This window comes from Hypanus sabinus, chromosome 7, assembly GCF_030144855.1.
Source record: "Hypanus sabinus isolate sHypSab1 chromosome 7, sHypSab1.hap1, whole genome shotgun sequence".
NCBI lineage: Eukaryota > Metazoa > Chordata > Chondrichthyes > Myliobatiformes > Dasyatidae > Hypanus > Hypanus sabinus.
Window position 1 is genome coordinate 98,739,083 of NC_082712.1, and position 72,089 is coordinate 98,811,171.

At 44.4% G+C, this 72,089-nt stretch overlaps 2 protein-coding genes across 2 annotated transcripts; one reads left to right on the forward strand and one right to left on the reverse strand.

Annotated features, from left to right (window-relative positions):
• Nucleotides 1–25,272: 25,272 nt before the first annotated feature.
• LOC132397513 (homeotic protein distal-less-like) lies at nt 25,273–28,824 on the forward strand. The gene is made up of 5 exons (XM_059976343.1): nt 25,273–25,290; nt 26,246–26,378; nt 26,630–26,829; nt 27,407–27,514; nt 28,222–28,824. Exons 1-5 carry the CDS (start codon nt 25,273–25,275, stop codon nt 28,822–28,824), a joined length of 1,062 nt encoding a protein of 353 aa, XP_059832326.1.
• Nucleotides 28,825–67,962: 39,138 nt separating this feature from the next.
• LOC132397514 (homeobox protein vent1-like) lies at nt 67,963–70,397 on the reverse strand. The gene is made up of 4 exons (XM_059976345.1): nt 69,990–70,397; nt 69,581–69,780; nt 68,893–69,000; nt 67,963–68,562 (listed from the first exon to the last, which is right to left on the reverse strand). The coding sequence occupies exons 1-4, from the start codon at nt 70,045–70,047 to the stop codon at nt 67,963–67,965; spliced, it is 966 nt and encodes a 321-aa protein (XP_059832328.1). The 5' UTR covers nt 70,048–70,397.
• Nucleotides 70,398–72,089: the final 1,692 nt, after the last annotated feature.

Genomic DNA, 72,089 nt, shown 5'->3' on the forward strand with positions numbered 1-72,089 from the left:
GTGGGTTGGAAGTGTTGGATGTATTGATTAGGTTTGCTATGTGGGAGGGAAGGGTTGGATGTTTTGATTAGGGTAGGTATGTGGGAGGGATGCTTGAATTGATATTGATTAGGGTAGGTATGTTGGAGGGAACGTTGGATATATTGATTAGGGTAGATTTGCAAGAGAGAGGGTTTAATATATATATTATGGTAGGTATGTGGTAGTGCGAGTTGGATTGATATTGATTAGAGTCTGTATATGGCGGCTTAGAGTTGGATGTATTGATTAGGGTAGTTATGTTGGAGGGCGGGTTGGATATATTGATTACGGTAGGTATGTGGGGGGAAGAGTGAGATTGATATTGATTAGGGTAGGTATATGGGAGGGAAGGGTTGGATGTAATGATTAGGGTAGGTATTTGGGAGGGAAGGGTTAGATCAGGGGTGAGCAAACTTTTTGACTTGTGGGCCACAAAGGGTTCTAAAATTTGACAGGGGGGCCGGACCAGGAGCAGATGGATGGAGTGTTTTGGTAATACACCTCATAAGAGAAAATAAAATATCGTGGGATATGTAGAAAACATGTGCTTTAATTTCAATTGAAAATGAACAAATGCATTACAACAAAATATCTGTCTTTGAAGTCCCATGGTATTTAGCTATTTATTGAAATGACTTTTAAAACACTGAAAATTAAATGAATAAAATACAGCTTTTTTTAATAGTAACAGTTATTATTTTAAAGCACTGAAAATTCTGTTATCCTTCAAGATATTATCATCATCACTGTCCTCCTGACTGTCTTTATTTCAAAAACGGTAGGAGATGCAGGTCTACTTGTCCTGCTCCTTCTTACTCAATTGTCCCCTGTGCCAAAACTCAACAACGACTTGCACAATGACAGAACAGTGAGAGCGCGCCAGTATGCGGAGCGCGTTATTTGATCTGGAGCACATTTTTTATTTTGAGAACGTACGTGCACCTGCGCACTACTCATGTCCATCACTTAACAGAAATGACTTGTAACATGTAAGGCTTATTGAAAAAAATATTTTCAAATGCATTTTTTACATAACACAACGAAGAAACTTATTTTTAATTTCAGTGGGAACAGTGTTGTTGGTCTCCCTTTTTAGCCAGCGCATCAAAGTCTGGATTTAGTTTTGTTGTGGCGATTCTCAGGATGGATCTGAGGTGTTGGTCAGTTAACTTGGATCTGTGGCTGGCTTTGTTGATGTTCATGACGCTGAATGCCTGTTCACACAAATAGGTCGAGCCGAACAACGCCAGCATCTTCTGTGCCGTCCTCCGGAGGTTTGGAAACACCTCTTTACCAAGTGAAGCATAAAGGTCATTCAGTTTAAGAGAGTTGAACTTCTCTTTTAAGACAGGGTCAGACTGAAGGTCGATCAGTTCCAGCTGTAGCTCCTCTGGTGCTGTTTCAGGATCTTGTGACAGGGGACAGGCCACCAACTGAAGTGACTTGTCAATTTTTTCAAAATCAGAAAAGCGACGGCAGAATTCTCTGTGCAGCGCATCCAGTGACGCGCTGTATTTTTTCACATTTGCGCCGGCCTCTTCCAGCGTGGCTAGTGTGGGAAAATGAGTGAATAACTTATTCAAAATTTGCCTGGAGAAAAAAGCCAGCTTGGATTTAAAAGTTTTCACGTTTGTGTACATGTCATGCACAAACTGATCCTTCCCCTGTAGCTTCACGTTCAGTTCATTCATGTGTGAAAATATATCCACAACAAACGCAAAGTCACAAAGCCAGCTCTTGTTGCTCAGCTCAGGAAATTCGCCGGCCTTCCTCAGTAACTCCAAAAATGCACCGATCTCCTCTTTGAGCTCCCATACTCGTTGAAACACTTTGCCCAAACTTAACCAGCGGACACGGGAGTGATAAAGTAGGTCCTGGTGATCCAGGAACGTGATGAACTGACGGTGCTGAAGTCCCCTTGCACGTATAAAGTTGACAAGTTTTACGACAGGATTCACAACATGTTTCAGTTGTAATACCGATTTACATAGAGATTCCTGGTGGATGATGCAGTGAAGGAAAATAACATCCTTGTCAGGATTTTCATCTTTCACTTTATTCTGTATTCTCCTCAGCAGGCCGACATTTTTCCCCGTCAAATTAGGAGATCCATCTGTGGTGAAGTGGATAAGTTTACTCCAAGGGAGCTTCATATTTTCGATGACAGCAGACACCCGGTCATACAAGTCCTCGCCCCGTGTTTTTCCTTTCAGAGACTCCATTGTCAAAAACTCCTCCGTTATTTCAAAAGTATTGTTAATTCCTCAGATAAAAATGAGGAGCTGAGCGGTGTCTTTTACATCGTTGCTTTCATCCAGTGCTAATGAATATAACGTGAACGACTCTGCCTTTTTATTTAAGTCGCTGGTTATATCTTCATCTATCAGTTCCACACGGCGAGTCACTGTCTGCGTGATAAACTGATTTTTTCAAATTTGTTTTTGCTCTCCGGACACAATACACCTGCTGTCTCCATCATACATTCTTTTAAAAACTCGCCTTCAGACAGAGGCTTGCTGGCCTTTGCTAATTTGAATGACAGCATAAAACTCGCCTTGGTACTTGACTCATGAATGGCAGTTTGACGGTGAAAAACATTTTGTTGAGCCTGTAAATTAGCTGCCAACCTCTGAGCATTAGCTTCCCGTTCTTTCGTTGACTGGATGCTAGCATAGTTGGCATGTTTTGTGGCAAAGTGACGGCTGATATTATATTCTTTAAAAATCGCCACAGTCTCTTGCCATATCAGGCATACAGCAGTTGATCGGTGTACGGTAAAAAGATATTTAGTTGTCCACTCCTTATTAAACATCGAACATTCTCTATCCACTTTTCTTTTCTTAGCTCCACTCATCTTTACAGAAGGGGTGAGAGGTCAAAGAGTAAAGCGCAAATGTGGAGTAATACGCTGCACCTCAACAAAGGTCAATGTGTGTAGAGTGCGTCATCTATTGGGAAAACGCCAGAATTGCGGGGAAAAAACCTTAACAAGGTTTATTAATATAATTTCATCAAGTTCTGCAGGCCAGATTAAAAAGCTTAATGGGCCGCATATGGCCCCCCAGGCCGTCGTTTGCCCATGCCTGGGTTAGATTGATAATGATTAGGGTTGGTATTTCGGGAAGAAGAGTTGTATGTATTGATTAGAGTAGGTAAGTGGGAGGGAAGTGCTGGATGTATTAATTAGGGTAGGTATGTGTGAGGAAAGGGTTGGATGTATTGATTAGGGTAGGTATGTGGGAGGGAGGGTGGAATTGATATTGATTAGGGTAGGTATGTTGGACAGATGATTGGATATATTGATTAGGGTAGGTATGTGAGAGACAGGGTTTGATAAATTGATTATAGTAGGTATGTGGTAGGGAGAGTTGGATTGATATTGATTAAAGTAGGTATATGGGGGCGTAGAGTTGGATGTATTGATTAGGGTAGGTTTGTGGGAGGGAAGGTTAGTTATATTGATTAGGGTGGGTATGTGCAAGGGCTAGTTAGATATATTTAATAGAGTAGATATATGGGAGTGAGTGTTCGATATATTGATTAAGGTAGGTATGTGGGAGGGAGCTTTTCATATATTGATTAGGGTAGGCATGTTGGAGGGGGGGGTTGGATATATTGATTCAGGTAGGTATGTGTGACTGAAGAGTTGGATATACTGATTAGGGTAGGATTACGGGAGGGATGGTTGGATATTTTGATTAGGGTAGGTCTGTTGAAGGGAGGGTTGGATGTATTGATTAGGGTAGGTATGTGGGGGGAGGGTTGGATATATTGATTAGGGTAGGTATGTGGGAGGGAAGAGTTTGATTAATATTGATTAAGGTCGAAATGTGGGAGCGAAGTGTTGGATCTATTGACTAGGGTAGGTATGTGTGAGGGAGGGTTGAATGTATTGATTGTGGTAGGTATGTGGGACGGTAGGTTGGATATAATGCCTAGGGTAGGAATGTGGAAGCGATGGGTTGGATTGATATTGATTAGGGTAGTTTTGTTGGAGAATGGTTTGGATGCATTGATTAGGTTAGATATGTTGGACTGAAGGGTAGGATATATTGTATAGGTTAGGTACGTGGTAGGGAAGGGATGTATATATTGATTAGGGTAGGCATGTAGGAATGAAGTGTTGGATATATTGACTAGAGTAGATATATGGGGGCGTTGAGTTGGATATATTGATAAGGTAGTTATGTGGGAGGGATGTTTTTATATATTGATTAGGGTCGATATGTGGGAGTGAGGGTTGGGTTCATATTGATTAAGGTAGTTTTGTGGGAGGGTGGTTTGGATGCATTAATTAGGTTAGATATGTTGGAGTGAAGGGTTGGATATATTGATTCGGGTAGGTATGTGGGAGGGAAGCTTTGATTGGTATTGATTGGTGTAGGTATGTGTGAGTGATGGGTTGTATATATTGATTAGGGTAGGTATTTGGGATGGAAGGGTTGTATACATTGATTAGGGTATGTATTTGGGAGGGTCGGTTAGATTGATATTGATTAGGGTATGTTTCTTGGAGGGGAGGTTTGGATATAATGACTAGGATAGGTATGTGGTAGTGATGGGTTGGATTGATAATGATTAGGGTAGGTATGTGGGAAGGAGGGTTCAATGTATTGATTACGGTGGGTATGTTGTAGGGAGGGTTGGTAATATTGATTAAGGTAGGTTTGTGGGAGAGAACTGTTGGTTATATTGATTAGGGTAGGTATTTGGGAGGGTCTTTTGGATTGATATTCATTAGGGTACGTGTGTTGGAGGGGAGGGTTGGATTTATTGACTAGGGTAGGTATGTGGTAGAGATGGGTTGGATTGATATTGATTAAGTTAGTTATGTGGGAGGGAGGGTTGGATATATTGATTAGGGTAGGTTAGTGGTAGGGAAGGTTGGATGGATATTGAATAGAGTAAGTATATGGGGGCGGAGAACATTATATTGATTAGGGTAGGTATGTGGGAGGGTCGATTGGATTGACATTGATTAGGGTATATTCGTTGGAGGGATGGGTTGGATATATTGATTAGGGAATGTATTTGGGAGGGTCGGTTGGATTGATATTGATTAGGGTATTTTTGTTGGAGGGGAGGTTTGGATATGACTAGGGTAGGTATCTGTTTGCAATGGTTTGGATTGATATTGATTAGGGTAGGTATGAGGGAGGGAGGGTTCTATGAATTGATTTGTGTAGGTATGTGGGAGCGAGGGATGGATATATTGATTAGGGTAGGTATGTGGGAGGGTCGATTGGATTGATATTGATTTGGGTACATTCATGGAGGGGTGTGTTGGATATATTGACTAGGATAGGTGAGTTTTAGCGATGGGTTAGATTGATATTGATTAGGGTAGGTATGTTGGGGGGAGGGTTCTATGTATTGATTAGGGTAGGTATGTGGGAGAACGGCTTGAAATATTGATTAGGGTCGATATGTGTGAGTGAGGGTTTTACTGATTTTGATTAGGGGAGGTATGTGGGTGGCAGGGTTGGATATATTGAATAGGTTTGGGAGGTGGGAGAGAGGGTTTGTTATATTGATTATGGTAGGTATGTGGTAGGGAGGGTAGAATGGATATTGATTAGAGAAGGTATAAGGGGGCAGATAGCTGGTTATATTGATTAGGGTAGGTATGTGGTAGGGTCGATTGGATTGACATTCATTAGGGTACATTCGTTGGAGGGGTGGGTGGGATATATTGACTAGGGTAGGTATGTGGTAGCGATGGGTTTGATTGATATTGATTACGGTAGGTATGAGGGAGGGAGGGTTCTATGAATTGATTTGGGTAGGTATGTGGGAGCGAGAGTTGGATATATTGATTAGTGTAGGCATGAGGGAGGGAAGTGATGGATCTATTGATTAGGGTAGGTATTTGGGAGGGTCGATTGGATTGATATTCATTAGGGAACGTTTGTTGGAGGGATGGGGTGGATATATTGATTAGGGTATGTATTTGTGAGGGTCGATTGGATTGATATTCATTAGGGTACATTTGTTGGAGGGGAGGGTTGGATATATTGACTAGGGTAGGTATGTGGTAGAGGTGGGTTGGATTGATATTGTTTAGGGTAGTTATGTGGGAGGGAGGGTTGGATATATTGATTGGGTTCGATATGTGGTTGTTACGTTTGGATATATTGATTAGGGTAGGTACATGTGAGGGAAGGATTGGTTATATTGATTAGGGTATGTATTTGGGAGGGTCGATTGGATTGATATTCATTAGGATACGTTGTTGGGGGGAGGGTTGGATATATTGACTAGGGTAGGTATGTGGTAGAGATGGGTTGGATATATTGATTAGTGTAGGTAAATGGTAGGGAAGGGTTGTATATATTGATTAGGGTAGGTATGTAGGAGTGAAGTGTTGGATATATTGATTAGAGTAGGTATGCGGGAGGGAGGGTTGGATATATTGATTAGGGTTGGTATGTGGTAGGGAGAGATGGATTGACATTGATTAGGGTATGTTTGTTGGAGGGGATGGTTGGATATATTGACTAGGATAGGTGTGCTTTAGCGATGGGTTGGATTGATATTGATTAGGGTAGGTATGTTGGGGGGAGTGTTCTATGTATTGATTAGGGTAGGTATGTGGGAGAAAGGTTTGAAATATTGATTAGGGTCGATATGTGGGAGTAAGGGTTTGACTGATTTTGATTAGGGGTTGTATGTGGGAGGCAGGGTTGGATATATTAAATAGGTTTGGTATGTGGGAGGGAGGGTTTGATATATTGATTATGGTAGGTATATGGTAAGGAGGGTAGAATGGAAATTGATTAGAGTAGGTATAAGGGGGCTGAGAGCTGGTTATATTGATTAGGGTAGGTATCTGGGAGGGTCGTTTGGATTGACATTGATTTGGGTACGTCCGTTGGAGGGGTGGGTTGGATGTATTGATTAGGGTAGGTATGTTGGAGGGATGGTTAAATTGATATTGATTAGGGTAGGTATGTTGGAGGGAAGTTTGAATACATTGATTAGTTTCGGTATTTGGGAGCATGGGTTGGACTGATATTGATTAGGGTACGTTTGTTGGAGGGGAGCGTTGGATATATTAATTAGGGTCCTTATGTGGGAGGGAGGGTTTGATATATTGATTATGGTCGGTATGTGGTAGGGAGGTTTGGATTGAAATTGATTAGTGTTTGTATATGGGGGCAGCGAGCTGGTTATGTTCATTAGGGAAGGTATGTGGGAGGGATGTTTGGATATATTGATTAGGGTCGATATGTGGGAGTGAGGGTGAGTTGATATTGATTAGGGTAGTTTTGTGGGAGGATGGTTTGGATGTATTGATTAGGTTATATATTTGGGAGTGAAGGGTTGGATATATTGAACAGGGTAGTTACGTGGGAGGGAAGGTTAGATTGACATTGATTAGGTTAGGTATATGGGAGGGAAGGGTTGGATATATTGATTAGGGCAGGTATTTGGGAGGGTCGATTGGATTGATATTCATTAGGGTACACTTGTTGCAGGGGAGGATTGGATATATTGACTAGGGTAGGTACGTGGTAGCAATGGGTTGGATTGATATTGATTAGGTTAGGTAGGTGGGAGGGGGGATTGGATATATTGATTAGGGTTGATATGTGGGAGTGAGTGTTGGATACATTGAATAGGGTAGGTACGTGTAAGAGAAGGTTTGTATATATTGTTTATGGTCGGTATGTAGGAGTGAAGTGTTGGATATATTGAATAGAGTAGGTATGCGGGAGGGAGGGTTGGATATATTGATCAGGGTAGTAAAATGGTAGGGAAGGATTGTATGTATTGATTAGGTTAGGTATGTAGGTGGGAGTGTTGGATTGATATTAATTAGGGTAGGTATGTGGGAGAGAAGGTTGGATATATTGATTAGGGTAGGTAAGTGGTAGGGAACGGTTGTATATATTGTTTTGGGTATGTATGTCGGAGTGAAGTGTTGGAAGTATTGATTAGAGTAGGAATGAGGGAGCGAAGGTTTGGATGTATTGGTTAGTGTAATTATGTGGGAGGGATGGTTTGATATATTGATTATGGTAGTTATGAAGTAGGGAGGGTTGGATTGATATTCATTAGAGTAGGTATATGGCGCGGAGAGCTGGATATATTGATTAGGTTAGGTACGTGGTCGCGAAGGGTTGTATAAATTGATTAGGGTAGGCATGTAGGAATGGAGTGTTGAATATATTGATTAGATTAGGTATGTGGGTGGGAGTGTTGGATTGATATTGATTAGGGTACGTATGTGGGTGGAAGGGTTGGATATATTGATTAGGTTAGGTAAGTGGTAGGGAAGGGTCATATATATTGATTAGGGTAGGTATGTAGGAGTGAAGTGTTGGATATATTGATTAGAGTAGGTATGCGGGAGGGTGGGTTGGATATATTGATTAGGGTTGGTATGTGGTAGGGAGAGTTGGATTGACATTGATTAGGGTACGTTTGTTGGAGGGGAGGTTTGGATATATTGACTAGGGTCGGTATGTGGTAGCAATGGGTTGGATTGATATTGATTAGGGTAGGTATGTGGGAGAGAGGTTTTGATATATTGACTATGGTAGGTTTGTGGTAGGGAGGTTTGGATTGATATTGACTAGAGTCGGTATATCGGGGCATAGAGTTGGATATATTGATTAGGGTCGATATGTGGGAGTGAGGGTTGGGTTGATATTGATTAAGGTAGTTTTGTGGGAGGGTGGTTTGGATGTATTGATTAGGTGATATATTTGGGAGTGAAGGGTTGGATATATTGAATAGGGTAGGTATGTTGGAGGTATGGTTAAATTGGTAATGATTAGGGTTGGTATATGGGAGGGAAGGGATATAAATATTGATTATGGTAGGTATTTGGGAGGTAGGTTTGGATATATTGATTAGGGTCGATATGTGGGAGTAAGGGTTGGGTTGATATTGATTAGGGTAGTTTTGTGGGAGGGTGGTTTGGATGTATTGATTAGGTTATATATTTGGGAGTGAAGGGTTGGATATATTGAATAGGGTAGGTATGTGGGAGGGAAGGTTAGATTGGTATTGATTAGGGTTGGTATATGGGAGGGAATGGATGGATATATTGATTAGGGTAGGTATGTGAGAGGGTCGATTAGATTGATATTGATTAGGGTACGTTCATTGGAGTGGATTGGATATATTGATTAGGGTAGGTATGTGGGAGGGTGGTTTGGATGTATTGATTAGGTTATATATTTGGGAGTGAAGGGTTGGTTATATTGATTAGGGTAGGTATGTGGGAGGGAAGGGTTGGTTATATTGATTAGGGTGGGTATTTGGGAGGGTCGATTGGATTGATATTCATTAGGGTACGTTTGTTGGAGGGGTGGGTTGGATTTATTGACTAGGGTAGGTATGTGGTAGAGATCGGTTGGATGGCTATTGGTTAGAGTATGTATATGGGGGTGGAGAGCTGATTATATTGATTAGAGTAGGCATGTGGGAGGGTCGATTGGATTGACATTGTTTAGGGTATGTTCGTTGGAGGGATGGGTTGGATATATTGATTAGGGTATGTATTTGGGAGGGTTGGTTGGATTGATATTGATTAGGGTACGTTGTTGGGGGAGTGGGTTGGATATAATGCCTAGGGTAGGTATGTGGTAGAGATGGGTTGGATTGATATTGATTAGGATAGGTATGTGGGAGTGAGGTTTGGATATATTGATTAGGGTAGTTAAGTGGTAGGGAAGGTTTGTATATATTGTTTACAGTTGGTATGTAGGAGTAAATTGTTGGATATATTGATTAGAGCAGGTACGCAGGTATTAGAGGGTTGGATATATTGATTCGGGTAGGTATGTGGGAGGGAAGCTTTGATTGGTATTGATTGGTGTAGCTATGTGGGAGTGATGGGTTGTATATATTGATTAGGGTATGTATTTGGGAGGGTCGGTTAGATTGATATTGATTAGGGTACGTTCATTGGAGTGGATTGGATATATTGATTAGGGTAGGTATGCGGGAGGGAAGGTTAGATTGGAATTGATTAGGGTTGGTATATGGGAAGGAAGGGATAGATATATTGATTAGGGTAGGTATGTTGGAGGGTGGTTTGGATATATTGATTCGGGTCTATATGTGGGAGTAAGGTTTTGGTTGATATTGATTAAGGTAGTTTTGTGGGAGGGTGGTTTGGATGTATTGATTAGGTGATATATTTGGGAGTGAAGGGTTGGATATATTGAATAGGGTAGGTATGTTGGAGGTAAGGTTAAATTGGTAATGATTAGGGTTGGTATATGGGAGGGAAGGGATATAAATATTGATTATGGTAGGTATTTGGGAGGGAGGTTTGGATATATTGATTATGGTCGATATGAGGGAGTAAGGGTTGGGTTGATATTGATTAGGGTAGTTTTGTGGGAGGGTGGTTTGGATGTATTGATTAGGTTATATATTTGGGAGTGAAGGGTTGGTTATATTGATTAGGGAAGGTATGTGGGAGGGAAGGGTTGGTTATATTGATTAGGGTGGGTATTTGGGAGGGTCGATTGGATTGATATTCATTAGGGTACGTTTGTTGGAGGGGTGGGTTGGATTTATTGACTAGGGTAGGTATGTGGTAGAGATCGGTTGGATGGATATTGAATAGAGTAGGTATATGGGGGCGGAGAGCTGATTATATTGATTAGGGTAGGCATGTGGGAGGGTCGATTGGATTGACATTGATTAGGGTACGTCCGTTGGAGGGATGGGTTGGATATGTTGATTAGGGAATGTATTTGGGAGGGTCGGTTGGATTGATATTGATTAGGGTATTTTTGTTGGAGGGGAGGTTTGGATATGACTAGGGTAGGTATCTGTTTGCAGTGGGCTGGATTGATATTGATTAGGGTAGGTATGTGGGAGGGAGGGTTCTATGAATTGATTTGGGTAGGTATGTGGGAGCGAGGGATGGATATATTGATTAGGGTAGGTATGTGGGAGGGTCGATTGGATTGATATTGATTAGGGTACGTTCATTGGAGGGGTGTGTTGGATATATTGACTAGGATAGGTGTGTTTTAGCGATAGGTTAGATTGATATTGATTAGGGTAGGTATGTTGGCGGGAGGGTTCTATGTATCGATTAGGGTAGGTATGTGGGAGAAAGGTTTGAAATATTGATTAGGGTCGATATGTGGGAGTGAGGGTTTGACTGATTTTGATTAGGGGAGGTATGTGGGTGTCAGGGTTGGAAATATTGAATAGGTTTGGTATGTGGGAGAGAGGGTTTGATATATTGATTATGGTAGGTATGTGGTAGGGAGGGTAGAATGGATATTGATTAGAGTAGGTATAAGGTGGCAGAGAGCTGGTTATATTGATTAGGGTAGGTATGTGGGAGGGTCGATTGGATTGACATTCATTAGGGTGCGTCCGTTGCAGGGGTGGGTGGGATATATTGACTAAGGTAGGTATGTGGTAGCGATGGGTTTGATTGATATTGATTACGGTAGGTATGAGGGAGGGAGGGTTCTATGAATTGATTTGGGTAGGTATGTGGGAGCGAGGGTTGGATATATTGATTAGTGTAGGTATGAGGGAGGGAAGTGATGGATTTATTGATTAGGGTAGGTATTTGGGAGGGAAGGGTCTTTTATATTGATTAGGGTTGCTATTTGGGAGGGTCAATTGGATTGACATTCATCAGGGTACGTTGTTGGGGGGGATGGTTGGATATATTGACTAGGGTAGGTATGTGGGAGGGTGGGTTGGATATATTGATTAGGTTCGGTATGTGGGAGTGAGGTTTGGATATATTGATTAGGGTAGGTATATGTGAGGGAAGGATTGTTTATATTTATTAGGGTATGTATTTGGGAGGGTCGATTGGATTGATATTCATTAGGGTACATTGTTGGGGGGGAGGGTTGGATATATTGACTAGGGTAGGTATGTGGTAGAGATGGATTGGATATATTGATTAGAGTAGGTACTCGGGGGGATGGTTGGATTGATATTGATTAGTGTAGGTATGTGAGAGGGAGGGTTGGATATATTGATTAGTGTAGGTAAATGGTAGGGAAGGGTTGTATATATTGATTAGGGTAGGTATGTAGGAGTGAAGTGTTGAATATATTGATTAGAGTAGGTATGCGGGAGGGAGGGTTGGATATATTGATTAGGATAGGTGTGTTTTAGCGATGGGTTAGATTGATATTGATTAGGGTAGGTATGTTGGGGGGAGGGTTCTATGTATTGATTAGGGTAGGTATGTGGGAGAAAGGTTTGAAGTATTGATTAGGGTCGATATGTGGGAGGGAGGGTTTGACTGATTTTGATTAGGGGAGGTATGTGGGAGGCAGGGTTGGATATATTGAATAGGTTTGGTATGTGGGTTTGATATATTGATTATGGTAGCTATGTGGTAGGGAGGGTAGAATGGAAATTGATTAGAGTAGGTATAAGGGGGCTGAGAGCTGGTTATATTGATTAGGGTAGGTATCTGGGAGGGTCGTTTGGATTGACATTGATTAGGGTACGTTTGTTGGAGGGGTGGGTTGGATGTATTGATTAGGGTAGGTATGTTGGAGGGATGGTTAAATTGATATTGATTAGGGTAGGTATGTTGGAGTGAAGTTTGAATACATTGATTAGTTTCGGTATTTGGGAGCATGGGTTGGACTGATATTGATTAGGGTACGTTTGTTGGAGGGGAGCGTTGGATATATTGATTAGGGTACTTGTGTGGGAGTGAGGGTTTGATATATTGATTATGGTCGGTATGTGGTAGGGAGGTTTGGATTGAAATTGATTAGTGTTTGTATATGGGGGCAGAGAGCTGGTTAAGTTCATTAGGGAAGGTATGTGGGAGGGATGTTTGGATATATTGATTAGGTCGATATGTTGGAGTGAGGGTGGGTTGATATTGATTAGGGTAGTTTTGTGGGAGGGTGGTTTAGATGTATTGATTAGTTTATATATTTGGGAGTGAAGGGTTGGATATATTGAATAGGGTAGGTATCTGGGAGGAAAGAGTTGGATATATTGATTAGGGTAGGTTTGTGAGAGGGTCGATTAGATTGATATTGATTAGGGTACGTTCATTGGAGGGGTCGGTTGGATCTATTGATTAGGGTAGGTATGTAGGAGGGAAGGTTAGATTGGTATTGATTAGGGTACGTTCGTTGGAGGGGTGGGTTGGATATATTGATTAGGGTAGGTATGTGGGAGAGAGGTTTTGATATATTTATTATGGTAGGTATGTTGTCAGGAGGGTTGTATTGATATTGATTACAGTATGTATATGGGGGCTGAGAGCTGGATATATTGATTTGGGTAGTTATGTGGGAGGGAGGTTTGTATATATTGATTAGGGTCGATATGTGGGAGTGAGGGGTGGGTTGATATTGATTAGGGTAGTTTTGTGGGAGGGTGGTTTGGATGTATTGATTAGGTGATATATTTGGGAGTGAAGGGTTGGATATATTGAATAGTGTAGGTAAGTGGGAGTTAAGGTTAGATTGGTATTGATTAGGGTAGGTATTTGGGAGGGTCGATTGAATTGATATTCATTAGGGTTCGTTTGTTGGAGGGGACGCTTGGAGATACTGACTAGGGTTGGTAAGTGGTAGTGATGGGTTGGATTGATATTGATTAAGGTAGGTTTGTGGGAGGGAGGGTTGGATATATTGATTAGGTTAGATATGCGGGAGTGAGGGTTTGATACATTGATTAGAGTAGATTTGTGTGAGGGAGGGTTGAATGCATTGATTAAGGTAGGTATGTGGGACGGTAGGTTGGATTGATATTGTTTAGGGTACGTATGTGGGAGGGAGGGTTGGATATATTGATTAGGGTAGATATGCGGGAGTGAGGGTTTATTGATTAGGGAAGGTATGTGTGAGGGAGGGTTCAATGTATTGATTAAGGTAGGTACGTGGGAGGGAATGTTAGATTGGTATTGATTAGGGTTGGTATCTGGGAGGGAAGTGATAGATATATTGATTAGGTAGGTATTTGGGAGGGTCGGTTGGATTGATATAGATTAGGGTACGTTCGTTGGAGGGTTGGGTTGGATATAGATTAGGGTAGGTAAGTGGGATTGAGGGTTGGGTTGATATTGATTATGGCAGTTTTGTGATATGGTGGATTGGATGTATTGATTAGGTTAGACGGGGGAGTGAAGTGTTGGATATATTGACTAGGGTAGGTACTTGGTAGCGATGGGTTCGATTGACATTAGGTTAGGTATGTGGGAGGGAGGGTTGGATATATTGATTAGGGTCAATATGTGGGAGTGAGGGTTGGATAAATTGATGAGGGTAGCAAAGTGGTAAGGAAGGGTTGTATATATTGATTATGGTAGGTATGTAGGAGTGATGTGTTGGATGTATTGATTAGGTTAGATACGTCGGTGGGAACCTTTGGATATATCGATTAGGGTAGGTATGTGGTAGGGAGGGTTGGATATATTGATTAGGGCAGTTAAGTGGTAGAGAAGGGTTGTATATATTGATTAAAGTTGGTATGTTGGAGTGAAGTGTTGGATATATTGATTAGGGTCGATATGTGGGAGTGAGGGTTTGGTTGATATTGATTAGGGTAGTTTTGTGGGAGGGTGGTTTGGATGTATTGATTAGGTTATATATTTGGGAGTGAAGGGTTGGATATATTGAATAGGGTAGGTATGTGGGAGGGAGGTTTGGATATATTGATTAGGTTCGATATGTGGGAGTGAGGTTTGGATATATTGATTAGCATCGGTAAGTGGTAGGGAAGGTTTGTATATATTGTTTATGGTCGATATGTAGGAGTGATATGTTGGATATATTGATTAGAGCAGGTATGCGGGATGGAGGGTTGGATATATTGATTAGGGTCGATATGTGGGAGTAAGGGATGGGTTGATATTGATTAGGGTAGTTTTTGGGAGGGTGGTTTGGATGTATTGATTAGGTTATATATTTGGGAGTGAAGGGTTGGATATATTGAATAGGGTAGGTATGTGGGAGGGAAGGTTAGATTGGTATTGATTAGGGTTGGTATATGGGAGGGAAGGGATGGATATATTGATTAGGGTAGGTATTTGGGAGGGTCGATTGAATTGATATTCATTAGGGTTCGTTTGTTGTAGGGGACGGTTGGAGATACTGATTAGAGTAGGTAGGTGGTAGTGATGGTTTGGATTGATATTGATTAGAGTAGGTATATGGGGGCTGAGAGCTTGATATATTGCTTAGGGTAGGTATGTGGGAGGGAGGGTTGGATATATTGATTAGGGTAGATATGTAGGAGTGAGGGTTTGATACATTGATTAGGGTAGGTATGTGTGAGGGGGGGGTCGAATGTATTGATTAAGGTTGGTATGTGGGCCGGTAGGTTGGATTGGTATTGTTTAGTATAGGAATGTGGGAGGGAGGGTTGGATATATTGCCTAGTGTAGGTATGTGGAAGCGATGAGTTGGATTGATATTGATTAGGGTAGGTATGTGGGAAGGAGGGTTCGGTGTATTGATTACGGTGGGTATGTTGTAGGGAGGGTTGGTTATATTGATTTGGGTAGGTATTTGGGAGGGTCGATTGGATTGATATTCAAATAGGGTTTGTTTGTTGGAGGGGAGGGTTGGATATATTGTCTAGGGTAGGTATGTGGTAGTGATGGGTTGGTTTGATATTGATTAGGGTAGGTATGTGGGAGGGAGGGTTGGATATATTGATTAGGGTAGATATGCGGAGTGAGGGTTTATTGATTAGGGAAGGTATGTGTGAGGGAGGGTTCAATGTATTGATTAAGGTAGGTACGTGGGAGGGAATGTTAGATTGGTATTGATTAGGGTTGGTATCTGGGAGGGAAGTGATAGATATATTGATTAGGTAGGTATTTGGGAGGGTCGGTTGGATTGATATAGATTAGGGTACGTTCGTTGGAGGGTTGGGTTGGATATAGATTAGGGTAGGTAAGTGGGATTGAGGGTTGGGTTGATATTGATTATGGCAGTTTTGTGATATGGTGGATTGGATGTATTGATTAGGTTAGACGGGGGAGTGGAGTGTTGGATATATTGACTAGGGTAGGTACTTGGTAGCGATGGGTTCGATTGACATTAGGTTAGGTATGTGGGAGGGAGGGTTGGATATATTGATTAGGGTCAATATGTGGGAGTGAGGGTTGGATAAATTGATGAGGGTAGCAAAGTGGTAAGGAAGGGTTGTATATATTGATTATGGTAGGTATGTAGGAGTGATGTGTTGGATGTATTGATTAGGTTAGATACGTCGGTGGGAACCTTTGGATATATCGATTAGGGTAGGTATGTGGTAGGGAGGGTTGGATATATTGATTAGGGCAGTTAAGTGGTAGAGAAGGGTTGTATATATTGATTAAAGTTGGTATGTTGGAGTGAAGTGTTGGATATATTGATTAGGGTCGATATGTGGGAGTGAGGGTTTGGTTGATATTGATTAGGGTAGTTTTGTGGGAGGGTGGTTTGGATGTATTGATTAGGTTATATATTTGGGAGTGAAGGGTTGGATATATTGAATAGGGTAGGTATGTGGGAGGGAGGTTTGGATATATTGATTAGGTTCGATATGTGGGAGTGAGGTTTGGATATATTGATTAGCATCGGTAAGTGGTAGGGAAGGTTTGTATATATTGTTTATGGTCGATATGTAGGAGTGATATGTTGGATATATTGATTAGAGCAGGTATGCGGGATGGAGGGTTGGATATATTGATTAGGGTCGATATGTGGGAGTAAGGGATGGGTTGATATTGATTAGGGTAGTTTTTGGGAGGGTGGTTTGGATGTATTGATTAGGTTATATATTTGGGAGTGAAGGGTTGGATATATTGAATAGGGTAGGTATGTGGGAGGGAAGGTTAGATTGGTATTGATTAGGGTTGGTATATGGGAGGGAAGGGATGGATATATTGATTAGGGTAGGTATTTGGGAGGGTCGATTGAATTGATATTCATTAGGGTTCGTTTGTTGTAGGGGACGGTTGGAGATACTGATTAGAGTAGGTAGGTGGTAGTGATGGTTTGGATTGATATTGATTAGAGTAGGTATATGGGGGCTGAGAGCTTGATATATTGCTTAGGGTAGGTATGTGGGAGGGAGGGTTGGATATATTGATTAGGGTAGATATGTAGGAGTGAGGGTTTGATACATTGATTAGGGTAGGTATGTGTGAGGGGGGGGGTCGAATGTATTGATTAAGGTTGGTATGTGGGCCGGTAGGTTGGATTGGTATTGTTTAGTATAGGAATGTGGGAGGGAGGGTTGGATATATTGCCTAGTGTAGGTATGTGGAAGCGATGAGTTGGATTGATATTGATTAGGGTAGGTATGTGGGAAGGAGGGTTCGGTGTATTGATTACGGTGGGTATGTTGTAGGGAGGGTTGGTTATATTGATTTGGGTAGGTATTTGGGAGGGTCGATTGGATTGATATTCAAATAGGGTTTGTTTGTTGGAGGGGAGGGTTGGATATATTGTCTAGGGTAGGTATGTGGTAGTGATGGGTTGGTTTGATATTGATTAGGGTAGGTATGTGGGAGGGAGGTTTGGATATATTGGTTAGGTTCGATATGTGGGAGTGAGGTTTGGATATATTGATTAGCATCGGTAAGTGGTAGGGAAGGTTTGTATATATTGTTTATGGTCGATATGTAGGAGTGATGTGTTGGATATATTGATTAGAGCAGGTATGCGGGATGAAGGGTTGGATATATTGATTAGTGTAAGTATGTGGGAGGGAAGTTTTGATTGGTATTGATTGGGGTAGGTATGTGGGAGGGATTGTTGGATATATTGATTAGGTTCGATATGTGGGAGTGAGGGTTCGATATATTGATTAGGTTAGGTAAGTGGTAGGGATGGTTGGATGGATATTGATTAGAGTAGGTATATGGGGGCGGAGAGCTGGTTATATTGATTAGGGTAGGCAGGTGGGAGGGTTGATTGGATTGACATTGATTAGGGTACGTTCGTTGGAGGGATGGGTTGGATATATTGATTAGTGTATGTATTTGGTAGCGATGGCTTGGATTTATATTGATTAGGGTAGTTATGTGTCAGAGAAGGGTTGGATATATTGAATATGGTAGCTATGTAGGAATGATGTGTTGGATGTATTGATTAGGTTAGATATGTCGGTGGGAAGGGTTGGATATATTGATTAGGGTAGGTATGTGGGAGGAAAGGGTTGGGTGTATTGATTAAGGTCGGTATATGGGAGGGTAGGGTTGGTTGTATTGACTTGGGTAGGTATGCGTTCGAGATGGGTTGGATTGATATTGATTGGGGTAGGTATGTGGGAAGGTCGATTGGATTGATATTGATTACGGTACATTCGTTAGAGGGGTGGGTTGGATATATTGACTAGGATAGGTGTGTGTTAGCGATGGGTTAGATTGCTATTCATTGTGGTAGGAATGTTGGGGGGAGGGTTCTATGTATTGATTAGGGTAGGTATGTGGGCGAAAGGTTTGAAATATTGATTAGGGTCGATATGTGGGAGTGAGGGTTTGACTGATTTTGATTAGGAGACGTATGAGGCAGGCAGGGTTGGATATATTTATTAGGTTAGGTATGTGGGAGAGAGGGTTTGATAAATTGATTATGGTAGGTATGTGGTAGGGAGGGTTGGATGGTTATTAATTAGAGTAGGTATATGGGGGCGGAGAGGTGGTTATATTGATTAGGATAGGCATGTGGGAGGGTCGATTGGATTGACATTGATTGGGGTACGTTTGTTGCAGGGGTGGGTTGGATATATTGACTAGGGTAGTTATGTGGTAGCGATGGCTTGGATTAATATTGATTAGGGTAGGCATGTGGGAGATAATGGTTGGAAGTATTCATTAGGGTAGGTATGTGGGAGTAAAGTGTTGAATGTATTTATTAGGGTCGGTATGTGGGAGTGATGGTTGAATTGATATTGATTAGGGTAGGTATTTTGGAGGGAATTTTGGATATATTTATTAGGGTAGGTGTGTGGGAGGGTTTGATATATTGATTATGGTAGGTATGTGGTAGGGAGGGTTAGACTGATATTCATTCGAGTAGGTATATGAGGCGGAGAGTTCGATATATTGATTAGGGTCGGTATGTGGGAGTGAGGGTTGGGTTGATATTGATTAGGGTAGTTTTGGGTGAGGTTAGATATGTGAGAGTGAAGGGCTGGATATATTGAATAGGGTAGGTATCTGAGAGGGAAGGGTTGGATATATTGATCAGGGTAGGTATGTGGGAGGGAAGAGTTAGATTGATTTTGATTAGTGTCAGTATGTGGGAGGGAAGTGTTGGATCTATTGATTAGAGTAGTTATGTGGGAGAGACGTGTTGCATGTATTGATTAGGGTAGGCATTTGGGAGAGAATGATTGGAAGTATTCATTAGGGTAGGTATGTGGGAGGAAAGTGTTGAATGTATTTATTAGGGTTGGTACATGGGAGGGATGGTTGAATTGATATTGATTAGGGTAGGTATTTTTGAGGGAAATTTGGATATATTGATTAGGGTAGGTATGTGGGAGGGAGGGTTAGATTGATATTCATTCGAGTAGGTATTTGGGGCGGTGAGCTGGATATATTGATTAAGTTAGGTATGTAGGATGGAGGTTTGGATATATTGATTAGGGTCGATATGTGGGAGAGTGGGTTGGATAAATTGATTATGGTAGGTATGTAGTAGTGAAGTGTTGTATATATTGATTAGAGTCGGTACGTGGGAGGGAGGGTTGGATTGATATTGATTAGGGTAGATATGTGGGAGGGAGAGTTCGATATATTGATTAGGGTAGGTAAGTGGTAGAGAATGGTTGCATATATTGATTAAGGTTGGCATGTAGGCGTGAAGTGTTGGATATATTGATTAGGGTATTATGTGGGTGGGGGGTTTGGATATATTGTTTAGGGTAGGTATGTGAGAGGGAGGGTTGGATATATTAATTAGGGTAGGGAAGTGGTCAGGAAGGGTTGTATATATTGATTAGGATAGGTATGTGGTAGCGATGGGATGGATTGATATTGATTAGGGTAGGTATGTGTGAGAGAGGGTTTGATATATTGACTATGCTAGGTAAGTAGTAGGGAGGTTTGGATTGATATTGATTAGAATAGGTATATGGGGGCATAGTTGGATATATGGATTAGGGTCGGTGTTTGGGAGGGAGCTTTGGATATATTGATTAGGGTCGATACGTGGGAGTGATCGTTGGGTTGATATTGATTAGGGTAGTTTTGTGGGAGTGTAGTTTTGATGCATTTATTAGGTTAAGTATGTGTGAGTGAAGGGTTGGATATATTGAATAGGGTAGGTATCTGGGAGGGAAGTGTTGGATATATTGATTTGTGTAGGTATGTGAGAGGGTCGATTAGATTGATATTGATTAGGGTACGTTTGTTGGAGGGGTGGGTTGGATATATTGATTAGGGTACGTATGTGGAGGGAAGTGATAGATTTATTGATTAGCATGGGTATGTGGGAGAAGGGTTTGATATATTGATTAGGGTCAATATGTGGGAGTGAGGGATGGATTGATTTTGATGAGGGGAAGTATGTGGTAGTGATGGGTCGGATTGATATTGATTAGAGTATGTAAGTGGGAAGGAGGGGAGTATGTATTGATTACGGTAGGTATGTTGGGGGAGATTTAGATATATTGATTAGGGTAGGTATGTGGGAGGGAAGGTTAGATTGGTATTGATTAGGGTTGGTATATGGGAGGGAAGGGATGGATATATTGATTAGGGTAGGTATTTGGGAGGGTCGATTGAATTGATATTCATTAGGGTTCGTTTGTTGGAGGGGACGCTTGGAGATACTGACTAGGGTAGGTATGTGGTAGCGATGGGTTGGATTGATATTGATTAAGGTAGATATGTGGGAGTGAGGGTTTGATACATTGATTAGGGTAGGTATGTGCGAGAGAGTGTTTGATATATTGATTATGGTAGGTATGTGGGTGAGAGGGTTGTATTGACATTGATTAGGGTTAATATGTGGTGTGGGGGGTATTGCTCATCCTCAGCTCTATCGTATTGGTTCCCTCCCCCCACAATATCAGTTTAAACCACTCCCAACAGTTCTCATGAATATTAGCCCCCCCCCCCTTGGATTCAAGTGCAATCCCCTCCTTTTGTACAGGTCACACCTGCCGCAGAGGAGCTCTCAATCGTCCAGAAATCTGAATCCCTGCCCCCTGCTCCAATTCTTCAGCCACGCATTTATCCTCCACCTCATTCTATTTTTATCCTCATTGTTGCATGGCACAGACAACAATCCTGAGATTACTATCCTCAAGGTTCTGCTGCACAACTTCTTTGCCGACTCCCTGTATTCTGTTTTCAAGACCTCCTCCCTTTTCCTGGCTGCTCACTATCCCTTTTCTGGGTATTGTGGACGCGTTCAAAAACATCATGGACCTTGGCACCTTGGAGACAAACTACCATTCGTGTTTCCTTTTGCATTCACAGAATTGACTATCTGTCTTCCAAACTATTGAGTCCCCTATTACTGCTGCCATCCTCTTAATTTCCCTACCCTTCTGACCCACAGGGTCAAACTCAGTGCCAGAGGCACGGCCGCTGTTTCTTCCTCCAGGCAGCCCGCCCCCACCCAACTCAAAATGGAGTAATTGTTGAAGGGGGGCAGCCACAGGGCTGCTCTCCACTATCAGACTTTCTCCCCTCCCTCTCCTGACAGTCACCCATTTATCTGTCTCCTGTAGCCTTGGGGTGAGTACCTCCCTGTAGCTCCTGTCTATTACTGATTCACTTTCCCTAACAAGCTGCAGGTCATCGAGCTGGACTCCAGTACCCCAACACAGTCTCCAAGGAGCTGCATCTCGATGCTCCTGGTGCAGATCTGGTCACTGGGAGGCTGGGAGTCTCCTGGAAATCCCTCATCTACACCTAGAACAGAAAACTGGCTCTGTAGACATACCGACTACTCTCTGTAGGGTTAAATAAGAAAAAAGAAATATGAAATAAGCAATGAACTTACCCACTTACCTTGGCTTTTCACCAAAGCCTTGCTGAGCCAATGTCTTACCTGACTCATACCCTTTTGTACAGGTCACACCTGCCGCAGGGGAGGTCTCAATCGTCCAGAAATCTGAATCCCTGCCCCCTGCTCCAATTCTTCAGCCATGTCCAATCTAGAACCTTTCAAGCTCTGCCTTAAATACACCTAGTGACCTGGCCTCCACAGCTGCCAGTGGTAATAAATTCCACAAATTCAACACCCTCTGGCCAAAGACATTTCTCCACATCTCTGTTTTAAATAGACGCTCCTCTATCCTGAGGCTGTGACCTCCTGTCCTAGACTCCCCCACAGAGTCTGTGGTGAGGAAGGCAAATGTGATGTTAGCATTCATTTCAAGAAGACTAGACTATAAAAGCAAGGATGTAATGCTGAGGATTTATAAAGCACTGCTGAGGCCTCTCGGAGTATTGAGAGCAGTTTTACACCCTTTCTCTAAGAATTGGAGAGGGTTCAAAGGAGGGTCACAAAAATAATTCTGGGATTAAAAGGTTTGTCATATGCAAAACATCTGTTGGCTCTGATCCTGTACTCATTGGAATTCAGGAGAATGAGGGGACGATCTAATTGAAATACTGTTTACTGACGCCTTGAATCCAGTCACTTCGGGCAGATAGAGCTTGTCAGCCGTGATTGGCAGCTTATTTGGAGAAGGAAAACTGATCTCAACCCTCCACTGCCTTGTGGCTATAGCCACCCATGAGGAAGTGCTTGGGAGTAAACCTTGAGGGTAAAGTCTGGAGTTGAAGTCCCTCAGGCAGTTCAATAGTGACTGGCAACTCCTGCCATGCTGCTGGTACCAAACTGCATCGGTGTCTGCCGTTCCTTTGGGTTCGTCAGATGCATGCGGGGAGGAGTTTGCTACATGGGCAACAGCTTGCTCTCCATATTGTACTGCCCTAGACAGCCAGGACGCAATATCCGTGGTCAACTCTGACTGATGGAGGCCCTCAGAGACATTCATAATACACCTTTTCCTTCTTCAGTACTTTTTAGTTGCCTTCTTTTAAAAGCTTCCAAATCCATAAACTTCCCACTTATTTGTGTTCTATTATATGCCTTTTCTTTTGCTTTTATGTTGTTTTTGATTTCCCCTGTCAGCCACGGTTGTGTCATCCGGCCTTTAGAATACTTTTTCTTTGGGATGTGTCAATCTTATGCCTTCTGAACTGTTTCCAGAAACTCCAGCCATTGCTGTTTTGCTGTCATCCCAACTTAGTGCTCACTTCCAAATAACTTTGGGCAGCTCATTCCTCATGCCTCTGTAATTCCCGCTACTCTACTGTAATACTGATACTTCTGACTTTAGCTTCTCCCTCTCAAGTTGCAGGGTGAATTCTGCCATATTTCAACCTAATTGCTCTCTAAGCAATTCTGGTTCATTGCACAACACCCAATCCAGAATAGTTGCCCTCCTATTGGACCTGCCACTGAGCTGCTCTAAAAAGCATCTCAAAGAAGTTCTACAGGTTTCCCCATTTTGAGATCCAGCACGTGATTTTCCCAATCTCCCTACATATTGAATTCTCCCATGTCTATTGTAACATTGCTTTTTCTATCTCTGGTCTAATTTGTAGACCACATCTTTCTACTGTTCAGAGGTCTGTGTACAACTCCTGTGTATATCTTTGCAGTTTCTTAGCTCTGCCCACAATGATTCTATATCTCCCAGTCCTATGTCTCCTCTTTCTAATGATTTGATTTCAGTCATTACTGACAGAGACACCCCACCCCTCTGCCTACCTGCCTGTCCTTTGAATACACTGTGTATCCTTGGAGGTTAAGCTCCCAGCTATAACTTTCTTTCAGCCGTGAGTTGGCAATGCCCACAATCTCAAAGTCAATCTGTAAGCATGCTACTCGTTCATTTGCCTTATTCTGTTTACTGTGTGAACTCAGGGTTAACACCTTCAGTCCTCAATTCATTGCCTTTCTTATAATTTTTTCCCACTGTTACATTGCAACTGAAGCCACAGACTGCAATTTTGCCCCAGAATCAACATTCCCACTACACAGTGCCTCTGTTTGTAAACCAACTGCCCAATGCTCAGCACGGTCACCCTGCTTCCCGCTCCCTTGCCAAATTAGTTTAAACCCTCCTGAACAGCTTCGCCAACTTGCCCGCAAGTACAGCAGCCCAGCTCCACAGACACTGCCTGGGTCTCTGTTCCTCCAGTTTGTCTTCTTTAGTTCATTGAATCGGGAAAAGGTTTCGAGGGGCCCTGTGATTGGTTGGTATGTTCTCTGTAGTTTTGCTGGGTGTTTATTAACCACCTCTCTCTCCACAGACGCTGCCTGACCTGCTGAGTGTTTCTGATATTTTACGCAGATCTGGATCCCACCTCGGAATTCCCTCTGGTATTCCCGTGGTTTCTCCACAAACTCTGCCGTTGCAAGTTGTGCGTGTGCTGGTCTGCGGCGATGTGTGAGACATCATCGGGATTAGAGGTGCCGAGGTCCCAGGGCGTCTGGTTGGGCCATTCTTGCCAACCGTATTGGGAGTATTGCAGCCAATGTTGGCCTCCTTTTTTAAGGAAGGAGATTAACACATTACAATAACTTGGACTTTATTAGACTCCTCCAGATTGAGTGACACACAAATGACAACTCAGAGGCTACCATCGTTCAGACTTTCACCAAAGCCTGCGAGACATATGCCCTGCAGTCAACACCAGCAAGACCAAAGTCATCCTCCGTTACACAGCTTCCAAAAGTAAACTTCAGAAAAGAGCCCAGGAGGATATAGACTACTTCCCATGTCACGGGAATGAATAAAATTGTCTAAAGTCACTAGAAGCTTAATGAAACCACAGTGTTAGTGTTCCTTCCTGAACCAACGTGCCCAAGTTTGGGGAATATTTCCAGTATACCCAGTTGGCAGAGCTGAGCAGACTGTGATGTTCATGTATCTGACACTGGACTCCAGGATCCCTCACAGGAGAATAGTGGGCAGACTCCAAACTTTAATAACCTCAAAACCTACTTGAAGAAATGCCACACCCCACTGTCGCCCAGCAATCTGTGACCCCTCCAAGTGCAGAGACTGAGAACCGTGACCACATGGATCCGTGTACGTGGCAGAAGGAGAGAGGGTAGAATCTCACAAATTACCCACGGGACTGTCATCTCAGCCTCCACCTGTCCCATCTGCAGCACTCGTCCGAACCTCCAAATCAGTGTCCTTATCCACAACACGGAAACCAGGAAGGAAGCAAGGAAATCATTCTGCACTCACAAGATTGCAGTTACCCAGAGAACGCAGCGCAGTGGGCAATAGATGCAAGACTATGACAAGGTAGATTGGAAGATTTCAACACCATCTTTATTGTACAACCACTCCATCCATGGTCAGCAGAACTTGCTGGGCCATTTAGGAAAAAAGGGTTCAACTGAACTCACTGTAGGTTTAAAGTGCAGTTCCTCATCGTTGGTCGAAGTGCCCGTAATCTTCCATGATAAGCAGGGGGTGAGAGGTGACAGGCTACTGCTTAGATCTGCCCTGGTTCCGACAACCCCTTTGCCCCCACAGACACTGCCTGGGTCTCTGAGTACCTCCAGTTTATTTGTTTCAGGTCATCGAATGTGAGAACGGTTTGGAGGGGCCGAACGGCCTGTTCCTGTGACTGATTGGTGTGTCCTATGATTTCAGAGCTGTATTTTTGCAGGATGGTTATTAACCACCTCTCTCCTGACCTGCTGAGTGTTTCTGATACTTCACGCAGATCTGGATCCCACCTCGAAATTCCCTCTGATATTCCCGCGGTTTCTCCACAAACTCTGCCGTTGCCAGTTGAGCGTGTGCTGGTCTGCGGCGATGTGTGAGACAAGAAAATCTTCTTCTCCCAGAGAGTTGTGGGGGTCTGGAATGCACTGCCTCGGAAGGCAATGGAGGCCAATTCTCTGGATACTTTCAAGAAGGAGCTAGATAGGTTTCTCATGGATAGGGCAATCAAGGGATATGGGGACAAGGCAGGAACCGGGTATTGATAGCAGATGATCTCAGAAAGGCGTTGCAGGCTCGAAGGGACGAATGGTCTACTTCTGCACCTATTGTCTATTGTCTACCATCGGGATTAGAGGTGCCGACCTCCCAGGGCGTCTGGTTGGGCCATTCTTGTCAACGTTCACACACTCCTCATTTGCAATTGAATGGGACGAGATGGGTCAGCTCTCCCGCGATAAAGGTAACCGCCCTCGATTTCACGCCCATGTTCTCTTGCAAACAGTGCCACGCGCAACTCTGCCCTTAGCAGCAGGCCACGGATTACCTGACCAAGGTTGGGTTGTTGGAGAGTGAGAGGAATTCCAACTCCGTTCCATCTGCCATGGACGACTCTTCCGACGGGGGTCAGCTGACCGCACCGCAGAGTGCCGAGGACACAGGTGAGCCGGATGGTTTACCAGCCCGAAATGCACATCCCACCGCTGAACCAACCCTTGGTTGAATTGACTCTCAAAGTTATTTAGGAGCCGAAAGGCGGGCAGGCGATGAGATAGGGTGGTTAAAATAGGGCAGGAAATGACCAAGGGACCGAAGGGCCGTGCTTCCACCCCTCCCCCACTCTCTCTATCACCGAACTGAGCTGGATCATACCTCTCTCACCACTATCACTAAACTGAAGTTTTCTCTGTAGTATCGGATACAAAGCTGCCCACCGACACAGTGACCGGTGTCGCGAAGCCTAAGAGACGGTCCAACACCGAAGTCCGAATTCGCACCGTGTTCAGCGAGGACCAGAAGCGGCAGTTGCTCCATCGCTTTCACCGGCAGAGTTATATCTCCCCCCGGGAGCGGGCTGAGCTGGCCAAAGCGCTGGGGCTCTCTTGCAAACAGGTACGTTAGCCGCATTCACACCAACTCCCTCCCGCTGAAAGAGTAACGCCACAGTTCCTGAAGGGGGGTGGCGGACTGTAACCTTCACCCTTCCCCTCTCTCCGCTCTGTAAACCCGATTTCATTTCAGATTTCCCGCGTCTGCAACTTTATATTTGCTGAGGAGAAACGAGGGAGGGGGGTAATGAACTTGTGTAGAGAGACTGAGGACCCGGGGTTGCTTCCCCAGAGCAGGTTTAGGGTGGTGGGGAGCGGCTTAATGCAGACCTGGGGAGTCGAGGAGTGAATGAGGGAAACTGTTCCCGAGGCAGGAGGGTAGATGCCCAGAGGACACGGAGTGAAGGTTTTTTCCCCCGATGAACCAGAGGGGAAGGTTCTCCACAACAAATTGTAGTTAGGAACGTGCTGCCTGGAAGGGAGTTTGCCCCGTCCCGGGGATGACTGAAAAGTGGGAAAGAGAGAGGAGGGGCAGGTAGGAGAATTCGATCGCAGATCCGCCGCAACTTGTCTCCAAGTTTAGTCAGGTCATCGGAAATCTGAGATTGTTCAGCAGGGTCGTTAATTCCGATTAATTTCAGGTGAAGACCTGGTATCAGAATCGAAGAATGAAGATGAAGCGCACTCAGTACGGCCAGAACCCAGCAAACTCTTGGAACCAGCCAAACTTCAGCGCAGTTTCCTCCCAGGTAAAGAACTGATTACCTCCCACCGCGTCACCTTGAGAGTAACCGTTTCAATCGTTGTGATTCACACAGGTAGCTTCTCCCTCCCTTGTATAACGTGAATGCAGAGGGTCGGATCAGTGCGGATGAAGCGTTTAAAAATGCACACTCTCCACCGTACACACCCGCCCAGTTTGTGTAATAGCGAGACCCCCGTTTATCAATTCTCTGGTTCGTCTGCGCAGCATGGGCGGGCATGTAAACTCTCAAAACCCGCAACTGTATGAGTACCCGAAGTCGCAGTTTCAATTCTTCACTCCCCTCAGCCTGTCGAAAGAGGGAGATGATGTTGATAACAGTTCCTCCAGCCCTCCCCTCCCCCCCCCCCCCACCTCTCCGGTGTTGTTTGGGTGAACTAGCTATTCGCTATCTTCCAGAGAGTCCCACATTGGGGTTATCTGGGACCGAGACTCACCTCCCTCTCAGCCTACCTGGAGACACCGCTTCTCCCTCAATGTTTCCCTGCGGCATTCCTCCTCACCCTCTGGGACTCTGCCTCAGGACTGTTCTTGACCCTGGTCCACTACAGTCATCTCTGCCCGCAGCCCACTACCCTGTAGCAGCTGAACCCCATTCCCACTGACGCCTGTTGCCTGCAATGACAGTGGAGGGAAGTTTTGTTTATTAATTAAGTATCTATTTGTAAATTGTACATCTGCTTCTCTTTGCAGAGCTTCCCTCTGGTTCAGACCCTCTCACCTGGTCAGGTGCAGGGCCAAGGTCTCAGCTATGGGCAGGAAACCTTCCACCATAATGGCCAAGTGCTGCCATTTGGGGCGCAGAATCCTCCCCTGGAGAATCCAGTCAGTGAAGTTCGCCCACCTCACTCCATGCACCAACAATTCCAGAATTCCTCGGCTTCATTCCATCTCCAGATCTCTCAGTTGCCAACCCGGTCTGATTGTTATTTTGGCAACTACAGTTCAGGGCCTGCAATGATTCCAGAGGTTCCATCCGCCACTTTTACCAATCAGATCCCAGGATCGAGCACAGGTCATCCGTCAGTGGGAGTTCTGCCGATCCCAACATTTGAGGATGAGCTGCCGTACATAGCCTTGCCTTCCAGCTACCGTCCCACAGGAGCTGAGTGCTCCTACCCCTCAGGGGCTGGAGTGGCTGGATCAAGTCAAGATGCCTATGTATATCAGAATAATTTGTGCTCAATGCAAAGTGGGTCATCTCCAGGTCAGGTGATGTCCAATCCAATGCTGGATACATCCAATACAAAACCCTTTACATTGGCCAAGCCAATTGGTCAAAGTTTCATTGGGTAAAACTCTATAGTCTAGCAATGAAGAAATATGGGACAGGGAGGCAGAAAAATGTTTTGTACAATCCCACTCTCCCCTGACTCTTCCTCTCCCTCTCCCTCTACTTCCCGTCTGTGAGTTTTACAATGTACTTTTACTAGTGTTTTTAAGGGGAGGGTTTGATCTGGAGATGGCTCACATGTTTGAGAGAGTTGTGTACATCTCTGTTTAATAATCACGGATCACATCTTGTCTGGGCTTTTGGTGCAATATCTGCTGAGGGTGGGGCTGTGGGTCCTGAGCACTGTGTTTCTGACACACTCTTGTACATATATAGATGTTGTCTGAAGTATTCTAAAACAACGTCTGTTTTACTTTACTCTTACGTCGATACAAATATTGTTTGAAATAAAGTTTTTACAAGACACAAGCATGTTGTGTGTCTGGTGAGTTTTCTAGGGTGGCATTGCTCTGAAGCAGATTGCAGATTTGGTAAATCCCACAATGCAGGTCAGGAAGAAGGGCAGGTCACATAGTTGCTCTCTCTGATTCTGCGCAACAGAAATCCTAAAGACCTGGCAGATAACCCAGATGTGGGTAAGGCCCGTCATGACTAACTGTGGCTGTCTTTCAAGTTCAAGTATAATGCCATTCAACTATATACATATAGACCACCAAATAGGACATATAACTCACACACACTACACAAAGTAATATTACCACTAATTAACTAACAACTAACAAGATGCATTTATACCATAAGTTAAAGACAGCATAATACTACTGGTGCTTTGTATGTGGTAAGTGGTGCGTGGTGTTGGGGAGTTCAGTAGTCTCATGACAGTAGTTTCCCATCCAAACAGTACTTATTGACTTTAGCCCATCACCCCAATTGGGCATCAGCTTCCAACAACAGCTCGCCAGAGTCCTCTGACCTGAGCCAATCTTTATTTCAAGTTGCCCGAGATGTAATCCATCTTTGATGATCCTTCCTCTCCCAGGGATGAGGTCTTTGGATTTAGCTCTGGATTTTAGTGGGATGGGATTGCCAGCCCCATGCCCAATCCCTCCTTTCACCGTGAGGCTCGACACTGTCCATGGTGGAGTTCATCCTACCAGTCCTTTTCCTATTGCTCCGATACCTCCTGCCTGATGGTTGAAGGGGGTCAAAGGGATTGTTGGATCTTCTTTATTCAGGAGGAGATTGTCGGGTGGCCACAGGGGAATGTCTACTATTGGGATGACAGATGGTGTCAACCTTCATCCATATGTCTCCCATTAGTCAAGGACAACATGGATCTGTAAAGGGAAGTGTGTGTTCATATTTCTTTATTTCTTGTGAAGATCTGGGGAATGTCTAGAGGGCAGCTTCGATTTCCACTCCTCGTTGCCCTTGAATAGAGTGGGGTCCTCTCAACCCCACCCCCCCCCCCCCACCATTCCAGAGCTACCAATGTGAGTATGGAGTCACTTTGAGTCCTGGCCACACCGTGCCAGGTACAGTGGCAGGGGATTCAGTTCCTTTGCTTCACGCCTCCAAGACACAGGTCCCATCCTGTCACCTAGAACTCTCCGGGGAGAGAATTTTAAATTTATTTATCTAGCAGTACAGCATGAAACAAAACCTTCTGACCCTCCAAGCAACTCCATTCAGCAATTGACCTATCTAACACTACCCTATCAGAGGATAATTTCCAGTGACCAATTCAGCTAATAAGCTTTTTGACTTTGGAATGTGGGATGAAAGTGGAGCACCTGGGGAAACCCATGCTCACACACGAGAACATTCAAACTCCTTACGGAGGGCACCAGAAATGTGCTTCGAAATCTGATGTCACGAGGTGTAACATTGTCACACTGACACCTAATATTATTTGCCATGTGAGAGAGAACAATGGTTCATGAGCTAGTGTAGGTACGATGGGCCAAGTATCTCTTTTCCATGAGACAAATGGAAATATATGATAGAAGGTTTTCTCCCAGAAGCATGATAAATGTACTGTATATTTGTGTCAGGATAGGATAAAATTCCAATAGTCCATAACACCATAAGACATAGGAGCAGAATTAGGCCATTCACCATTTCATCATGGCTGATCCATTTCCCTCTCAGTCCCAATCCCCTGTCTTCATGCCCTGACAATCAAGAACTTATCACCACTGCCTTAGATATACGCAATGATTTGGCATCCACATCTGCCTGTGACAATGAATTCTACAGATTCACCACTCTCTGGCTGAAGAAATTCCACTTCTTCTGCATTCTAAATGGGCATCACTCTATTCTGAGGCTGTGTTCTCTGGTCTTTGACTCTCCACTTTCAATCTATTGAGGCCTTTCAATGGTCGATGGGTTTCACACCATCTTCTGAATTCCACTGAGTGGAGGACCAGACCCATTAAACACTCCTCTTACGACAAGCATTTCAATCCCAGAAACATTTTTGTGAATCACCTTTGAACCCTCTCCAATATCAGCACATACTTTCTTAGATAAGGGGCCCCAAACTGCTCACAGTACTCCAAGAGAAGCCTCACCAGTGCCTTAAAATACATTACATTCAAGAGAAAATCTGCAGATGATGGAAATCCAGGCAACCTAGAAACATAGACTGTACTCTTTTCCAAAGATGCTGAGCTCCTCCAGCATGTCTTGTGTATTGTCAATATCACTTTGTTGCTTTTGTATTCTAGTCCTCTCTAAATTAATTCTTATAATACATTTGCCTCTCTCACCTCTGATGCAACCTGCAAATTATCCTGCATGAGGACTCCCGTCTCTTTACACCTCAGATTTTTGAATTTTCTCTCTGCTGAGAAAATAACCTACACTTCTATTTCTATTATCACAGTGCGTGATCATGAACTTCTCAATCCTATATTCCATTTGCCACTTCTTTGCCCATTCTCATTTGTCTAATTTCTTCTGCGGTCTCCTGGCTTCCTTAACACTACCTGCCACTCCACCTATCTTCATATTGTCCACAAAGCCATCAATTCTGCATCCAAATCATTGACATGTCACATAAAAGGGATCGGACCCAACACAGACCCCCGGTGGAACTGCTTTACTCATGCTAGAATCTTTCCTGTAATACCACGTAGCTTGTTATGCAGCCTCATGTGTGGCACCTTGTCAAAAGCCTTCTGAAAATCCAAGTACACAACATCCGCTGATTCTCCTTTGCCTATCCTGCTTGTTATTTTTCTGACTTTGGCCTATTTTATTGTGCGCTTCCAAGTGCCCCAATGCCTTATCTTTAATAATGATCTCCAATATCTTCTGAACCACCGAAGTCAGGCTAACTGGCCTATAATTTTCTTTCTCCTGCCACCCTTCCTTCTTAAAGAGCTGAATGACATTTCCAGTTTCCCGACATACTAATTTCCCACTAATTTTTGCTGAATTATATGCCCTCTCTTTGGCTTTCATGTTGGCTTTGATTTCTCATGTTTGTATCGTCTTTCCGTTAGACTACTTCTACTTTGGTATTGCTCTGTCCTGTGTCTCCCATATTGCTCCCTGAAACTCCAGCCATTGCTGCACTGCCATCATCCACGTTAGTGTTCCTTTCCAATCAACTTTGGCCAGCTTCTCTCTCATATTTCTGTAGTTCCCTTTACTCCACTGGAAAACTGATACATCTGACTTTAGCTTCTCCTTCTCAAATGGTATTTTAAACACTCTGATCACAACACCCAATCCAGAATAGCTTGTGGACCCAATGCATAGCTGCTCTGAAAACCATCTCATAGGCATTCTACAAATTCTCCTGTTGGGGTCCAGCCCCAACCTAATTTTCCCAATCTACTTGCATATTGAAATGCCCTATGACTATTGTATCTATGCCCCTTTGACATGCAATTTCTATCTCTCGTTGTAGTTTGTACACCACCTCTTTGTTACTCTTTGAATTTCTGTATATAACTCCCACCGGCGTCTTGTTACCCTTGCATTCCCTTAGCTCAATCCAAAATGACTCAAGACCTTCTTACCCTATGTTACCGCTTTCTCATGACCTTACATTTTTTACCAACACAGCCACCCCACACTTCTCTGACTACTTGCCAGTTCTTTCGATACAAAGCGTATCCTTATTAAGTCCCAGCTATAATTTTCTTTCAGCCATGATTCAGTGATACCTGCTCTGCCATACATACCAATCTGTAACTGTGTTACAAGTTTATGCACCTTATTCAGTAGGCCTTGTAAATTCAAATATAACATGTCCACTCCTGTATTCATCACCTTTTTCAATGTTGTCCCCCTTTCACATTGCAACTCATCCCATTGACAGAAATATTGCCATATCACCAGCATTTCACTACACAGCGCCCCTATTGTAAACTAATTACCCCATCCTCAGCCCTAACACTCTGGTTCCCATACCCCTGCCAAATCAGTTTAAATCCTCCTGAACATCTTTAGTAAACCTGCCCACTAGGATATTGTTTCCTCTGAGATTCAGGTGCAACCCATCCCTTTTGTACGTTGTAGTTTCTCCAGAAGAGATCTAAATGACCAGAAAGCTGAACCCCTAGCACCTCATCAGTTCCTCATTCATCCATTCATCTGTCTAATCATCCTACTCTCATACTCGCTGGTGCATGGCACATATGCTGCTGAGAGAATTGAATACAGTTCTGCTTCTTTTATGTAGGGGATTGGTGAGACCATCACTGGAGTACTGCAGTCAATGTTGGTCTCCTATTTCTAAGGAAGGATATTAACGTATTACAATAACTCAGAGAAGGTTTATAAGATGTTTCCAGATTAAGCTGCACAAAAAATAGGGGCTAACATCATTCATACATTTACCAAAGCCTACAAGACATGAAAACTACATTCAACACCAGAAAGACCAAAAGTCATCCTCCTCTGCTCGGTCACACAGCTCCCAAAAGTAAAGCTTCAGAAAAAGTCCCTGGAAAATATAATCACCTCTCAGGAGAGTCACCTCTAACAAGTGCCTAAGTTCACTAGAAGCATAACAAAAGCACAATGTTGGTATTCTTTCCTGTTCTCGCATGCCCAGCTTTGAATGGATATACTCAGTTGGCAGGATTGAGCGGACTGTGGTGTTCATATGTCTGACACTGGAATACAGGCTCTATCACAGGAGGGGAATACTGAGTGGACAGAGGGAAAGATTCAAACTTGTATGTCCTTAAAGTGTCCTTGATGAAAGTCCTTTAACAACATCCTGCTTGGGAGGTTGGTCTAGATGGTTCATTTAGTTGGCCATGCAAGGTGAGATGGTAAATTGGATTAGACATTAGTTATGTGGGACAAGCCAGAGAATGGTAGTCGATGGTTGCCTCTCTGATTGGAGGCCTGTGACTAGTGGAGTGCCGCAGGGATCAATGCTGGGTTCATTGTTGTTTGTCATCACTATCAATGATCTGGATGATAATTTGGCTAACTGGATCAGCAAGTTTGTGGATGATGTCAAGATTGAGGGTGTTGTGGACAGCGAGGAAGACTATCAGAGCTTGCATTGGGATCTGGACCAGATGGAAAAACGGGCTGAAAGATGGCAGATGGAATTCAGTGTAGCCAAGTGCAAGGAGTTGCACTTTGTCTGTCCAACTAGGCGGGTCTTACACAATGAACGGTAGCGCATTGAGGAGTGGTGGTCCATAACCGTCACAGGTAAATATTAAAGAAAGCTTTTAGCATATTGGCTTTCATAGATCAAAGTTTTGAGTACAGCAGTTGGGATGTTATGTCAAGGTTCTATAAGACACTAGTGAAGCCGAGCATGGAGGATCGTGTGCAGCTTCGGTCACCTCCCTGCAGGAATGATATAACTTGGGTTTAAAGAGTCATAGAGAAAATTTACAAGAATGTTGCTGGGACTGGACTAGCTGAATTTATAAGGAAAGATTGAATAGGTTAGGATTTTATTCCTTGGAAAGTTGAAAATTGAGGGGAGATTTGATAGAGGTACACAAAATTATGAGGCATATAGATAGGGTAAATGCAAGCAGGCTTTTTCCACTGAGGTTGGGTGAGGGTGCAACTAAAAGTCATGGGTTGAGGGTAAAATGTGGAAAGTTTCAGTCAGAGGGTGGTGAGAGTGTGGAACGAGCTGCCAGTATAAGTGGTGCATGTGAGTTCGAATTCAACGTTTAAGAGTGTTTGATATATTGATTATGGTAGGAGTGTAGGGGAGAGGGTTCGATTGATATTGATTAGGGTAGGTATGTGGGAGGGTCGTTTTGATTGATATTGATTAGGGTACATTTGTGGGAGGGGAGGGTTGGATATATTGACTGGCGTATTTAACTGGTAGCGATGGGTTGGATTGATACTGATCAGAGTAGGTATATGGGGGTGGAGAGTTGAATATATTCATTAGGGTAGGTATGTGGGAGGGAGTGTTGGATATATTGATTAGGGTCAATATGTGGGAGTGAGGGTTGGGTTGAAATTGATTAATGTTGTTTTGTGGGAGGGTGGGATGGATGTATTGATTAGGGTAGGTATGTGGGAGGGAATGGTTGGATATATTAATTAGGGGAGGTATTAGTGAGGGTCGGTTAGATTGATAGAGATTAGGTTACATTTGTGGGCGGTGACGGTTGGGTATATTGGTTAGTGTAGGTATCTGTGAGCGAGGTTTGGATATATTGAGTAGAGTAGGTATGTGGGAGAGAGGGTTTGATATATTGATTAGGGTCGATATGTGGGAGGGAGGGTTGAATGTACTGATTAGGTTAGGTATATGGAAGGGATGGTTGGATATATTGATTTGGGTAGGTATGTGGGAGGGAAGAGTTAGATTGATATTGATTAGGGTCGGTATGTGTGGGGGATGGGTTGGATCTATTGATTAGTGTACGTATGTGGGTTGGAAGTGTTGGATGTATTGCTTAGGGTTGGTATGTGGGAGGGAAGGATTGGGTGTTTTGATTAGGGTAGGTATGTGGGAGGGATGGTTGAATTGATATTGATTAGGGTAGGTATGTGCGAGAAAGGGTTTTATCTCTTCATTATGGTCGGTATGTGAGAGGGAAGGATCGATTGATATTGATTAGTGTAAGTATGTGGGAGGGGAGGGTGGGATATATGCATTAGCGCAAGTATGTGGAAGGGAGGGTTGGATATATTGATTAGATAGGTATGTGTAAGGGAAGAGATAGATTGATATTCATTAGGGTCGGTATGGGTTGGATCTATTGATCAGTGTACGTATGTGGGTTGGAAGTGTTGGACGTATTGATTAGGGTAGGTATGTGGGAGGGATGCTTGAATTGATATTGATTAGGGTAGGTACGTTGGAGGGAATGTTGGATATATTGATTAGGGGAGATATGCCAGAGAGAGGGGTTGATACAGATATTATGGTAGGTATGTGGTAGGGAGAGTTGGATTGATATTGTTTAGAGTTGGTATTTGGCGGCGTCGAGGTGGATATATTGATTAGGGTAGGTATGTGGGAGGGAAGAGTTGGATATACTGATTAGGGTAGGTATATGGGAGGGAGGGGTTGGATGTATTGATTAGGAAAGGTATTTTGGAGGGTCGGTTGGATTGATATTGCTTAGTGTAGGTATGTGGGAGGGAACGTTGTATATATTGCTTAGGGTAGGTATGTGGGAGAGAAGGTTGGATTGGTATTGATTAGGTTCGGTATGTGGGAGGGAAGGGTTGGATATAATGATTAGGGTAGGTATTTGTGAGGTTCAGTTGGATTGATATTGATTAAGGGTACGTTTGTGGATAGGGACGGTTGGATATATTGACTGGGGCAGGTATGTGGCAGCAATAGGTTGGATTGATAATGATTAGGGTAGGTATGTGGGAGGGAGGGTTGGATAGATTGATTAGGGTAGGTATGTGGGAAGAAGTGATGGATATATTGATTAGAGTAGGTATGTGGGAGAGAGGGTTTGATATATTGATTAGGGTCGATATGTGGGAGGGAGGTTTAGATTGATATTGATTAGGGTAGGTATCTGGGAGGGAGGGTTGAATGTATTGATTAAGGTAGGTATGTGGGAGGGTAGGTTGGATTGGTATTTTTTAGGGTAGGTATGTGTTGGATATATTGATTAGAGTAGGTATGTGGGAGAGAGGGTTTCATATATTGATTAGCGTCGATATGCGGGAGGAAAGGGTTGGTTATATTGATTAGGATATGTATGTGGCAGGGAGGGTTGGATATATTGATTAGGGTAGGTATGTGCGAGAAGGGGTTTGATCTCTTCATTATGGTAGGTATGTGGGAGGGAAGGTTCGATTGATATTGATTAGTGTAAGTATGTGGGAAGGGAGGTTGGGATATGTGCATTAGCGCAGGTATGTGGAAGGGAGGGTTGGATATATTGATTAGGGTAGGTATGTGGGAGGGAAGAGTTAGATTGATATTGATTAGGGTCGGTATTGGGGGGGATGGGTTGGATCTATTGATTAGTGTACATATGTGGGTTGGAAGTGTTGGATGTATTTATTAGGGTTGGTATGTGGGAGCGAAGGGTTGGATATGTTGATTAGGGTAGGTATGTGGTAGGAAAGGGTTGGATGTTTTGATTAGGGTAGGTATGTGGGAGGGATGCTTGAATTGATATTGATTAGAGTAATTACATTGGAGGGAATGTTGGATATATTGATTAGGGTAGATATGCAAGAGAGAGTGTTTGATATATATATATTATGGAAGGTATGTGTTAGGGAGAGTTGGATTGATATTGATTAGAGTTTGTATATGGCAGCGTAGAGTTTGATATATTGATTAGGGTAGGTATGTGGGAGGGAAGAGTTAGATTGATATTGATTAGGGTACGTATTTGGGAGGGAAGGGTTAGATTGATAATGATTAGGGTTGGTATTTCAGGGAGAAGGGTTGGATGTATTGATTAGGGTAGGTAAGTGGGAGGGAAGTGCTGGATGTATTGATTACGGTATGTATGTAGGAGAAATGGGTTGGATGTACTGATTAGGGTGTGTATGTGTGAGGAAAGGGTTGGATGTATTGATTAGGGTAGGTATGTGGGAGGGAGGGTGGAATTGATATTGATTAGGTTAGGTATGTTGGACGGATGGTTGGATATATTGATTAGGGTAGGTATGTGAGAGACAGGGTTTGATAAATTGATTATAGTAGGTATGTGGTAGGCAGAGTTGGATTGATATTGATTAAAGTAGGTATATGGGGGTGTAGAGTTGGATGTATTGATTAGGGTAGGTATGTGGAATGGAGGGTTAGGTATATTGATTAGGTTGGGTATGTGCAAGGGCCTGTTAGATATATTTAATAGAGTAGATATATGGGAGTGAGTGTTCGATATATTGATTAGGGTCGGCATGTGGGAGGGAGCATTTCATATATTGATTAGGGTAGGTCTGTTGAAGGGAGGGTTGGATATATTGATTTGGGTAGGTATGTGTGAGTGAAGAGTTGAATATACTGATTAGGGTAGATATGTCTGAGGGTGGGTTGGAAATATTTTTTAGGGTTGGTATGTTGGAGGGAGCGTCGGATTGATATTGATTAGGGTCGGTATGTGAGACTGAGGGTTGGATTTATTGAATAGGGTAGGAGTGCTCGAGGTAAGGTTTAGATTGATATTGATTACGGGAGGTACGTGGGAGTAAGGGTTTGATTGATATTGATTATGGGTGGTATGTGGGAGGGGAGTTGGATATATTAATTAGGGTAAGTGTATGGGATGGAGCTGTAGATATATAGATTACGGTGGATATTTTGGAGGGCCTGTTAGATATATTTATTAGAGTAGGCATATGGGAGGGAGAGTTCAAAATATTAATTAGGGTAGGTATGTGGGAGGGAGGGTTGGATGTATTGATTACTGTAGGTATATGGGAGGGGCTGGATATATTGATTAGGGTAGGTATATGGGAGGGAGACTTCAAAATATTGTTTAGGGTTGATAGGTGGAAGGGAGGGCTGGGTTTATTGGTTAGGGATGGTATGCACGAGGGAAGGGTTAGATTGATATTGATTACTGTTGGTATTTGGGAGTGAGGGTTGGATATACTGATTAGGGTCGGTAGGTGGGAGGGAGGGTTGGTTGTATTGATTACTGTAGGAATGCAGGAGAGAGGGTTGGATTGATGTTGATTAGTCTTGGTAATTGGTAGGGAAAGGTTGGATATATTGCTTAGGGTTGGTATGTAGGAGTGAAGTGTTGGATATACTGATTAGGGTAGGCATGTGCGAGAGAGGGTTTGATATATTGATTATGGTAGGTATGTTGGAGGGAGGGTTCGATTGATATTGATTAGGGTAGGTAAGTGGGAGGGGAGTGTTGGATATATCCATTAGCGTAGATGTGTGGCAGGGAAGGTTGGATATATTGATTACGGTAGGTATGTGGGAGGGAAGAGTTAGATTGATATTGATTAGGGTCGTTATGTGGGAGGGTAGGGATGGATGTATTGATTAGTGTAGGTATGAGGGTGGGAGGTTTTTTATCTATTGATTAGGGTAGGTAAGTGGTAAGGAAGGGTTGGATATATTGATTAGGGTAGGTATGTGGGAGACAGGGTTTGATAAATTGATTATAGTAGGTATATGGTAGGGAGAGTTGGATTGATATTGATTAGAGTAGGTATATGGGGGTGGAGAGTTGGATATATTCATTAGGGTAGGTGTGTGGGAGGGAGTGTTTGATACATTGATTAGGGTCGATATATGGGAGTGAGGGTTGGGTTGATATTGATTAAGGTAGTTTTGTGGGAGGGTGGTATGGATGTATTCATTAGGGTAGGTATGTGGGAGGGAGTATTTGATATATTGATTAGGGTCGATATATTGGAGTGAGGGTTGGGTTGATATTGATTAAGGTAGTTTTGTGGGGGGTGGGATGGATGTATTGATTAGGTAGGTATGTGGGAGGGACGGGTTGGATATATTAATTAGGGTAGGTATTAGTGAAGGTCGGTTGGATTGATAGAGATTAGGTTACGTTTGTGGGAGGGGACGGTTGGGTTTATTGGTTAGTGTAGATATGTGTGAGCGAGGGTTGGATATATTGGTTAGAGTAGATATAGGGGAGAGAGGGTTTGATATATTGATTAGGGTCGATATATGGGAGGAAAGGGTTGGTTATATTGATTAGGATATGTATGCGGGAGGGAGGGTTTTATATATTGATTAGGGTAGGTATGTGTGAGGGAGGTTTGGATTGATATTGATTAGGTTAGGTATGTGGGAGGGAAGAGCTAGATTAATATTGATTAGGGTCGGAATGTGTGGGGAAGGGTTGGATCTATTGATTAGTGTACGTATGTGGGAGGGAAGGTTTGGATGTATTGATTAGGGTAGGTATGTGGGAGGAAAGGGTTGGATGTATTGATTAGGGTAGGTATGTGTGAGGAAAGGGTTGGATGTATTGATTAGGGTAGGTATGTGGGAGGGAGGGTGGAATTGACATTGATTAGGGTAGGTATGTGGGAGGGAGGGGAGTTGATATTGATTAGGGTAGGTATGTTGGACGGATGGTTGGATATATTGATTAGTGTAGGTATGTGAGAGACAGGGTTTGATAAATTGATTATAGTAGGTATGTGGTAGGCAGAGTTGGATTGATATTGATTAAAGTAGGTATATGGGGGTGTAGAGTTGGATGTATTGATTAGGGTAGGTATGTGGGAGGGAGGGTTAGTTATATTGATTAGGGTTGGTATGTGCAAGGGCTAGTTAGATATATTTAATAGAGTAGATATATGGGAGTGAGGGTTCGATATATTGATTAAGGTAGGTATGTGGGAGGGAGCTTTTCATATATTGATTAAGGTAGGCATGTGGGAGGGAGGGTTAGATATATTGATTCGGGTAGGTATGTGTGAGTGAAGAGTTGGATATACTGATTAAGGTAGGATTACGGGAGGGATGGTTGGATATTTTGATTAGGGTAGGTCTGTTGAAGGGGGGGTTGGATGTATTGATTAGAGTAGGTATGTGGGGGGGAGGGTTGGATATATTGATTAGGGTAGGTATGTGGGAGGAAAGAGTTTGATTGATATTGATTAGGGTCGGAATGTGGGAGCAAAGTGTTGGATCTATTGACTAGGGTAGGTATGTGTGAGGGAGGGTTGAATGTATTGATTAAGGTAGGTATGTGGGACGGTAGGTTGGATATAATGCCTAGGGTAGGAATGTGGAAGCGATGGGTTGGATTGATATTGATTAGGGTGGTTTTGTTGGAGAATGGTTTGGATGCATTGATTAGGTTAGATATGTTGGACTGAAGGTTAGGATATATTGTATAGGTTAGGTACGTGGTAGGGAAGGGTTGTATATATTGATTAGTGTTGCTGTTTGGGAGGGAAGGGTTGGATGTATTGACTGGGGTAGGTATGTGGGAGGAAAGAGTTTGATTGATATTGATTAAGGTCAGAATGTGGGAGCAAAGTGTTGGATCTATTGACTAGGGTAGGTATGTGTGAGGGAGGGTTGAATGTATTGATTAAGGTAGGTATGTGGGACGGTAGGTTGTATTGGTATTGTTTAGTGAAGATATGTGGGAGGGAGGGTTCTATATAATGCCTAGGGTAGGTATGTGGGAGCGATGGGTTGGATTGATATTGATTAGGGTAGTTTTATTGGAGAATGGTTTGGATGCATTGATTAGGTTAGATATGTGGGAGTGAAGGGTTAGATATATTGTATATGTTAGGTACGTGGTAGGGAAGGGTTGTATATATTGATTAGGGTAGGCGTGTGGGTGGGAGTGTTGGATTGATATTGATTAGGGTAGGGATGTGGGAGAGAGGGTTGGATATATTGATTAGGGTAGGTAAGTGGTAGGGAAGGGTATATATTGATTAGGGTAGGCATGTCGGTGTGAACTGTTGGATATATTGATTAGGGTAGGTATGTTGGTGGGAGTGTTGGATTGATATTGATTGAGGTAGGTATGTGGGAGAGAGGGTTGAATATATTGACTATGGTAGGTATGTGGTAGGGAGGTTTGGATTGATATTGATTAGAGTAGGTATATGAGGGCGTAGAGTTGGATATATTGATTAGGGTCGGTATGTGGGAGTGAGGGTTGGGTTGATATTGATTAGGGTAGTTTTGTGGGAGGGTGGTTTGGATGCATTAATTAGGTTAGATATGTGGGAGTGAAGGTTTGGATATATTGAATAGGGTAGGTATCTGGGAGGAAAGTGTTGGATATATTGATTAGGGTAGGTATGTGGGAGGGAAGGTTAGATTGGTATTGATTAGGGTTGGTATATGTGAGGGAAGTGATAGACATATTGATTATGGTAGGTATTTGGGAGGGAGGTTTGGATATATTGATTAGGGTCGATATGTGGGAGTAAGGGTTGGGTTGGGTTCATATTGTTTAGGGCAGTTTTCTGGGAGGGTGGTTTGGATGTATTGATTAGGTTATATATTTGGGAGTGCAGGGTTGGATATATTGAATATGGTAGGTATGTGGGAGGGAAAGTTAGATTGGTATTGATTAGGGTTGGTATATGGGAGCGTCGATTGAATTGATATTCATTCGGGTTCGTTTGTTGGAGGGGACAGTTGCAGATACTGACGAGGGTAGGTATGTGGTAGTGATGGGTTGTATTGATATTGATTAGGGTACGTATTTGGGAGGGAAGGTTGGATATATTGATTAGGGTAGATATGCTGGAGTGAGGGCTTGATACATTGATTAGGGTAGGTATGTGTGAGGGAGGGTTGAATGTATTGATTCAGGTAGGCATGTGGGACAGTAGGATGGATTGCTATTGATTGGGGTTGGTATATATGGAGGGAAGGGTTGGATATATTGATTAGGGCAGGTATTTGGGAGGGTCGATTGGATTGATATTCATTAGGGTACATTTGTTGGATTGGATATATTGACTGGTGTAGGTACGTGGTAGCAATGGGTTGGATTGATATTGATTAAGTTAGGTATGTGGGAGGGAGAATTGGGTATATTGATTAGGGTCGATATGTGGGAGTGAGTGTTGGATACATTTATTAGTGTAGGTACGTGTAAGGGAAGGTTTGTATATATTGTTTATGGTCAGTATATAGGAGTGAAGTGTTGGATACACTGATTAGGGTCGGTATGCGGGAGGGAGGGTTGGATATATTGATCAGGGTAGGTAAATGGTAGGGAAGGATTGTATGTATTGATTAGTGTAGGTATGTAGGTGAGAGGGTTGGATTGATGTTGACTAGGTTAGGTATGTGGGAGTGAGGTTTGGATATATTGATTAGGGTTGGTAAGTGGTAGGGAAGATTTGTATATATTGATTAGGGTAGGTATGTAGGAGTGAAGCGTTGGATATGTTGTTTAGGGTAGGCACGTGGGAAGGAGGGTTTGATTGATATTGACTGGTGTCGGTATGTGGGCGGAAGGTTTGGAACTATTGATTTGGGTACGTATGTCGGAGTGAAGTGTTGGATGTATTGATTAGGGTAGGAATGTGGGAGGGATGGGTTGGATGTATTGATTAGTGTAGATATGTGGGTGGGAGTGATGGATTGATATTGATTAGGGTAGGTATGTGGGAGAGAGGGTTGGATATATTGGCTATGGTAGGTATGTGGTAGGGAGGTTTTGATTGATATTGATTAGAATAGGTATATAGGGGCATAGAGTTGGATATATTGATTAGTGTCGGTATGTGGCAGGGAGGTTTGGATTTATTGATTCGGGTCGATATGTGAGAGTGCGGGTTGGGTTGATATTGATTAGGGTAGATATGCGGGAGTGAGAGTTTGATACATTGATTAGGGTAGGTATGTGGCAGCGATGGGTTGTATATATTGATTAGGGTATATATTTGGGAGTGTCGGTTGGATTGATATTGATTAGGATATGTTTGTTGGAGGGGTTGTTTGGATATAATGACTAGGATAGGTATGTGGTAGCGATGGGTTGGATTGATATTGATTAGGGTAGGTATGTGGGAAGGAGGTTTCGATGTACTTTTTACAGTGTGTATGTTGTAGGGAGGGTTGGTTATAATGATTAGGGTATGTATGTGGGAGGAAAGGGTTGGATGTATTGATTAGGGTAGGTATGTGGGAGGGTCGATTGGATTGACATTGATTTGGGTACGTTCTTTGGAGCAATGGTTTGGATATATTGATTACGGTATGTACTTGGGAGGGTCAGTTGGATTGATGTTGATTAGGGCATGTTTGTTGGAGGGGAGGTTTGGATATAATGACAAGGGTAGATATGTGGTAGCGATGGCTTGGATTGATATTGAATAGGGTAGCTATGTGGGAAGGAGTGTTCGATGTATTGATTATGGTGGGTATGTTGCAGGGAGGGTTGGTTATATTGATTAGGGTAGGTATGTGGGAGGAAAGGGTTGGATGTATTGATTAGGGTAGGTATGTGGGAGGGAAGGGTTGGTTATATTAATTAGGGTAGGTATTTGGGAGGGTCAAATGGATTGATATTCCTTAGGGTACGTTTGTTGGAGGGGAGGGTTGGATATATTGACTAGGGTAGGTATGTGGTAGAGATGAGTTGGATTGATATTGATTAGGTTAGGTACGCGGGAGGGAGGGTTAGATATATTGATTCGGGTAGGTATGTGGGAGGGAAGCTTTGATTGGTATTGATTGGGGTAGGTATTGGGGTAGGTATGTGGGAGTGATGGGTTGTATATATTGATTAGGGTAGGTATTTGGGATGGAAGGGTTGTATACATTGATTAGGGTATGTATTTGGGAGGGTCGGTTAGATTGATATTGATTAGGGTATGTTTCTTGGAGGGGAGGTTTGGATATAATGACTAGGAGAGGTATGTGGTAGCGATGGGTTGGATTGATATTGATTAGTTTAGGTATGTGGGAAGGAGGGTTCGATGTATTGATTACGGTGGGTATGTTGTAGGGAGGGTTGGTTATATTGATTAGGGTAGGTCTGTGGGAGAGAAGGGTTGGTTATATTGATTAGGGTAGGTATTTGGGAGGGTCGATTGGATTGATATTCATTAGGGTACGTTTGTTGGAGTGGAGGGTTGGATTTATTGACTAGGGTAGGTATGTGGTAGCGATGGGTTGGATTGATATTGATTAAGTTAGTTATGTGGGAGAGAGGGTTGGATTTATTGATTAGGGTAGGTAAGTGGTAGGGAAGGGTATATATTGATTAGGGTAGGCATGTAGGTGTGAAGTGTTCGATATATTGATTAGGGTAGGTATGTGGGTGGGGATGTTGGATTGATATTGATTGGGGTAGGTATGTGGGAGAGATGGTTGAAGATATTGACAATGGTAGGTATGTGGTAGGGAGGTTTGTATTGATATTGATTAGAGTAGTTATATGAGGGTGTAGAGTTGGATATATTGATTAGGGTTGGTATGTGGGAGTGAGGGTTGGGTTGATATTGATTAGGGTAGTTTTGGGGGAGGGTTGTTTGGATACATTAATTAGGTTAGATATGTGGGAGTGAAGGGTTGGATATATTGAATAGGGTAGGTATCTGGGAGGAAAGTGTTGGATATATTGATTAGGGTAGGTATGTGAGAGGGTCGATTAGATTGATAATGTTTAGGGTACGTTCGTTGGAGTGGATTGGATATATTGATTGGGGTAGGTATGTGGTAGGGAAGGTTAGATTGGAATTGATTAGGGTTGGTATATGGGGGGAAGGGATAGATATATTGATTAGGGTAGGTATTTGGGAGGGAGGTTTGGATATATTGATTAGGGTCGATATGTGGGAGTAAGGGTTGGGTTGATATTGATTACGGTAGGTATGTTGGAGGGAGGTTTGGATATATTGATTAGGCTAGGTATGTGGGAGAGAGGGTTTGATATATTGGTTATGTCAGGTATGTTGTAGGGAGGGTTGGATTGATATTGATTAGAGTAGGTATATGGGGGCTGAGAGCTGGATATATCGATTAGGGTAGGTATGTTCGAGGGCGGTTTGGATATATTGATTAGGGTCTATATGTGGGAGTAAGGTTTTGGTTGATATTGATTAAGGTAGTTTTGTGGGAGGGTGGTTTGGATGTATTGATTAGGTTGTAGCGGTGTGCTACACGCAGCGCTAAAATTACGACACGGAGTCGGTAACTGCAGTCGAAGGAAAAAACTTTATTCGAAAACCTCAGCCTCACTTTTAAGCCTCTGTCAACCGGCCCCCCATGGCGCAGAGGCTCCAAAGCTCTGTGCTCGCAAACCCCCGTAGGCTATCTAATTGTGAGTCGGTTCGGATACGCCAGGAAATGAGTCGCCACAAGGTGATATATTTGGGAGTGAAGGGTTGGGTATATTGAATAGGGTCGGTATGTTGGAGGGAAGATTAAATTGGTAATGTTTAGGGTTGGTATATGGGAGCGAAGGGATATATATATTGATTATGGTAGGTATTTGGGAGGTAGGTTTGGATATATTGATTTGGGTCGATATGAGGGAGTAAGAGTTGGGTTGATATTGATTAGGGTAGTTTTGTGGGAGGGTGGTTTGGATGTATAGATTAGGTTATATATTTGGGAGGGAAGGGTTGGTTATATTGATTAGGGTAGGTATGTGGGAGAGAAGGGTTGGTTATATTGATTAGGGTGTGTATTTGGGAAGGTCGATTGGATTGATATTCATTAAGGTACATTTGTTGGAGGGGAGGGTTGGATATAGTGACTAGGGTAGGTATGTGGTAGAGATGGATTGGATTGATATTGATTAGAGTAGATATGTGGGAGTGAGGGTTGGATATATTGATTAGGGTAGGTATGTCGGAGGGTCAATTGGATTGATATTGATTAGGGTACATTCGTTGGAGGAGTGTGTTGGATATATTGACTAGGATAGGTGTGTTTTAGCGATGGGTTAGATTGATATTGATTAGGGTAGGTATGTAGGGGGGAGGGTTCTATGTATTGATTAGGGTAGATATGTGGGAGAAAGGTTTGAAATATTGATTAGGGTCGATATGTGGGTGTGAGGGTTTGACTGATTTTGATTAGGGGAGGTATGTGGGAGGCAGTGTTGGATATATTGAATAGGTTTGGTATGTGGGAGAGAGGGCTTGATATATTGATTATGGTAGGCATGTGGTAGGAAGGGTAGAATGGAAATTGATTAGAGTAGGTATAAGGGGGCTGAGAGCTGGTTATATTGATTAGGGTAGGTATCTGGGAGGGTCAATTGGATTGACATTGATTAGGGTACGTTCATAGGAGGGGTGGGTTGGATATATTGACTACGGTAGGTATGTGGTAGCGATGGGTTGGATTGATAATGATTAGGGTAGATATGTGGGAGGGAGGGTTCTATGAATTGTTTTGGGTAGGTATGTGGGAGCGAGAGTTGGATATATTGATTAGGGTAGGTATTTGGGAGGGAAGGGTCTTTTATATTGATTAGGGTTGCTATGTGGGAGGGTCAATTGGATTGCTATTCATTAGGGTACGTTTGTTGGAGGGATGGGTTGGATATATTGATTAGGGTATGTATTTGTGAGGTTCGATTGGATTGATATTCATTAGGGTACATTTGTTGGATGAGAGGGTTGGATACAGTGACTAGGGTAGGAATGTGGTAGAGCTGGGTTGGATTGATATTGTTTAGGGTTGGTAAGTGGTAGGGAAGGGCATATATTGATTGGGGTAGTCATGTAGGAATGAAGTGTTGGATATATTGATTAGGGTAGGTATGTGGTAGGGAGATTTGGATTGATATTGATTAGAGTAGTTTTGTGTGAGGGTGGTTTGGATGCATTAATTAGGCTAGATATGTGGGAGTGAAGGTTTGGATATATTGAATAGGGTAGGTATGTGAGAGGATCGATTAGATTGATATTGATTAGGGTACGTTCATTGGAGTGGATTGGATATATTGACTATGGTAGGTATGTGGTAGGGAGGTTTGGATTGATATTGATTACAGTAGGTATATGAGGGCGTAGAGTTGGATATATTGATTAGGGTCGGTATGTGGGAGTGAGGATTGGATTGATATTGATTAAGGTCGTTTTATGGGAGGGTGGTTTGGATGTATTGATTAGGTGATATATTTGGGAGTGAAGGGTTGGGTATATTGAATAGGGTAGGTATGTTAGAGGGAAGGTGAGATTGGTATTGATTAGGGTTGGTATATGAGAGGGAAGGGATAGATATATTGATTATGTAAGGTATCTGGGAGGTAGGTTTGGATATATTGATTAGGGTCGATATGTGGGAGTAATGGTTGGGTTGATATTGATTAGGGTAGTTTTGTTGGAGGGTGGTTTGAATGTATTGATTAGGTTATATATTTGGGAGGGAAGGGTTTGTTATATTGATTAGGGTAGGTATGTGGGAGGGAAGGGTTTGTTATATTGATTAGGGTCGGTACGTGGGAGGGATGGTTGAATTGATATTGATTAGGGTAGGTATTTAGGAGGGAAATTTGGATATATTGATTAGGGTAGGTATGTGGGAGGGTTTGATATATTGATTATGGTAGGTGTGTGGTAGGGAGGGTTAGATTGATATTCATTCGAGTGGGTATATGGGGCGGTGAGCTGGATATATTGATTAAGTTAGGTATGTAGGATGAAGGTTTGGATATATTGATTAGGGTCGATATGTGGGAGAGTGGGTTGGATAAATTGATTATGGTAGGTATGTAGTAGTGAAGTGTTGTATATATTGATTAGAGTATGTACGCGGGAGGGAGGGTTGGATTGATATTGATTAGGGTAGATATGTGGGAGGGAGAGTTCGATATATTGATTAGGGTAGGTAAGTGGTAGTGATGGGTGGGATTGATATTGATTAGGGTAGGTATGTGTGAGAGAGGGTTTGATATATTGACTATGGTAGGTATGTTGTAGGGAGGTTTGGATTGATATTGATTAGAATTGGTATATGGGGGCGTAGAGTTGGATATATTGATTTGGGTCGGTGTGTGGAGAGAGGTTTGGATATATTGATTAGGGTCGATATGTGGGTGTGATTGCTGGGTTGATATTCGTTAGGGTAGGTTTGTGGGAGGGTGGTTTTGATGCATTAATTAGGTTAAATATGTGTGAGTGAAGGGTTGGATATATTGAATAGGGTAGGTATCTGGGAGGTTGGATATATTGATTTGTGTAGGTATGTGAGAGGGTCGATTAGATTGATATTGATTAGGGTAGGTATGTGGGAGGGAAGTGATAGAATTATTGATTAGCATGGGTATGTCGGAGAAGGGTTTGATATATTGATCGGGGTCAATATGTGGGAGTGAGGGTTGGATTGATTTTGATTAGGGGAGGTATCTGGTAGCGATGAGTTGGATTGATATTGATTAGAGTATGTAAGTGAGAAGGAGGGGAGTATGTATTGATTATGGTAGGTATGTTGGGGGATGTTTAGATATATTGATTAGGGTAGGTATGTGGGAGGGAATAGATAGATATATTGATTAGGGTAGGTATTTGGGAGTGAGTTTTGGATATATTGATTCGGGTCAATATGTGGAAGTAAGTGCACCTGGGGAAACCCATGCTCACACAAGAGAACGTTCAAACTCCTTACGAAGGGCACCAGAAATGTGCTTCGAAATTTGATGTCACGAGGTGTAACATTGTCACACTGACACTTAATATTATTTCCCATGTGAGAGAGAACATTTCCAGATACTTTTTAAGTGGAGAATTGGATTAAAGGGAATGGTTCATGAGCTAGTGTAGGTACGATGGGCCAAGTATCTCTTTTCCATGAGACAAATGGAAATATATGATAGAAGGTTTTCTTCCCAGAAGCATGATAAATGTACTGTATATTTGTGTCAGGATAGGATATAATTCCAATAGTCCATAACACCATAAGACATAGGAGCAGAATTAGGCCATTCACCATTTCATCATGGCTGATCCATTTCCCTCTCAGTCCCAATCCCCTGCCTTCATGCCCTGACAATCAATAACTTATCACCACTGCCTTAGATATACGCAATGATTTGGCGTCCACATCTGCCTGTGACAATGAATTCTACAGATTCACCACTCTCTGGCTGAAGAAATTCCACTTCTTCTGCATTCTAAATGGGCATCACTCTATTCTGAGGCTGTGTTCTCTGGTCTTTGACTCTCCACTTTCAATCTATTGAGGCCTTTCAATGGTCGATGGCTTTCAATGAGATCCCACACCACCTTCTGAATTCCACTGAGTGGAGGACCAGACCCATTAAACACTCCTCTTACGACAAGCATTTCAATCCCAGAAACATTTTTGTGAATCACCTTTGAACCCTCTCCAATATCAGCACATACTTTCTTAGATAAGGGGCCCCAAACTGCTCACAGTACTCCAAGAGAAGCCTCACCAGTGCCATAAAATACATTACATTAAAGAGAAAATCTGCCGATGATGGAAATCCAGGCAACCCCGAAACATCGACTGTACTCTTTTCCATAGATGCTGAGCTCCTCCAGCATGTCTTGTGTATTGTCAATATCACATTGTTGCTTTTGTATTCTAGTCCTCTCTAAATTAATTCTTATAATACATTTGCCTCTCTCACCTCTGATGCAACCTGCAAATTATCCTGCATGAGGACTCCCGTCTCTTTACACCTCAGATTTTTGAATTTTCTCTCTGCTGAGAAAATAACCTACACTTCTATTTCTTTTATCACAGTGCGTGATCATGAACTTCTCAATCCTATATTCCATTTGCCACTTCTTTGCCCATTCTCATTTGTCTAATTTCTTCTGCGGTCTCCTGGCTACCTTAACACTACCTGCCACTCCACCTATCTTCATATTGTCCACAAAGCCATCAATTCTGCATCCAAATCATTGACATGTGACATAAAAGGGATTGGACCCAACACAGACCCCCTGTGGAACTGCTTTACTCATGCTAGAATCTTTCCTGTAATACCACGTAGCTTGTTATGCAGCCTCATGTGTGACACCTTGTCAAAAGCCTTCTGAAAATCCAAGTACACAACATCCGCTGATTCTCCTTTGCCTATCCTGCTTGTTATTTTTCTGACTTTGGCCTATTTTATTGTGTGCTTCCAAGTGCCCCAATGCCTTATCTTTAATAATGATCTCCAATATCTTCTGAACCACTGAGGTCAGGCTAACTGGCCTATAATTTCCTTTCTCCTGGCACCCTTCCTTCTTAAAGAGCTGAATGACATTTCCAGTTTCCCAATATACTAATTTCCCACTAATCTTTGCTCTATTATATGCCCTCTCTTTGGCTTTCATGTTGGTTTTGATTTCTCATGTTTGTATCGTCTTTCCATTAGACTACTTCTTCTTTGGTATTGCTCTGTCCTGTGTCTCCCATATTGCTCCCTGAAACTCCAGCCATTGCTGCTCTGCCATCATCCACGTTAGTGTTCCTTTCCAATCAACTTTGGCCAGCTTCTCTCTCATATTTCTGTAGTTCCCTTTACTCCACTGGAAAACTGATACATCTGACTTTAGCTTCTCCTTCTCAAATGGTATTTTAAACACTCTGATCACAACACCCAATCCAGAATAGCTTGTGGACCCAATGCATAGCTGCTCTGAAAACCATCTCATAGGCATTCTACAAATTCTCCTGTTGGGGTCCAGCCCCAACCTAATTTTCCCAATCTACTTGCATATTGAAATGCCCTATGACTATTGTATTATGCCCCTTTGACATGTAAAGTCGATGGTTGCCACTCTGATTGGAGGCCTGTGACTAGTGGAGTGCCGCAGGGATCAATGCTGGGTCCATTGTTGTTTGTCATCTCTATCAATGATCTGGATGATAATTTGGCTAACTGGATCAGCAAGTTTGTGGATGATGTCAAGATTGAGGGTGTTGTGGACAGCAAGGAAGACTATCAGAGCTTGCATTGGGATCTGGACCAGATGGAAAAACGGGCTAAAAGATGGCAGATGGAATTCAGTGTAGCCAAGTGCAAGGAGTTGCACTTTGTCTGTCCAACTAGGCGGGTCTTACACAATGAACGGTAGCGCATTGAGGAGTGGTGGTCCATAACCATCACAGGTAAATATTAAAGAAAGCTTTTAGCATATTGGCTTTCATAGATCAAAGTTTTGAGTACAGCAGTTGGGATGTTATGTCAAGGTTCTATAAGACACTGGTGAAGCCTAGCATGGAGGATCGTGTGCAGCTTCGGTCACCTCCCTGCAGGAATGATATAACTTGGGTTTAAAGAGTCATAGAGAAAATTTACAAGAATGTTGCTGGGACTGGACTACCTGAATTTATAAGGAAAGATTGAATAGGTTAGGATTTTATTCCTTGGAAAGTTGAAAATTGAGGGGAGATTTGATAGAGGTACACAAAATTATGAGGCATACAGATAGGGTAAATGCAAGCAGGCTTTGTCCACTGAGGTTGGGTGAGGGTGCAACTAAAAGTCATGGGTTGAGGGTAAAATGTGGGAAGTTTCAGTCAAAGGGTGGTGAGAGTGTGGAACGAGCTGCCAGTATAAGTGGTGCATGTGAGCTCGATTTCAACGTTTAAGAGTGTTTGAATAGGTACATAGATGGGAGGGGTATGGAGGATATTGGGACTGCTCCAAGTTGATGAGAATAGGCCGATTAAATAGTTTGGCACAGACTAGATGGGCTGAAGGGCCTGTTTCTGTGCTTTCCTGTGACTCTAAATGCCACACTCCCACTGACTCTCAGAACTCTGTGGCCCTTCCAAGAGCAATCGGAATGATAAGTCATAACCACACAGAGACCCATTTACCTGACTGATGGAAAGAGAGAAAAGTCTCATTGATCACCCTCTGGACTGTCACACCATCCTCCACCTGTCCCATCCGTACCCCACAACACACAAAACAAGAAGGAAGCATATCGGATATGATGGGCTGGATAGTTTGAAATGTGTACAGTTTAATGCTAGGAGTATTACACATAAGGGTGCTGAACTTAGAGCATGGATCAGTACATGGAACTACAATGTTGTGGCCATTACTGAAACATGGTTGAGAGAGGGCCAGGAATGGGTGATTAATGTACCAGGTTTCCGAAGTTTTAGAAAAGATCAAGAAGGGGTTAAAAGTGAGGAGGGGGTGTTGCAGTACTAATCAGAGACAATATCACAGCTGCACTCAGAGGGGTTAGACTCCGAGTCAATTTGGTTTCTCAGGAATAGGAAGGGTGCAATCACACTGATACCCCACCCCCTCAATAGCCACTGGGACAGGACAGAACAGATAAGTAATCAGATAAGGAAATGTGTAAACAGGGTTGTTGTCCTGAGGAGTTTAACTTCCCTACTTCCCTAATATAAATTAGGACCTTCTTAGTGAAAGGGGTTTAGATGGGGCAGAATTTGGTATTGAGGAAAGTTTTTAAAATCAATATGTGAATAGTCCAATGGGAGGAAGGGCATTACGGGACCGGATGTTGGGTAACTGACCTTTCAGTGGGTGAGCAGTTTGGGAACAGTGACCACAAATCCTTAACTTTCAGGATAGGTTAAGGATAGGTAAGATCATAGTGGAAGTGTTGTAAGTTGGAATAAGACAAAGTTGGAGGGCATTAGGCAGGAACTAAAAAGAGTTAACTGTGATCACCTTTTTTCTGGCAAGTCCACATCTGATATATGGAGAGTGTTTAAAGATCAATTGCACAGAGTACGGGAAAGGTGTGTTCCTGGCAGAAGGAAGGACAGGGAGGGAAAGATAAGAGAACCTTGGGTGCCCAGGAAGGTGGTGAAGAAAAAGGCAAAGGATCTGAAGCGCTGGTAGTCGGGATCAAACGAAGCACAGGAGGATTATAAAGAAGTCAAAAAAAAAACTGAAGAAAGGAATTAGGAAAACGGGGGGGGGGGGCATGAAAAGTCCTTGGCAAACAGGAGAATCTCAAGGCATTCTATACAGACATCAAGAGCAAGGGGATAACTGGGGAGAGAGTTGGACCAACCAAGGATAAAGAGGGAACATTTGCTTGGATTTGGAGAATGTGAGAGAGGTATTTAATGAGCGCTTTGCTTCAGTATTTACCAAGGAAAAGGATAGGCAGGACCAGGAGATCAGTGCTGTGAGGATAAATATGTGAGGGAGTTTAGAGGGCAGGGGGAGGAAGTGTTGGGTCCCCACTTTGTTTTTTTTTAGGTCTTTGAATGGAGTAACGGCTTCGAGAGTACTCATTGGTGTGTGGACCCCCCGCCCCCCCATTGCCTGAACTGGTTTGCTCCGTAGATTCGAGTACAAAGCAGTCCGCGGACTCAACGATCCGGCGAAGCGGCCTAGCTGAGTGTTCAGCGAGGAACAGAAGCGAAGGCGCTTTCCCCAGCAGCCCTCCCGAGCGGGCCAGCTGGCCAGCGGGCCAAAGCGCTGGGGCTCACTCGCATTCACACCAACTCCCTCCCGAGCGGGCCAGCGGGCCAAAGCGCTGGGGCTCACTCGCATTCACACCAACTCCCTCCCGAGCGGGCCAGCGGGCCAAAGCGCTGGGGCTCACTCGCATTCACACCAACTCCCTCCCGAGCGGGCCAGCGGGCCAAAGCGCTGGGGCTCACTCGCATTCACACCAACTCCCTCCCGAGCGGGCCAGCTGGCCAAAGCGCTGGGGCTCACTCGCATTCACACCAACTCCCTCCCGAGCGAGGAACAGAAGCGGCAGTTGCTCCATCGCTTTCACCGGCAGTTATATCTCCCCCCTGGAGCGGGCTGAGCTGGCCAAAGCGCTGGGGCTCTCTTGCAAACAGGTACGTTAGCCGCATTCACACCAACTCCCTCCCGCTGAAAGAGTAAGTGTGAATTCATTCAGGTAGCTTCTCCCTCCCTTGTATAACGTGAATGCAGAGGGTCGGATCAGTGCGGATGAAGCGTTTAAAAATGCACACTCTCCACCGTACACACCCGCCCAGTTTGTGTAATAGCGAGACCCCCGTTTATCAATTCTCTGGTTCGTCTGCGCAGCATGGGCGGGCATGTAAACTCTCAAAACCCGCCACTGTATGAGTACCCGAATTCGCAGTTTCAATTCTTCACTCCCCTCAGCCTGTCGAAAGAGGGAGATGATGTTGATAACAGTTCCTCCAGCGCCCTCACCCGTGTTGTTTTGGTAAACAAGTTATTCTTTATATTCCGGAGAATCCCAATTACATAGGTTGTCTGGGACTGTGACTCAATAGACAATAGACAATAGGTGCAGGAGTAGGCCATTCGGCCCTTCTAGTCAGCACCGCCATTCACTGTGATCGTGGCTGATCACATACAATCAGTACCCCGTTCCTGCCCTCTCCCCATATCCCTTGACCCCGCTATCTCTAAGAGCTGTATCTAACTCTCTCCTGAATGCATCCAGAGACTTGGCCTCCACTGCCTTCTGGGGCAGAGCATTCCACATATACACCACTCTCTGGGTGAAAAAGTTATTCCGCATCTCAGTACTAAATGGCCTACCCCTTATTCTTAAACTGTGGTCTCTAGTTCTGGACTCACCCAGCGTGTCCAATCCCTTAATAATCTTATATGTCTTAATCAGATCCCCTCTCATCCTTCTAAATTCCAGTGTATACAAGCCCAGTCGCTCCAATCTTTCAACATATGACAGTCCCGCCATTCTGGGAATTAACCTTGTGAACCTATGCTGCACTCCCTCAATAGCAAGAACGTCCTTCCTCAAATTTGGAGACCAAAACTGCACACAATACTCCAGATGGGGTCGCACCAGGGCCCTGTACAGCTGCAGACGGACCTCTTTACTCCTATACTCAATTCCTCTTGTTATAAAAGCCAGCATGCCATTAGCTTTCTTCACTGCCTGCTGTACCTGCATGCTTGCTTTCATTGACTGACGTACAAGAACACCTAGATTTCGTTGTACTTCCCCTTTTCCTAACTTGACTCCATTTAGATAGTAATCTACCTTGCTGTTCTTGCCACCAAAGTGGATAACCTTACATTTATCCACATTAAACTGCATCTGCCATACACTTGTCCACTCACCCAACCTGTCCAAGTCACCCTGCATTCTCATAACATCCTCCTGACAATTCACAATACCACCCAGCTTTGTGTCATCGGCAAATTTGCTAATGTTACTTTTAATCCCTTCATCTAAATCATTAATGTATATTGTAAACAGCTGCGGTCTCAGCACCGAACCTTGCAGTACCCCACTGGTCACAGCCTGCCATTCCAAAAGGGACCCGTTAATCACTGCTGTTTGTTTCCTGTCAGCCAGCCAATTTTCAATCCATGTCAGTACTCTGCCCCCAATACCATGTGCCCTAATTTTGCCTACTAATCTCCTATGTGGGACTCCATCAAAAGCTTTCTGGAAGTCCAGGTACACTACATCCACTGGCTCTCCCTTGTCCACTTTCAGAGTTACATCCTCAAAAGACTCCAGAAGATTAGTCAAGCATGATTTTCACTTCATAAATCCATGCTGACAGAGTATGGAGTACTCGGAGTACTCCATCTCTGCCTCTTCGGAAACCTCCAAGTCTGGGCTGAATGGTCAGTTGGTGAGGCAGGGTGGGATCCAGTGTGAATGGTCAGTGGGTGGGGACAGGGTAAATGGCCAGTGGATAAATACAGGGTGGGATCCGGGGTCAATGGTCAGTTGGTGGGAACAGAGCCGGGTTAAGGATGAATGGTCATGGGGTGGGGATGAGGGCTGGGTTTGGGGTGAATGACAGCTGGGTGGGTACAGGTGTGAATGGTTAGTGGGTGGGATCAGGGTGGTGTTTGGGGTAAATGCTTAGTGAGTAGGGACATGTCTGGGGTGAATCATGTCGTGACTGCGGTGAATCAGTGGGTGGGGACAGTACAGAGCCTGGGATGAATGGCCAGTGAGTGGGGACAGCTCATAGTCTGGGTGAAGGGTCAGAGGGTAGGTCAGGTCTAGGTCTAGGGCGAATGGTCAGTAAGTGGGGACAGGGCGGGGACTGGGGTGAATAGTCAGTAGGTGGTGACAGGGCAAGGACTGGGGTGAATGGTCAGTAGGTGGGGACAGGGCGGGGACAGGTGAATAGTCAGTGGGTGGTGACAGGGCAGGGACTGGGGTGAATGGTCAGTAGGTGGGGACAGGGCAGGGACTGGGGTGAATGGTCAGTGGGTGAGTCAGGTCTAGGTTTGGGGTGAATGGTCGGTGGGTGGGGACAGGACAGGGATTGGGGTGAATGGTCAGTGGGTGGGTCAGGTCTAGGTTTGGGGAGAATAGTCAGTAGGTGGTGACAGGGCGGGGGCTGGGGTGAATGGTCAGTGGGTGGGGACAGGTCTAGGTTTGGGGTGAATGGTCAGTGGGTGGGGACAGGACAGGGATTGGGGTGAATGGTCAGTGGGTGGGTCAGGTCTAGGTTTGGGGTGAATAGTCAGTAGGTGGTGAGGGCAGGGACTGGGGTGAATGGTCAGTAGGTGGGGACAGGGCGGGGACTGGGGTGAATGGTCAGTGGGTGGGGACAGGTCTAGGTTTGGGGTGAATGGTCAGTGGGTGCGGACAGGACGGGGATTGGGGTGAATGGTCAGTGGGTGAGTCAGGTCTAGGTTTGGGGTGAGTAGTCAGTAGGTGGGGACAGGGCGGGGATTGGGGTGAATGGTCAATGGGTGAGTCAGGTCTAGGTTTGGGGTGAGTAGTCAGTAGGTGGGGACAGGGCGGGGACTGGGGTGAATAGTTAGTAGGTGGTGACAGGGCAAGGACTGGGGTGAATGGTCAGTAGGTGGGGACAGGACGGGGACTGGGGTGAATGGTCAGTGGGTGGTTCAGGTCTAGGTTTGGGGTGAATAGTCAGTAGGTGGTGACAGGGCGGGGACTGGGGTGAATAGTCAGTGGGTGGTGACAGGGCAGGGACTGGGGTGAATGGTCAGTAGGTGGGGACAGGGCAGGGACTGGGGTGAATGGTCAGTGGGTGAGTCAGGTCTAGGTTTGGAGTGAATAGTCAGTAGGTGGGGACAGGATGTGGACTGGGGTGAATGGTCAGTGGGTGGTGATTGGTCTAGGTTTGGGGTGAATGGTCAGTAGGTGGGGACAGGACGGGGACTGGGGTGAATGGTCAGTGGGTGGTGATTGGTCTAGGTTTGGGGTGAATGGTCAGTAGGTGGGGACAGGACGGGGACTGGGGTGAATGGTCAGTGGGTGGGGATAGGACGGGGATTGGGGTGAATGGTCAGTGGGTGAGTCAGGTCTAGGTTTGGGATGAATGGTCAGTAGGTGGGGACAGGACGTGGATTGGGGTGAATGGTCAGTGGGTGAGTCAGGTCTAGGTTTGGGGTGAATGGTCAGTGGGTGGGGACAGGTCTAGGTTTGGGATGAATAGTCAGTAGGTGGGGACAGGACGTGGATTGGGGTGAATGGTCAGTGGGTGAGTCAGGTCTAGGTTTGGGATGAATGGTCAGTAGGTGGGGACAGGACGTGGATTGGGGTGAATGGTCAGTGGGTGAGTCAGGTCTAGGTTTGGGGTGAATGGTCAGTAGGTGGGGACAGGAAGTGGATTGGGGTGAATGGTCAGTGGGTGAGTCAGGTCTAGGTTTGGGGTGAATGGTCAGTGGGTTGGGACAGGTCTAGGTTTGGGATGAATGATCAGTAGGTGGGGACAGGACGTGGACTGGGGTGAATGGTCAGTGGGTGAGTCAGGTCTAGGTTTGGAGTGAATAGTCAGTAGGTGGGGACAGGATGTGGACTGGGGTGAATGGTCAGTGGGTGGTGATTGGTCTAGGTTTGGGGTGAATGGTCAGTAGGTGGGGACAGGACGGGGATTGGGGTGAATGGTCAGTGGGTGAGTCAGGTCTAGGTTTGGGGTGAGTAGTCAGTAGGTGGGGACAGGGCGGGGACTGGGGTGAATAGTTAGTAGGTGGTGACAGGGCAAGGACTGGGGTGAATGGTCAGTAGGTGGGGACAGGACGGGGACTGGGGTGAATGGTCAGTGGGTGGTTCAGGTCTAGGTTTGGGGTGAATAGTCAGTAGGTGGTGACAGGGCGGGGACTGGGGTGAATAGTCAGTGGGTGGTGACAGGGCAGGGACTGGGGTGAATGGTCAGTAGGTGGGGACAGGGCAGGGACTGGGGTGAATGGTCAGTGGGTGAGTCAGGTCTAGGTTTGGAGTGAATAGTCAGTAGGTGGGGACAGGATGTGGACTGGGGTGAATGGTCAGTGGGTGGTGATTGGTCTAGGTTTGGGGTGAATGGTCAGTAGGTGGGGACAGGACGGGGACTGGGGTGAATGGTCAGTGGGTGGGGACAGGACGGGGATTGGGGTGAATGGTCAGTGGGTGAGTCAGGTCTAGGTTTGGGATGAATGGTCAGTAGGTGGGGACAGGACGTGGATTGGGGTGAATGGTCAGTGGGTGAGTCAGGTCTAGGTTTGGGGTGAATGGTCAGTGGGTGGGGACAGGTCTAGGTTTGGGATGAATAGTCAGTAGGTGGGGACAGGACGTGGATTGGGGTGAATGGTCAGTGGGTGAGTCAGGTCTAGGTTTGGGATGAATGGTCAGTAGGTGGGGACAGGACGTGGATTGGGGTGAATGGTCAGTGGGTGAGTCAGGTCTAGGTTTGGGGTGAATGGTCAGTAGGTGGGGACAGGAAGTGGATTGGGGTGAATGGTCAGTGGGTGAGTCAGGTCTAGGTTTGGGGTGAATGGTCAGTGGGTTGGGACAGGTCTAGGTTTGGGGTGAATGGTCAGTAGGTGGGGACAGGACGTGGATTGGGGTGAATGGTCAGTGGGTGAGTCAGGTCTAGGTTTGGGATGAATGATCAGTAGGTGGGGACAGGACGTGGATTGGGGTGAATGGTCAGTGGGTGAGTCAGGTCTAGGTTTGGGGTGAATGGTCAGTGGGTGGGGACAGGTCTAGGTTTGGGATGAATAGTCTGTGGGTGGCGATTGGTCTAGGTTTGGGTTGAATACCTGACCAGGTAAAGATGGAGTCTGGCTGTTAGGTGGCCAGAATGAACAGTTTGAGGGGAGATGTCCGTGTCTGTGGTGAATGATCAGTGGGTGGAGACCAGGCAACATTTGTGGTGATTGGTCAATGGGAAGGGTTGGGTTTAGGATTGGGGTGAATAGTCAGTTGGTAGTTTTATAAAAGACGTTGGTTGACAGTTTGCATCCAGGGACTGAGACAGACAGATAAAAAAAGTGAGAGGTGTCAGAAATGGACCAAGTGAATTTAAGGAACGGGTGGAAGTTGGAAGCAAAGTTGATGACATTGACGACCTCAGCATGGGTGCAGGAAGCAGCACCGATGCAGTCGTCAGTTTGTTGAGGATTACCAGGGAAGGCTTGGAACATGGAATGTTCTGTGTAGCCAGTGGAGACAGGCAAAGCTGGGGCCCATGCTGGTGCCTATTGTCTTATCAGCAATTTAAGGTTAAAAAAGAAGAGAGGGAGGTTTGGAGACAAGAGAAAGGGTCATCAGTGTGAAGAGAGGAATTCTTCAAAAAAGGAGGTTTGGTGATTTGAGTCTGGAAAAATTGTTAAGGGGGAGAACCAGTTCTGTAAGATGGAGGAAAACTTGTTGGTTCTTTTATTGAGAAGGAAACAGAGAGCTCTGGGACCTTCTTGATGGAGGAGAGAAGTGTATCTATCAGGACTGATCATTCACAGTGAAAATGAGGTGGTCAGGGCCAGAAAATTGAACATTACTGAGGAGATCGAGGGCATGAGAAGTGTCGCAGAAGTAGGTGTGAAGGGTGTTATGAAGGATGCACAGCTCTGATGGGCAGAAGGGTGCAGAATTGCCCATGTCCCCCCCCCCCCCGGGAGAATTACAGACCATGATTGTTGCTATGCTGCTCATGGGAGAGAGAGAAGGAAAAGAAAACATGCAAGAACATCTGCTACAGATAAGAGAGAGATAAGGGATGGGAGGGAGACTTGTTGATTCACCGTATTATGACTTCTGAGAGGGTTATTTATCTTATACCATTCTGGTCATTAACATTCCTCAGTGGACAGCCGGAGTGGGCTGGTTTGATGGACACAGTCATTCAAAATTGATTGACAACTGAGACCCCGTGAGTAGGGATAAAAGTCAGGTCTGGAGAGACACCCTTCAAACACACCAGGAAACACACCAGGAGACACTGATTGAGTGTTGGAACCCACGGGAAGGTGGGGGCTTCAGAGACCAAACAAGGAGATTGGTCAGTTAAACTCACAGTGTTATAGCAGGGCCGGTGGGGACTTGTGTGTGTGTCCACTCATGCCAGAGTGACGAGTCCACCACAGAAGAACGGTCTAGCTGAAGGACAGAGGGGTCATAACTGAATGGCCACAACAACAACATGACGCTTCAAGAACGCAAAGGAAGGTTTGCCTGACTATAGCTGTTACTGCTCACTCGCTCTCTCTCTCTCTCTCTCTCTCTCTCCAACGATTACAACACAACAACTATATCTACATCAGCACGTATGAACTGAACTGAACTGAACTTTATACTTTTGTATGACAATTCATTATCCTCTAGACATTGATAGAGCTTATTTATTATTGCTTATTATTATTCCCACACTTTTAGGTTTATTATTGCTAATGTGTATTTTCTATATATTTGCATTATTGATATTGATTTGCTTATTTTACTAATAAACACTTTTGAATACAGTACCACCAGACTCCAACGGATTCTTCTTTCTCTGCTGGTTAGACACCCAGTTACAGGGTACGTAACAAATTGGGACCTCGTCTTCTGGGATTTGATTACCAAATTGGGGGGCTAGTGAATCGGGATAAAAGTCCCTTACCTGATCTGGTTGCGTGGATAACCAGACAGGAAACCAGCAGAGATGGATATAGACAAATTTATTTTAAAAAACGATTTTGGGGGTATTGGAGGATGCCAGAAAGGTGGAATTGGTGAGCATTGCGAAATAATTAAATCTCTCGGCGGTGAAATTGTCGATGAGAAAGTTGGAGATACAAAGGGCAATAGCCATGCATTATGTATCCGAAGATGTGTTCCAAATGGATGCATTGGACTTGTTCCCTGAGAGGAAACCAGCCGAAGGTGAGGTTCAGTTAGAGATAGAAAAATTAAGGTTGGCTGAGAAGGAGAATCAGAGGCAGCATGAACTTTGGTTAAAGCAGATGGAAGCAGACGGGGAGAAGCTAGAGTGGGAGGAGGCAGAGAAACAGCGGCAGTTCGAGAGGGAGAGATGGCAACATGTGGGTAGCAGGGCAGACCGGGAGGAGGTTTAATGTTAGTAGGGAATTTAGGTTAGTACCTCCATTCGAGGAGACGGACGTTGATCAGTACTTCTTGCATTTTGAAAAGGTGGCAGTGAATCAGAAGTGGCCCAGAGATCAGTGGGTGGCGTTGTTACAAAGTGTGTTAAAAGGGAAGGCTCAACGGGCATATGCGGCGTTGTCTGAGGAGGCTGCAGGGGGTTATGAGGAAGTAAATCAGGCTATCCTTCGGGCCTATGAGTTGGTACCTGAAGCGTATAGACAAAAGTTCAGGGATTTAAGGAAACAGTGGAATCAGACGTTTACGGAGTTTGCATACGAGAAGGGTGTGCTCTTGGATCGTTGGTGCGCTGCAGAAAGGGTGGAGGAGGATTTCTATCGTTTAAGAGAGTTAATTCTGATCAAAGAATTTAAAGGTTGTGTTTCGGATAATATCCGGACGTATCTGAACCAGAAGAAGAATAAGTCTATATTGGAATTTGCCAGGTTAGTAGATGAATATTCCTTAACCCACAAGGCAAAGTTTTCCTCAAATAAGAGTTACCAGAAAAGCAGTAGGGACGGTAGAGAAAGCCCACCGGCTAATGCAGAAAATAAGCGGGGAGCTGGTGGAAAAGGTAAGGGAGAGGAGCAGGCTGGCAGGAAGGTTCCTGGCTTGACCTGTTATAATTGTGGAAAAGCTGGTCATATTGCATCTAAGTGTTTTGCTCCGAAGAAGGAGACAGGAAAAGGGAAAACAGCAATCTCTACAGGTTGCATTGTCAGTCAGTAGATCGATGAGGAAGGCAAAGGTAGATAGAGCTCAAGAGGGGCGTGAGAGATTTATTTCGGAAGGGACGGTATCTGTGAAGGAAGGAGAAACCCCAGTTCCAGTGAGGATCTGGAGGGATACTGGGGCTGATCAGTCATTGATCCTCAGGAAGGTGCTAGATTTCAGCCCTGAAACTGGAGAGGTTGTATTACGAGGCATAGGAAAAGGGACAGAAGCTGTACCTTTGCACAGGATCATTTTAAAATGTGACCTGGTATCTGGACCAGTCGAAATAGGGGTGTGGTCGGAATTACTGAGAGACGGCGTGGACGTCCTTCTTGGTAATGATTTAGCAGGTGGTGACGTGTGTTCAGCAGTGAAACTGACAAGCAAGCCTGTGAGTGCTGAGGACCCGCCCCTGGATTCTAAGATCTATCCCGCATGCGCAATCACTCGTGGCATGTCGAGAAAGGCGGCTGAGAAAGGAGCCAGTTTAAATGAGTCCAGTGTTGATTTGGCTGAGACGTTTTTACCGACCCTGTACCAAGAGGGGTTGGGGGATGGTAAAACGGAGAATAGGGAGGTGAAAGAGAGTAAAGGAGAAGAGGTAGACCTACCCTTAGCAAGGAGAGAATTTATAAAAGAGCAGAGACGTGATGAAGAGCTTGTGGCATTGAGTCAGTTTTTCCTGAGAGAGAGATTGATAAAGAACCGGAGGGATACTACCTGAAGGAGGGAGTGTTAATGAGGAAGTGGAGGCCGACCACGGTGCCAGTTGATGAGGACTGGGCGGTGGTACATCAGGTGGTAGTTCCGAAGGTGTATCGGGATGAAATTTTGAACTTGGCTCACAAGGGACCTCTAGGCGGACATTTAGGAGTAAGGAAGACAGTGGATAGGGTTATGAAAGATTTTTATTGGCAAAATATGAGGAAGAATATTGCGGACTATTGTAAAAGGTGCCATACTTGTCAGGTGGTAGGAAAGCCAAATCAGGTTATCCCTAAGGCACCTCTCAGACCGATACCCACCTTTGGGGAGCCTTTTTCCCGAATCATCGTGGATTTTGTGGGTCCTTTGCCTAGAACTGCGAGCAGGCGGCAGTATGTCATGACCATGATGTGTGCTGCTACTCGATTCCCGGAGGCTGTGCCCCTGGGGAACATTAGGACTCCTGCAGTGGTAAAGGCACTCATTAAATTCTTCACCATGGTAGAGTTACCTAAAGAAATACAGTCAGATCAGGGGAGTACATTTACGGTGCATTTCAGCAAATGTTGACACAGATGGGAGTTAAACAAATTTTAGCCTCGGCATACTATCCGGAATCTCAAGGAGCGTTGGAAAGATTCCACGCTACTTTAAAGACCATGATTAAAACTTACTGTCAGGAAAACACTCGTGACTGGGACGATGCACTACCACTTCTGTTATTTGCAGTGAGGGATACGGTTCAGGAATCTCTGGGGTTTAGTCCATTTGAGCTCGTTTTTGGTCACAGGCCCAGAGGACCTTTAACTTACTTAAAGAGAAATGGTCTAGTCCAAACGTTCAAGTCAATGTGATTGACTACGTTTTGAAATTCTGGGAAAGACTCCATAAGGTATGCGATCTGGCAAAGCAAAATCTTAAAGTCTCCCAGACTAAAATGAAACAATGGTATGATAAACGAGCCCGAGAACAAGAATTTCACGTGGGCGATAAGGTTTTGGTCCTATTCCCTGTAGTTACCAACCCCCTACAGGCCAGGTTTCAAGGACCGTATAAAGTGATTAAGAAAATAGACTCGCTGAATTATGTAATCGAAACACCTGATAGACGAAAGCCGAGCCACTTGGTTCACGTAAACATGATGAAAGGTTTTCATGAATTGACCCCCGCGGTGGTCGGTGCAGTCACGAAAATCGATGAGGCAGAAAGGAGTGTCGAGGAGGGACCGAAGCGCTTTGAAAAGATAAGCATAGTACCCACCAGTCTAGAGAACTCTGCTATTTTAGCCAACCTTGCTGATAAAGTTGATCACTTAGAGCCTGAACAAAGAGAGCAGCTAACACAGCTTATTAAACGTCATGTAGATTTATGTCCAGATGTTCCAAGGAGGTGTAAAGGAACAGAGCATGATGTTGTTGTTACCTCCACCCAGCCTATTAAACAATCCCCTTATCTGATGAATTTGGAAAAGAGCAAGCTCGTGGAAAAAGAAACTGAGCATATGCTAGCTGCTGGTATTATTGGTGAATCTGCTTCTGCATGGGCCTCTCCATGCCTGGTCGTACCAAAGCCAGACGGTACCATAAGATTCTGTACAGACTACAGAAAGGTGAATGCTGTCACACAGAGAGATGCTTAACCTATCCCTAGGGTGGACAATTGTATTGATAAGGTGGGTAAAGCAAAATACATTATTAAGATTGACCTGTTAAAGGGATACTGGTGTGTTCCTTTGACTGACAGGGCACGAGAAATTTCAGCCTTTGTCACCCCACCCGGGTTCTATGAATACAATGTCTGGCCGTTTGGAATGAAAAATGCCCCAGGGACATTTCAGAGAATGATCGATGCAGTGATTAGAGAGTTACCAAATACAAAGGCTTATATTGAGGATGTAGTAGTTTGGAGCGACACCTGGGAGGAGCACATTGAGGCTGTAGAAAACCTGTTTAAAAGAATATCTGCAGCCCATCTCACAGTGAACCTCGCAAAAAGTGAATTTGGTCATGCCACGATCACATACTTGGGGTATGTGGTAGGACAGGGGCAGTTGGCTCCTGTGCAGGCTATTTCCGAGGTTCCTGTTCCAATGAATGGGAAGGTTTTTGGGCATGGTGGGGTACTATCGAAAATTTTGTAAGAACTTTGCGGATATCGCCCTCCCGCTTACAAAGCTCCTACGGAAGTATGAAAAGTTTGTGTGGAGCAATCCTTGTCAGGAAGCTTTTGAGAAGTTGAAAACCATACTGTGTCATCACCCTGTGTTAAAAGCACCTGACTTGTTAGAACCTTTCTCCCTGGCGACTGATGCAAGTGATGAGGCTGCAGGGGCAGTCCTATTGCAGAAAGCCTGGGATGGAGTGGAACACCCAGTGGCATATTTCTCTCGAAAGTTCAATGTGCATCAGAGAAATTACTCCACTGTGGAGAAAGAATTGTTGGCACTTATCTTGGCGATACAGCATTTCAAAGTCTACATTTGTTCAGCACAGAGACCATTAATTGTTTATACTGATCACAACCCTTTGGTATTTTTGGCTAACATGAAAAATAAAAATAGGAGATTACTAAGTTGGAGTCTGACGTTACAGGAGTTTGATATTAAAATACAACATATTAAGGGAAGTGACAATGTAATTGCTGATTATTTATCTAGATGTTAATTTGAAAGTATATCTATTATTTTTGTAGTTAAGACCACTTCTGTATTTTGTTGGATTCTGTAATTCTGTAAGACGCTGTATTAGTTAATTTTCACCTTGGTGAAAATTCCCAGAAGGATGGGGGTGTTATGTAGGATGAACAGCTCAGATGGGCAGAAGGGTGCAGAATTGCCCATGTCCCCCCCCCCACCCCGGGAGAATTACAGACCATGATTGTTGCTCTGCTGCTCATGGGAGAGAGAAATGGAAAAGAAAACATGCAAGAACATCTGCTACAGATAAGAGAGAAATAAGGGATGGGAGGGAGACTTGTTGATTCACCGTGTTATGACTTCTGAGAGGGTTATTTATCTTATACCATTCTGGTCATTAAAATTCTTCAGTGGACAGCCGGAGTGGGCTGGTTTGATGGACACAGTCATTCAAAATTGATTGACAACTGAGACCCCGTGAGTAGGGATAAAAGTCAGGTCTGGAGAGACACCCTTCAAACACACCAGTGGACACTGATTGACTGTTGGAACCCACGGGAAGGTGTGGGGCATCGGAGACTGAACCAGGAGGTCGGTCAGGAAAGCTCACAGTGTTATAGCAGGGCCGGTGGGGACTTGTGTGGGTGTCCACTCACACCAGAGTGACGAGTCCACCACAGAAGAATGGTCTAGCTGAAGGACAGAGGGGTCATAACTGAATGGCCACAATGACACGATGGTTCAAGAACGCAAAGGGTTTGCCTGACTGTAGCCGTTACTGCTCGCTCTCTCTCTCTCTAATGATTACAACACAACAACCAATATCTACGACAGCACATATGAACTGAACTGAACTTTATACTTTTCTATGACAATTCATTATCCTCTAGACATTGATAGAGCTTGTTTATTATTTCTTATTATTCCCACACTTTTGAATATAGTACCACCAGACTCCAACGGATTCTTCTTTCTCTGCTGGTCAGACACCCAGTTACGGGGTACATAACAAGGGACTGAACCAAGGGGAATAGAATGGAGTCAAGATACAAGGATATGAGTTCAGTGGGACAGGAACAAGCAGATACAATGGGCCTGTCTGAATAGTCAGGTTCATGGATCTTGGGTAGGAGGTAGAAGTGAGCAGTGTGGGGTAAGGGAACTGAGATTGGGAGCAGTGAATGGCAGTGACCCAGACTTGGTACAGTCAGTGATGATGTCGGAAACACTATGCCGATGATCTGGAGTGGGGTAGGTACGTGGTGGTGTCTGAGAGCTGCCGCCTGCCCTCAGCAAGGCAGAGGACAGTGTGCCATTCTACAACAGTTCCCCCTTTGTTTGCAGGTTTGATGGCAAGATTGGGATTGGTGCAGAGAGACAGGACAATGCATTCAAAGGGAGTAAGGTTTGAGGAGGAGAGAGGAGTGCTGAACTTGAGGTGGTTGATTTCTTGTCTGCAGTTGGAGATTTTTAAAAAAGTGCAGAACAGGGACAGAACCAGTGTGGTGTATCCGGGGTGGGGTTTGGAGATGGGACCTGAATTGTGCGATTTACCAAATCTGGAGATATGCTTCAGAGCAATGCCACCCTAGAAAACTCTCCAATCAAACAACATGCTTGTGGTTTTTAAAAAACTTTATTTTAAACAATATTTGTACAAGTGTAAGAGTAAAGTAAAACATACGTCATTTCAGAATACTTCAGACAACATCTATAAATGTGTAAGAGCTTATCTGAAAAACCACCCCCCACCCTCACCAGATATTGCACAAAAAGCCCACCCAATAGATAATCCATGATTATTAAACAGATGTACACAACATTTCAAACATGAGTCATCTCCAGATCAAATTACAACATTACATCAAACCCCTCCCTTTAAAAAACAAGTTTATTACAAAACTCTATCCAGAAGTACAAGGAGAGAAATAGATGGGGGGGGGGGGGAAGAGAGAGAAAGAAAAAAAAAGAGTAAGTGAGAGTATAAAAACATTTCTCTGCCTTCTTATCCCATACTTATTCATTGCTAGACTGTTAAGTATCAGTCAGTTAAACCTTGACTCATTGATTTGGCCAATGTAGGCATTTCTGCATTATCTGTATCCAGCATTGGATTGAACATCACATGACCTGAAACCGGCCCACTTTTCACTGAGGCCCAATCATTCACATACACTCGGGCATCCTGACTTGATCCAGCCACTCCAACCCCCGAGGGGTAGGAGCATTCAGCTTGTGTGGAAGGGTAGCTGGAAGACTTGGCAAGGCATTGCAGCCCACCATTTGAGGAGGACATCGCTATATTTCCCATTGATGAATGGCTCGCACCGGACCCCTGAACTTGATTGGTAAAACCTGCAGGTGGAGCTGCTGGAATCATGGGAGGCTCTGAATTGTCCTTACCAAAATGAGGACCAGACTGGGTTGGCAACTGAGAGATCTGCAGGTGGAATGAAGCAGAATTCTGGGAATCTCCGTGCATGGTGGGAGGTGGGAGAAACTTCGTGACTGGATTCTCCAGGGGAGGGTTCTGCACCCCAAATGGTGGTACCTGGCCACTATGGAGGAAGGATTCTTGCCCATAGTTGAGAAATTGGCACTGCATCATATCAGGTGGGAAGGTCTGACCCAGAGGCAAGGTCTGCAAGGAGAAACAGAGGAAAAACTTACAAATAAATAATTAGTTCAAAAACAAAAACTTCACACTACTGTCAGTACCGCCTATGAGCTTCAGGATTCCAGGAGATAACACCAGGGAATTGGGCACAGGCAGAGGAGACTGTGGTGGACTGGAGTCAAGAACAGTGCTGAAGCAGAGTCCTGGAGACACTAGACTCCTATGGAGGCACCCTGTGAGGAGGACTGTCCTAGGGAAAAAGTGGGGAGGGGTGCCTGCAAAAAGACAGCGAGGGGAGGGGAGGGGAGGTTCCAGAAGAGCCAGTGACCGGGTGGAAAGTAATCAGTTCTTTACCTGGGAGGAAACTGCGCTGAAGTTTGGCTGGTTCCAAGAGTTTGCTGGGTTCTGGCCGTACTGAGTACGCTTCATCTTCATTCTTCGATTCTGATACCAGGTCTTCACCTGAAATTAATCGGAATTAACGACCCTGCTGAACAATCTCAGATTTCCGATGACCTGACTAAACTTGGAGACAAGCTGCGGCGGATCTGCGATCGAATTCTCCTACCTGCCCCTCCTCTCTCTTTCCCACTTTTCAGTCCTCAACCCCGGGACGGGGCAAACTCCCTTCCAGGCAGCACGTTCCTAACTACAACTTGTTGTGGAGAACCTTCCCCTCTGGTTCATCGGGGGAAAAAACCTTCACTCCGTGTCCTCTGGGCATCTACCCTCCTGCCTCGGGAACAGTTTCCCTCATTCACTCCTCGACTCCCCAGGTCTGCATTAAGCCGCTCCCCACCACCCTGAACCTGCTCTGGGGAAGCAACCCCGGGTCCTCAGTCTCTCTACACAAGTTCATTACCCCCCTCCCTCGTTTCTCCTCAGCAAATATAAAGTTGCAGACGCGGGAAATCTGAAATGAAATCGGGTTTACAGAGCGGAGAGAGGGGAAGGGTGAAGGTTACAGTCCGCCACCCCCCTTCAGGAACTGTGGCGTTACTCTTTCAGCGGGAGGGAGTTGGTGTGAATGCGGCTAACGTACCTGTTTGCAAGAGAGCCCCAGCGCTTTGGCCAGCTCAGCCCGCTCCAGGGGGGAGATATAACTCTGCCGGTGAAAGCGATGGAGCAACTGCCGCTTCTGGTCCTCGCTGAACACGGTGCGAATTCGGACTTCGGTGTTGGACCGTCTCTTCGGCTTCGCGACACCGGTCACTGTGTCGGTGGGCAGCTTTGTATCCGATACTACAGAGAAAACTTCAGTTTAGTGATAGAATGAGTGGAATAGGGTGGGCCCCCAGCTTCCCCAAGCCCGTTTCAGTCGCTCGTCCCGCCAGTACATCAGCGAGCCTGCCACGGTTTGTCAGGACTTGCAGACATCACATGGCCAGTTCAACCAAGGGTTGGTTCAGCGGTGGGATGTGCATTTCGGGCTGGTAAACCATCCGGCTCACCTGTGTCCTCGGCACTCTGCGGTGCGGTCAGCTGACCCCCGTCGGAAGAGTCGTCCATGGCAGATGGAACGGAGTTGGAATTCCTCTCACTCTCCAACAACCCAACCTTGGTCAGGTAATCCGTGGCCTGCTGCTAAATGCAGAGTCGCTCGTGGCACTGTCAGTAAGAGAAGGGCAGCTCTGGAAGTGGGTGTGAACTCGTGTGGTTGACGTTTACAACTGGACAGTAGGCCCATCTCATCCCATTCAAGTGCAAAGTAAATACGGTGAGAATGGGCATGGCTCCTCTAATCCTATGATGGCTCACCGCGACTACGGGGGCGGTTTTAACCAATCCACAGAGCAGGCTGTTTGACCCTTCGAAGCCCTGTCGTCACTGTGACTCAATTAAGACGAACTACTGGTGGTACTCGGAAAGTCAGGTTGCGTGTGTGGCGGCCGAGAGATGGTCGGGACCAGTAGACCTAACTAGTAGCCTGTTACCCCCCTCTCCTCCGCTTATCATGAAACACAGAATATTACAGGCCCTTCGAGCTTCGGCCCATCATTTTGTACTGCCTTTTTAACTTATTTTCAATTTAACACTTCCCTCCAAAACAGCCCACGAAGTTCATGCTGACCATAGTGCGCATGCGGTAGCCCAAATATAATGTTGTGGTATAGCTGTTATCAGACAGTTATAAAAGAGTCAGGTTCAACATCACTGGCATATGTCGTGCAATTTGTTAACTTTACGGCAGCTGTACAATGGAATACATGATAGAGGAAGAACTGAATTATAGTAAATATTACTATTATTCAGTTTTTTCTCTATTGTATATAATAGCTATTGTATATAATAGCTAAATTAAATACGTAGTAAAAAAATTAAAAAGTAGCTCATGGGTTCAATGTCTATTTATAAATCTGATGGCAGAGGGGAAGAAGCTGTTCCTGAATCATTGAGTGTGTGGCTTAAGGCTTCTGTACCTCCATCCCGATGGTAGCGATGAGAAGAGGGCATGCCCTGGGTGGTGGGGACCTTTAACGATGGATGCACCTTTTTGAGTCGTCATTCTTCGACAATAGCTTGGATACTATGAAGACTGCTGCCTATGATGGAATTGACTAATTCAATAATTCTCTGCAATTTACTTCTATCCTGTGCATACCCTCCCCCCAATGCCAGAAGGTGATGCAGCCTGTTAGAATGCTAAGGCACTTCGGTAGAAATTACTCAAAGACTATTGAATGTACTGGTTGTACAATAAAGATGGACTCAAAATATTCCAATCCACCTCGTCATAGACCTGCATTGTATTGTGGAGGCTGACGTACTTTGTGAGACTCTACTCTCTCTCCTTCTGCCACGTACACGGATCCATGTGGTCACGGTTCTCAGTATCTGCACTTGGAGGGGTCACAGATTGCTGGGCGGCAGTGGGGGTGTGGCATTTCTTCAAGTAGGTTTTGAGGTTATTAAAGTTTGGAATCTGCCCACTATTCCCCTGTGAGGGATCCTGGAGTCCAGTGTCAGATACATGAACATCACAGTCTGCTCAGCTCTGCCAACTGGGTATACTGGAAATATTCCCCAAACTTGGGCACATTAGATCAGAGAAAGAGTCACGGCTGTAGTGTAGTGATAATGCACCTGAAGTGTCGCGGTGGAAGTCATGGAGGGATTGTCCACTGAGTCTCTGTGGGTGGAAGTTAGAAACAGGAAGGGGTCAATAACTCTTCTGGGTGTTTTTAATAGACCACTCAATAGTAACAGGGATATCTGGAAAGGTGTAATAATAACAGGGTTGTTGTGGTGGGAGATTTTAATTTCCCAAATATTGATTGGCTTCTCCCCAGAGTGAGGGATTTAGATGGGGTGGAATTTGTTAGATGTGTTCAGGAAGATTTCCTGACACAGTATGTAGATAAGCCTACAAGAGGAGAGGCTGTACTTGATCTGGTATTGGGAAATGAACCTGGTCAGGTGTCAGGTCTCTCCGTGGGAGAGCATTTTGGACATAGTGATTGCTACTCTATCTCCTTTGACATAGCATTGGAGGGGGATAGGAACAGACAAGTTAGGAAAGCATTTAATTGGCATAAGGGGAAATATGAAGC

Bases quoted from the DNA above. Each gene is read 5' to 3' on its own strand.
- LOC132397513 (XM_059976343.1), top strand. The intron at 26,379-26,629 runs GTGAGCCGGATG...TTTTCTCTGTAG, and splicing joins GCAGAGTGCCGAGGACACAG to TATCGGATACAAAGCTGCCC. The intron at 26,830-27,406 runs GTACGTTAGCCG...GATTAATTTCAG, and splicing joins TGGGGCTCTCTTGCAAACAG to GTGAAGACCTGGTATCAGAA.
- LOC132397514 (XM_059976345.1), bottom strand. From the start codon at position 70,047: ATGGACGACTCTTCCGACGGGGGTCAGCTGACCGCACCGCAGAGTGCC. The intron at 69,781-69,989 runs GTGAGCCGGATG...TTTTCTCTGTAG, and splicing joins GCAGAGTGCCGAGGACACAG to TATCGGATACAAAGCTGCCC. The intron at 69,001-69,580 runs GTACGTTAGCCG...GATTAATTTCAG, and splicing joins TGGGGCTCTCTTGCAAACAG to GTGAAGACCTGGTATCAGAA.